The following is a 72,089-nucleotide window of genomic DNA, read 5'->3' as shown; positions in this document are numbered from 1 at the left end:
CAAATTACATCGCATTTTGGAGCCTAGGCTATACCAACCGTTTTCAAGACCATTCACACATTTTTCATGCCTCAATCATGCGGCAATGATAAATAATGGTGTAAAGTCTACAGTTATCTTAACATTTTACTATAATTTATTGTGATAGCCTCATGTTTTACCGGTACTGCATACCCCCACTATTTATTTTGTACTAGACCGTACCGCCTTACTTTCCCCCCTGAGTGTACAGTAGTTACCCTTTAATTCCAGTGCACACCTAGCAAGAGGCTATTGTTTAGCTGTGTTTTTGTAGTGCACATGTGATGGTAGAGTTTGCAAAACAAATACCCACTGGATTTAAAAAAATAATCATGATATAATTCTGCCAGGTAGGCGTTTAGCTACTAGTTGTTGGGACAGCCTTTCTCAATCTACCAGGAGACAAATATCATTAGCATCCCTAACGGCTACAGCACACACACATGAGACAGGGGCAGTCCCGTGTTGTTGCCTCGTTAGAAAGTTACAGGAAATAATCATTACTGATGCATTCGGTTCATGTCTTATTATATCAACTTGGGCAAATTCATTAATTTTCTAATTCAATACATGTAATTGATTTCCGACTACCAGCCTCTTCGTCTCTGATACTAGCTCTGTATTTATCTCAAAGCCATAAGATTTATCTCGATCATTAAACAGTGTAAAACAGGCACAGGACAGACACTTTCATTACAGGAGTCATGAGGATAAATCACCTTACCGTTTGACCAAATCAGTCAAGTCAAAGGGTGGCCAAATACGGCTGTATGGTCACAGTCAGTAGCCCTGTATTAGACACATTCAATCTATAACAGACACTTACAATTGGGGAGGCTGTGACTGCTTTCCCGTGTTTTCCTTCTTTGTTTCTTGCTGGCTTGTGTTTGACTTATCTGTTGGGTCATCAGTTGATACTTGGGATTGGTCAACACACATCTGTGAGTTTGCTTCATCCTTGGTACACTTGTCACTCTGGTTACTGGATGTCTGTTGTTCATTCATGACTCCTGCTTCCTTGCTCCCTTCAGGGCTCCTGGAAAGCAGGAGGTTCCCAAATGTCAAAATACTCTGAACTTCAAAACATCTAAAACAACCTACTTTCATAATTACATTGTGTTATAATATGAATTCCCCAAACAACTGTAATAGTTTAGGCATTACTTGTTCCTTACATTTCCCATGAAGTCTGTTGTGACGTCTATGTAAAATGTGCATTGAATAGTTTAATTTGATTTGACATGTAACATGGTTTAATTGAAAGGACCAATTAAATATATAAACTTACATTTGGGTTGGCTTTTTTTGCTTGTCCTTGTTTTTTTTTGATTCCACGTGCTGGAAGTCTTCGTCATTGCTGTGGTTTGGTGGACTATCTTCCTTTGCAGGTGGGGAATCAGCAGGAGATGACTTAGAAGCACCACCACCACCATAATCACTCTGCTTCTCTGGTTCCTTGTGTTGGCTTGGAAGCCTCTTGTCTTGATTCTCCACGCTTATTGATAAAAGTACAAACGTGTTTCAAAAGATGCAGTTCAATATATAAATATATATGATAAATCATAATAGAATAGAGAGATATTGATTACCTCTGCTTCCTCTTTACTGTTCTTGTCTCTGTGGGTTTTCCCATCAGAGCTTCTATATACGACAGCTGTCTTCCTGGTTGAGTTGGGACTGCTGCAGGTCCTGTGTTCTGATCTGTTGTCTCATGTGTGGATGAGGCAGTCTTCTCAGGCAAGTCTTGTTTTACTGAACTAGGTTGGGTTTGGTTTGTGTTTGACTCGTTCAGCGGTTCACTTTCATTTACCTTTGATGGACCTTCGGGTTGGTCTTCTGTGGTTGTCTGGCACGGGGATGGGACAGGAGAGGGTGGAAGTTTGGAGGGTACGGTTGGAGTGGCAGCAGGAGTAGCAGTGGTCTTAGATGGAGTTCCTGTAGGGGGAACATCCACCGCTGCATAGCTCTCACTCCCAGACGACTCCTCTTTCTGATGTGTGTCTCTGGTCAGCTCAGAGTCTTCACTCTATGTACAAACAAAAGTGTTATATAATTGTATTTTCAAATATAACACAGATCAGTACTTAAATGTAACTAAGGCAAACAAAACAAAGAAAAATCTGTGCATATACACTCCATACTCTATGGATATACACTCCACACTACTGCATATACATTCTATACTCTATACTGTACTGGATATACACTCTACAATCTATACTCTACTGCATATATACTCTATACTCGACTGCATATACACTATATACTGAATACTCTACTGAATATACAGTCTATACTCTACTGGATATACACTCTACAATCTATACCCTACTGCATATACACTCTATAATCTACTGAAAATACACTCTATACTCTATACTCCACTGCATATACACACTATACTCAATATTCTACTGAATATACACCATATACTATACTGGATATACACTCTACAATCTATACTCTACTGCATATACACTATATACTCTACTGCATATAAACTCTATACTCGAATGCATATACACTATATACTCTACTGCATATAAACTCTATACTCGAATGCATATACAGTACACTCTATACTGTATACTCCACTGCATATACACGATATACTCAATATTCTACTGAACATACACCATATACTCTACCGGATACACAGTCTACAATCTGTACTCTACTGCATATATACTCAACTCTACTGCATATACACTCTATACTCGACTGCATATACACTCTATACTCTACTGCATATACACTCTACTCTACTGCATATACACTCTATACTCTACTGCATATACACTCTACTCTACTGCATATACACTCTATACTCGACCGCACATACACTCTATACTGTATACTCTACTGAATATACACTCTATACTCTACTGGATATACACTCTATAATCTACTGCATATACATTGTATACTCTATACTCTACTGGATATATACTCTATACTCTACTGGATATACACGCTATACTCTACTGCATATACACTCTATACTCTACTGCATATACATTGTATACTCTATACTCTACTGGATATATACTCTACAATCTACTGCATATACACTCTACTCTACTGCATATACACTTTATAATCTACTGCATATACACTCTACTCTACTGCATATACACTCTATACTCTACTGGATATACACTCTATACTCTACACACTACTGCCTATACACTCTATATTCTACTGCCTACACACTATATAATCCACTGCATACACACTCTATACTGTATACTCTACTGAATATACACCCTATACTCTACTGGATATACACTCGACAATCTATACTCTACTTCATTAACACTCTACTCTACTGCATACACATGCTATACTCTACTATATATACACTCTACAATCTATACTCTACTGCATATACACTCTATACTCAATACTCAACTGAATATACACTCTAATCTACTGCATATACACTCTATACTTGACTGCGTATACACTCTATAATGTATACTCTACTGAACATACACTCTATACTCTACTGGATATACACTCGACGATCTATACTCTACTGCATATACACTCTATACTCAATACTCAACTGAATATACACTCTAATCTACTGAACATACACTCTATACTCTACTGGATATACACTCGACGATCTATACTCTACTGGAAATACACTCTATACTCCACTGCATATAAACTCTATACTCAATACTCTACTGAATACACACCCTATATTCTACTGGATATACACTCTATACTCTACTGCATATACACTCTATACTCTACTGCATACACACTCTATACTCAATACTCTACACTATCTATACTCTCCAGTATATACACTCTACTCTGCTGCATATACACTCTATACTCTACTGGATATACCCTCTATAATCTACTGAATGTATACTCTAAACTCTACTGCATACACACTCTATACTCTACTGCATATACACTCTATATTCTACTGCATACACACTATATACTCTACTGCATATACACTATATAATCTACTGAAAGAATACTCTACACTATACTGCATACACACTCTATACTCAATACTCAACTGAATATACACGCATTACTCTACTGAATATACACTCTATACTGTACTGGATATACACTCTATACTCTACACACTACTGCCTATACACTCTATATTCTACTGCCTACACACTATATACTCTACTGCATACACACTCTATACTGTATACTCTACTGAATATACACCCTATACTCTACTGGATATACACTCGACAATCTATACTCTACTACATCAACACTCTACTCTACTGCATATATATTATATACTCTATACTCTACTATATATACACTCTACAATCTATACTCTACTGCATATACACTCTATACTCAATACTCAACTGAATATACACTCCAATCTACTGAATATACACTCTATATTCTACTGGATATACACTCTATACTCTACTGGATATACACTCTATACTCTATACTCAACTGCATACACCATCTATACTCAATACTCTACACTATCTATACTCTACAGCATATACCCTCTACTCTACTGGATATACCCTCTATACTATACTGCACATACACTCTATATTCTACTGCATACACACTCTATACTCTACTGTATATACACTATATACTCTACACTTTACTGCAGATACACTCTATACTCAATACTCTACTGAATATACACCCTATACTCTACTGGATATACACTCTACAATCTAAACTCTACTGCATATACACTCTACTCTACTGCATATACACTCTACTCTACTGCATATACATTCTATACTCTATACTCTACTGGACATACACTCTACACTCTATACTCTACTGGATATACACCCTTTACTCTACTGCATATACACTCTATACTCTACTGCAAACACTCTATTCTCAATACTTTACTGAATATACACTCTACTGGATATACCTTCTATACTCTACTGCATATACACTCTACTCTACTGCATATACATTCTATACTCTATACTCTATAGGACATACACTCTACAATCTGTACTCTACTGCATATACCCTCTACTCTACTGCATATACCCTCTACTCTACTGCATATACACTCTATATTCTACTGCATACACACTCTATACTCGACTGCATATATACTATATACTCTACACTCTACTGCAGATACACTCTATACTCAATACTCTACTGAATATACACCCTATACTCTACTGGATATACACTCTATAATCTACTGCATATACACTCTATACTCTACTGCATACACACTCTATACTCAATACTCTACTGAAAATACACTCTACTGCATATACACTCTACTGCATATACACTCTACACTCTACTGGATATACACCCCAAACTCTACTGAATATACACTCTATACTCTACTGCAAACACTCTATACTCAATACTCTACTGGATATACACTCTATACTCTACTGCATATAGACCCTATACTCTACTGCATATACACTCTACACTCTACTGCATATACACTCTATATTCTACTGCATACCCACTCTATACTCTACTGCATATACACTCTATACTCTACTGCACAAACACTCTACTGCATATACACTCTATACTCTACTGCATATACACTCTATACTCTACTGCATATACACTCTATACTCTACTGCATATACACTCTATACTCTACTGCATATACACTCTATACTCTACTGCATATACAATCTATACTCCACTGCATATACACTCTACTGGATATACAATCTATACTCCACTGCATATACACTCTACTGGATATACACTCTATATTCTACTGCATATACATTCTATACTCTACTGCATTTACACTCTACTGGATATACACTCTATACTCTACTGCATATGCACTCTATATTCTACTGCATATACATTCTATACTCTACTGGATATTTGGCACATTTTTCTTTTTTGTAATGAAACATGTATTACATTTTCAACATATACAATTGTGATAGAGGCACCTTTTTCTTGACTTTGCCCCCTGGTTCTTCACTGGAGTGTTTTAGAGGTGTGTAAGTTTTGTTCGCGGACAATGTCTGTGGCTCATTCTCATGCTGGGGCTCTGCTTCACTGACCGCAGAGGTTTGATGCTCTGCAGTGGTCTTATCTGACATTGAAGACATGTTACTTGGGTGAACTACATGATACGAACATTCAAGCTATCTTGCATTTAATAGTTTGGATTTATTTCCTATTGCACAATTCCATATATTATGCATAGTGCCAGGGTTTTTCTTGATCAGGTCACATAATCAGTTAAAACTCCTGGTCCTAGGCAGGGCCGGACTAATCAAATCTGGGGCCCTAGGAAAGATCACTTTAGAGGGTCCCCTCTTGGCGGTAGAGAGAAACTTTTGTAGTTTATTTCCTGTAATTCTACACATGTTTCCATGGCTTATGCCGTGTTCTTATGTTATCTGAGTGACTCAAACATTATAACAAAATCAGTGGGGGCCCCTGGATGTAGGGTCCCTGGGCATGTGCCCTTTGTGCCCGCTGAGTAATATGGCCATGGTCCTAAGCATGCATATCACTGGCCCTATATACATGCGTGCTGTAGACCTGCAGGATATGCAGTTGGCTTTTACTAGGATACAATTGCAGTTTATAAAGATTAAGTGAACTTTGTATTTCCTATGTAATAAAACATTTGTGCTGTAATTAGCCTACTTGAAAAAGTGGGGTGAAGTTGCTCATCTTGAATGGTTAAGTATACTGAATAACATCAAAATATTATGATTATGAATACATAAATAATGTATAGATGGTCAAACAAATGACAAAGAATAGATATTGATTCATGATTATTAATATTTCAAAATAAATCATAAATAAATCATATATTACCTGAGGTGCAAACTTGGGATTGGACAGGTAACTTAAATCCACACTCACAGCAGAATTTAAAAGATCCTGCCAGCATGTGACCACAAGCAGGGCACTGCTTCATGATGAACCCTATCTGTTTGAAATAATAAACATGATCACTATGACAAACCATTATCATATAAGGGGCAGCAGGTAGCCTATAGGTTAAGAGTTTTTGGCCAGTAACCAAAAGGTCCCTGGTTCGAATTCATCAGCCGGCAAGATAGAAAAATCTGCCGTTCTGCCCTTGAACAAGGCAGTTAACCCCCAACAACAACGCTGATGATGTAGACATCGATTAAGGCAGCCCCCCACACCTCTCTGACTCAAAGGGGTTGGGTTAAATGCGGAAGACACATTTCGGTCGAATGCATTCAGTTGTGCAAGTGACTAGGTATCCCATTTCCCCCAGCAGTCAGACAAACATTCTTTCACTTTCAATTACTCCTCATTCAGAAAGTTATGGTTAGGCTAAGATTTTTTTGGGGGGCCGCTATTTTTCAGATGTTGCCCTACCGGAGTTACACAGTATTGTTGAGCTACTTGCTATGGGTGTCACTGGTAGTAGCTTCACGACTGACATTTGGACCAGCAATGTCAGCCGCATGAGCATTATGAATGAGTCTGACAGCACAGTGGGTCGACGAGGATTTCGAGAAGAAACAGGGTTTATGTGAAATGTTACAGACACAGCTGGACAAGATGGAAACGGACACAGTGACAGTGCGCACCGAGGAAGAGAGGCCACGGACAGACAAAGCTGAAACTTCACTGCTTGACATGTATGATGAAATCCTGGTTGAGACTGAACAAATGAACAACGAAACAGCACAGCAAGTAAGTGAAAGAAATAGTTTTTGATTATGTTTTACTGGTAATGTGAACATACACTACCATTCAAAAGTTTGGGGTCACTTAGAAATGTACTTGTTTTTGAAAGAAAAACACTTTATTTTCCATTAAAATAACATGAAATCGATCAGACATACAGTGTAGTCATTGTTAATGTTGTAACTGAATATTGTAGCTGGAAACGGCAGATTTGTAATGGAATATCTACATAGGCATACAGAGGCCCATTATCATCAACCATCACTCCTGTGTTCCAATGGCACGTTGTGTTAGCTAATCCAAGTTTATAATTTTAAAAAGCTAATTGATCATTAGAAAACACTTTTACAATTATGTTAGCACAGCTGAAAACTGTTGTACTGATTAAAGAACAAGAAAACTGGCCTTCTTTAGACTAGCTGAGTATCTGGAGCATCAGCATTTGTGGGTTTGATTACAGGCTCAAAATGGCTAGAAACAAATAACTTTTTTCTGAAACTCGTCAGTCTATTCTTGTTCTGAGAAATTAAGGCTACTCCATGTGAGAAACTACCAAGAAACTGAAGATCTCGTACAACGCTGTGTACTACTCCCTTCACAGAACAGCGCAAACTGGCTCTAACCAGAATAGAAAGCGGAGTGGGAGGCCCCGGTGCACAACTGAGCAAGAGGACAAGTACATTAGAGTGTCTAGTTTGAGAAACAGACGCCTCACAAGTCCTCAACTGGCACCTTCATTAAATAGTACCCGCAAAACACCAGTCTCAACGTCAACAGTGAAGAGGTGACTCCGGGATGCTGGCCTTCTAGGCAGAGTTGCAAAGAAAAAGCAATATCTCAGACTGGCCAATAAAAATAAAATATTAGGATGGGCAAAAGAACAGACACTGGACAGAGGTACTCTGCCTAGAAGGCCAGCATCCCGGAGTCGCCTCTTCACTGTTGACGTTGAGACTGGTGTTTTGAGGTTACTATTTAATGAAAATGCCTTCATCAAGAGCGCGATGGCGCGCACGACGCACAACTGTCAACTAGGCTAGCCTAGGGGCTATGGCTACTATTAAAAATGAACTATTGTCTCCTTCCATACTGTCAACAACAAGGGTGTGACCAAACTACTAGTGCAATAAAACAATATGTTTTGTGAAAGGTTGGAGCTTTACCAATGTTAAGATGTATCCCAAGATCTGGTTAACGATGTTAATAATACTGCTGCTCCCGGCCACACCCGTTATAACAGCATTTTTTACATACATTGTTGCCCACTCACGTCCAATGTTATTGACAAAAAAATAACATACAAATATGTACATTCACTTTCTACATGGGAAGTTATCAGATAGTCACTCCAACAAGCATGATCTTACCGGTTTACCGACTCATTAAGCTGTCATATCAGTGTCTGCGTAGTCCGCGTACTGAACAATCTGTGCTGATGATATACAAATATACTTGAATAAGTTTCGTTTTCCGGAGAGAAGGTGACGAGGACTACACGCCTACTTTCCTTTCCCTGTAACTGCTTTATTCCGTGCATTCTTCTTGAGAAATAGGCTTAAACGAACTTCGCTCTGCTACTATTGTAGATATTCCAGGTTGACTGGATGTAGGGTCATGAAATATTGTGCGGGTGGGTTGAGAACGCGTTGAATAAAGATAAAACAGTACATTAAAAAAAACATACATGTATCATTCATGTGCAATGTATATGTATAGGCTACAACGAGGTGTTTCTTACATTATTTTTAGGCAATATCCGCCATAATATGGCATTAGTGTGTAAGCCTAATATGCTAACCTGACCGCCCGGGTTGCGTGCACGATCATTGCAAAAGAAATGTACACATATGCGTTCTCAATCATTTCATCCAAACTACTCACCCACATCAACACTCGTCTGCATAGCGCCGTAGTGTAACATATAACTACAATTGGCGCTAAAATAGAACTTGGTGGGCATAGACAAAATCAACATGCGTACCATGGTTTGGTCATCATGTAAACTTTAGGGTTTAAAACTGTATGCGTGCCAAATAGCCTACATGCCAAATGCTTTTGGGAACGAGCAGAAGTCGATCCACTGAGGCAAAAGTAATAATATTGGTGTTTAATTCAATAAGAGAAACCTGCGAAATGGAGAGTTGGTGAAATGCGATGTTATGTTGCAACACAATCTCACACTCAATTCGTGAAAATATGTACAGAAAGTATTTCAGCAGATTTCGTGCGTTTTTGTGCATTTTATGTGGCTTAATTCGTGTGAAAAGACACATATTTTTGTGCGATTTAATTCGTAGAAAATGACCAAGAAAATAGTGCGACTTCATTCATAGGAAAATACTTTTTTGGGGGGCAAACTTAGGAACCATAATTTGAAAGTTATTATAGCAGTGCAGGATGTTGTTCTACACTTCCTTTTTTTTGTGTGTCCCACATTTATTTATGTCAGGGGTGCTTAAACTTTTTCAGCCTGGGACCCACATGAGAAATTCTGTGTTTTTCCTGGGACCCAAGCTTAGAAAAATATACAACTATACATACAATAAATATCAGCACATTTCAGGGCGGTAGCTTAGCCTAGTGGTTAGAGCGTTGGACTAGTAACCGAAAGGTTACTACATGATTCCATATGTGTTATTTCACAGTTTTGATGACTTCACTATTATTCTACAATGTAGAAACTAGTAAAAATAAAGAAAAACTCTGGAATGAGTAGGTGTGTCCAAATGTTAGACTGGTATTATATCTATAAACTAAGGAAACTGCCAGGAAAAACATAACTAAGGGGCATTATCAAACTGAGGACATGGATATAGAAAGAGATAACAAAGGGCAATTTAAAGGCAGTATAATATACATACAGTATTTACTTATCTCTCCAACATAATAAAATACTTTACTTTCGCATACCATGAAGGAAAAAGGGCATCACTAAGCATGAACCATTACTAGTGTGTAGGAAGGAGCATGCTGCTTATATGGGAAACAGCAGTGGTGTAGAAAACTTGGCAGTACTACTTAAGTCGTTTTTTAGTTATCTTTACTTTACTATTTCAAATTTTGAAAACTTTTACTTCACTACATTACTAAATAAAATTATGTACTTTTTACTCAATACATTTTCCCTAACACCCAAAAGTACTGATTACATTTTTAATGCTTCGCAGGACAAGAAAATGGTCACAGACTTATCAAGAGAAGATCCCTGGTCATCCCTACTGACTCTGATCTGGCAGACTCACTAAACACACGCTTCGTTTGTAAATGATGTCTGAGTGTTGGAGCATTCCACTGGCTTCCTGTAAATTTTAATTAAACAAGAAAATTATGCCGTCTGGTTTGCTTAACATAAGGAATTTGAAATGATTAATATTTTGATACTTTTGATACTTAAGTATATTTTAGCAATTACATTTAAACCAAATACTTTACAACGTTTACTCAAGTAGTATTTTCCTGGGTAACTTTCACTTGAGTCAATTTCTACTAAGGTATTTTTGCTTTTACTCAAGTATAACAATTGGGTACTTTTTCCACCACTGGGAAACAGAGCAGTAAAAAGGGTAGAGGAGAGGTGATTAGGGAGTGGGAACAAGTGTGGAGGGATGGGGCGTGGCTTAGAGTAATTGGAACCATTTAGAAGACTGTAGGGGTGCCATGACCTTTCACAAAAGTCATCATCAACCCAGGTGTTATTAGATGCTGGGGCATAGGCATATTTATCATTAAATATCTTTGCATGGCACTGCGAGTCTAGATGTAGTCGTGTACCAAGTACACGAGAGCATTGGCATATGACCATCTCATTGAAGGTGTCACGCCCTGATCTGTTTCACCTGTTCCTGTGATTGTCTCCACCCCCTCCAGTTGTCGCTTATTTTCCCCAGTGTTTATCTCAGTGTTTATCTCTGTGTTTCCTGTCTCTCTGTGCCAATTCGTCTTGTATGTTTAGTCAAGTCAACCAGTGTGTTTTTCCCGTACTCCTTTTGCTATTCTCCTTTTTCTAGTCCTCCCAGTTTTGACCCTTGCCTGTCTCTGGACTCTGTACCTGCCTGCCTGACCTTTCTGCCTCCCTTGACCACGAGCCTGTCTGCCACTCTGGATTATTAAACATTGTAAGACTCCAACCATCTGCCTCCTGTGTCTGCATCTGGGTCTCGCCTTGTACCCTGATAGTACAAACTGGCCATGACAGACCCAGCAGACTTGGACCAGTTCCGCCAAGCTTTCTCCCTGCAGGGAGCCACCATTGGGAGACATCAGGAGTTGCTACAGGGCCTTTTGGAAGGGCTCAGGTCCTTGACGGAACACCACGATCATGGGTTAAAGGCTATTATGGAGCAAATCAGGGAGTTAGCTCAGAGGCTACCTTCCACCTCTGAAAAACCCCAATCACCCAGTAAGTTTTCCCCTGTCTGTGGTGAGTTTGTACAGCCTATCCCGGCTCCCAGAGAACCCCACTTACCACCTCTGGAGCGATATTCGGGGAATCCTGGTACCTGCCAGGGTTTTCTTTCTCAGTGCACGCTTATTTTTGAGCTACAGCCTTCTTCGTTTCCATCAGACAGATCAAAGATAGCAGATATTATTACGCTAATGTCGGGAAGGGCGCTCTCCTGGGCTATGGCAGTTTGGGAGAAACAATCTGCCATTTGTGGTCATCTGGAGGAATTCATGGCAGAAGTGAGAAAGGTATTTGAGTCTCCGGTTTCCAGGAGAAAGGCGGCCAGTAAACTGCTTGACACTCCTGTAGTGTGGCAGACTACGCGGTTCATTTTCGCACATTGGCCGCCGAGTGTGCCTGGAATCCGGAGTCTCTTTTTGATACTTTTTTGCACGGATTATCTGAGGTAAAGGATGAGCTAGCTGCTCGGGAATTGCCAAAGGATCTCTACTCCATTATCGCCCTTAACATTAAAATTGATGGACGCCTAAGGGAACGCAATAGTGAGAGGAGGTCAGGTCTCGGGCCCATTCGTGCACCCGCTATGGCGCGTTCACCTCCAAGGGAATCCAGAAGTTTCCAAAGGCAGCTCTTCCGAGCGGATTCGAAGCCACCCGAGCACTCTCGGGAATCTATGACGTGTGAGTTGGATACTCCTAAGCCTATGCAGTTGGGAAGAACCAGGTTATCAGTTGGGGAACGCTCACGAAGGATGAATAATAACTGTTGTCTGTACTGTGGAGGGGCAGGACATTTTATAGCTACCTGCCCTATTAGGAAACCCTTGTCTCTAGTGGGTACCAGTGCTATGGTGAGTCAGACTGGGAGGTTCCTAATTCCCATCACCCGCACACCCCTTTTTGCTCTTGAGCTGTGGGGAGACCAATCTAAGTCTCTCCGAGTGCTCATTGACTCTGGGGCTGATGAATGTCTTATGGATGCCACGATAGCTTCGGAGCTTGGTATTCCCACTCAGCCTCTCTCTGTTCCCATGGATGCTAGGGCACTGGACGGCCGCTCTATAGGGGAAGTCACCCATAGTACTGTGCCAGTTCAATTACGGGTTTCTGGTAACCACAGTGAGACAATACACTTCCTCCTCGTTGCATCTACCCATGTTCTGGTTGTTTTGGGATTTTCTTGGCTTCAAAAACACAATCCGATGATTGACTGGACCACAAGCTCCATCCTGGGTTGGAGCCCATTTTGCCATCCTCACTGCCTTCAAGCAGCACAGCCTTCCTCAAGTCGTCTTCCTCTGGATGTTAGCAAGACTGTGGAAGTCTCTGCTATCCCCACAGAATACCATGACTTCCTGGAAGTGTTCAGTAAGGCACGTGCTACTTCCCTTCCCACGCACCGTCCTTATGATTGTGCCATTGATCTTCTCACAGGCACTACACTAACTTGGGGTTGATTGTATTCTCTGTCTGGACCGGAGACCAAAGCTATGGAGGAGTACATAAAGGAGTCTCTGGCCACTGGGGCCGTCCGTCCATCTGCATCTCCTGCCTGCGAAGGGTTTTTCTTTGTGGAGAAGGACAAGACCCTGCGTCCGTGCATTGACTATTGGGGACTTAATGACATTACTGTCAAAAATCGTTACCCCCTACCGCTCCTCGGCGTTTGAACCTCTCCAGGGGGCCACCATATTTTCCAAGTTGGACCTTTGAAATGCCTACCACCTGGTTCGGATACGAGAGGGGGATGAGTGGAAGACAGCCTTCAACACAGCCAGTGGACATTATGAGTACCAGGTCATGCCATTTGGACTCACCAACTGTCTTCCAGGCTTTGGTCAATGATGTGCTTCGGGACAGGCTAAACCGGTTTGTGTACCTTGACGACATCCTGTTTTTTCCCCCGATCTGCCCAAGAACATGTACTCCATGTCAGACAGGTCCTTCAGCGCCTCCTGGAGAACCAACTCTTCGTGAAAGCCAAAAAGTGTGAGTTCCACCGCTCTACAATCAGCTTTCTGGGATATGTCATTGCTGAGGGCAATGTTCAGATGGGTCCTGGAAAGGTGAAAGCAGTGGTGGATTGGCCTCAACCAACGTCCAGGGTGCAGTTGCAACGGTTTCTTGGGTTTGCAAACTTCTACCGCCGTTTCATTCGGGACTACAGCACCCTGACGGCCCCCCTCTCGGCACTCACCTCTCCCAAGGTACCGTTCAAATGGTCTCCAGCTGTCGACAAAGCCTTTGTGGACCTGAAGCATCGGTTCACAACAGCACCCATCCTCATCCATCCGGACCCCTCGCATCAATTTGTGGTGGAAGTGGATGCTTCGGATGTTGGAGTAGGGCCATCCTGCCCCAGTGATCTGCCCAGGACCAGAAGCTTCATCCCTGTGCCTTCCTGTCGCATCGTCTCAATCCTACTGAAAGGAACTACGATGTTGGCAACTGAGAACTCCTGGCGGTGAAGATGGCGTTGGAGGAGTGGAGGCACTGGCTGGAGGGAGCAGAACAGCCATTCCTGGTCTGGACTGAATATCTCCGTACAGCCAAGTGCCTCAACTCCGGGCAGGCCCGGTAGGCCCTCCTGTTTACCAGATTTAACTTCACCATCTCCTACCGCCCAGGGTCAAAGAATGTGAAGCCTGATGCCCTCTCCCGCCTATACAGTTCCTCTGCCACACCTTCAACCTCTGAATCCATTCTCCCTACCTCATGCCTTGCTGTCACTGTGGATTGGGGTATTGAGAACCTGGCCCGCGAGACACAACGCTCCCAACATGGACCTGAAGGGGACCCGGCTAACCGGCTGTTAGTCCCTAATCCAGTCCGGTCCCGGGTCCTGGAATGGGCTCATTCCTCCAGGCTAACCTGTCAGCCAGGGTCCGGTCGTACACTAGCCTTCCTCCGACAACGTTTCTGGTGGCCCACAATGGTCCCTGACGTCTCTGCCTTCGTCGCCGCATGCATAGTATGCTCAGAACAAGACTCCACGGCAAGCTCCTTCTGGCCTCCTTCAGCCACTACCGGTCCCTCATCGTCCCTGGTCTCATATATCTCTGGACTTTGTCACTGGGCTTCCTCCGTCTGATGGCAACACTGTCATTCTGACGGTAGTCGATCGGTTCTCCAAGGCCATCCATTTCATCCCTCTCCCCAAACTACCTTCTGCCAAGGAGACGGCCCAGCTTATAGTGCAGCATGTCTTCCGGATCCATGGACTCCCGGTAGACATGGTCTCAGATCGGAGTTCTTGTCTCAGTTCTGGAAGGTGTTCTGCACCCTTATTGGGTCGTCGGCCAGTCTGTCATCCGGATTCCATCCCCAAACTAACGTTCAGTCGGAGCGAGCCAACCAAGACCTGGAGACCACCTTAAGGTACCTGGTCTCAACCAAAGTGACACAGTAGTTTCCAGAAGAACTGGAAATGTGATGTTATAAAATGTGATGACCCACCTGTGTCGTGAATTTACTTGGCTGGTTAAATAGATAAATACAAGTGTCTGCATTCAAGACCTCTTCACACAAGGCCTATAGTTCCACCCCATTGTCATGACTAGAATGTTCAGACTGGTTTGACTAGGGAACATAGGAGTGAATACAGTGGGCCTACCGTATAGTTCAAAGGGCCAATAGTTCAATAGTTCAACCCTATCTAGAGGTGTGTAGGCCTATACCTGAGGTTGATCCAAGGAAATGGTAGATGGGTTTTAATTGAGGACATTGAGGTAATTAAAAGGCTTTATATTAGATTTTAAGACTATTTTAAGATTGAAACAGCACTGGTAGCTACAGTTGAAGTTGGAAGTTTACAAGCACCTTTGCCAAATACATTTAAACTCAGTTTTTCACAATTCCTGACATTTAATCCTAGTAAAAATTACCTGTTTTAGGTCAGTTAGGATTACCACTTTATTTTAAGAATGTCAAATGTCAGAATAATAGTAGAGAGAATTATTTCTTTCAGATTTTATTTCTTTCATCACATTCCCAGTGGGTCAGAAGTTTACATACACTCAATTAGTATTTGGTAGCATTGCCTTTAAATTGTTTAACTTGTGTCAAATGTTTCAGGTTGCCTTCCACAAGCTTCCCACAATAAGTTGGGTGAATGTTGGCCCATTCCTCCTGACAAAGCTGGTGTAACTGAGTCAGGTTTGTAGGCCTCCTTGCTCACACACTTTTTCAGTTCTGCCCACACATTTTCTGTAGGATTGAGGTCAGGGCTTTGTGATGGCCACTCCAATACCTTGACTTGTTGTCTGGAAGCTTTAACTTCCTGACTGATGTCTTGAGATGTTGCTTCAATATATCCACATACTTTTCCTGCGCATGATGCCATCTATTTTATGAAGTGCACCAGTCCCTCCTGCAGCAATGCACCCCCACAACATGATGCTGCCACCCCCGTTCACGGTTGGGATGGTGTTCTTCGGGTTGCAAGCCTCCCCCTTTTTCCTCCAAACATAACTACAGTCATTATGGCCAAACAGTTCTATTTTTGTTTCATCAGACCAGAGGACATTTCTCCAAAAAGTACGATCTTTGTCCCCATGTGGAGTTGAAAACCATAGTCTGGCTTTTTTTATGGCGGTTTTGGAGCAGTGGCTTCTTCCTTGATGAGCGGCCTTTCAGGTTATGTTGATATAGGACTCGTTTTACTGTGGATATAGATTATTTTGTATCCGTTTCCTCCAGAATCTTCACAAGGTCTGATTGATTTGCACTTTTCGCACCAAAGTACGTTCATCTCTAGGAGACAGAATGTGTCTCCTTCCTAAGCGGTATGAGGGCTGCGTGGTCCCATGGTGTTAATACTTGCGTACTATTGAACGTGGTACCTTCAGGCGTTTGGAAATCGCTCCCAAGGATGAACCAGACATGTGGAGGTCTACAATTTTTTTCTGAGGTCTTGGCTGATTTCTTTAGATTTTCCCATGATGTCAAGCAAAGAGGCACTGAGCTTGAAAGTAGGCCTTGAAATACATCCACAGGTACACCCCCAATTGACTCAAATGATGTCAATTAACATATCAGAAGCTTCTAAAACAATGATATCATTTTCTGGAATTTTCCAAGCTGTTTAAAGGCACAGTCAACTTAGTGTATGTAAACTTCTGTCTTCTTGTTTGTAAACAATTGTTAGAAAAATGACTTGTGTCATGCACAAAGTAGATGTCCTAACCGACTTGCCAAAACTATAGATGGTTAACAAGAAATGTGTGGAGTGGTTGAAAAAAGCCTTTCTTCACCCCATTGTTGGTGTTAAGGGACCATTTTAGGTCCTCAGTGATGTGAATACCGAGGAAAATGAAGCTTTTGACCCTCTCCACTGCGGCCCGTCGACATGGATGGGGGCGTGCTCTCACTGCTGGCTCCGTTAGTCCACAATCAGCTCCTTCGTTTTGTTGACGTTGAGGGAGAGGTTATTTTCCTGGCAGCACTCTGCCAAGGCATTCACCTCCTCTATGTAGGCGGTCTCGTCATTGTTGGTAATCAGGCCTACCTCTGTTGCATCGTCAGCAAACTTGAGGATTAAGTTGGAGACGTGCGTGGCCATGCAGTCATGGGTGAACAGGGAGCACGGGAGGGGAGTGACAACACACGCCAGTGGAGCACCCGTGTTGGGGATCAGCGTAATGTTGGGGATCAGCGTAATGTTGAGGATCAGGTGTTGTTGCCTACCTTCACCAGCTGGGGTAAAGTTAGGCTAGCTAGTTCCGTTACGAAGTCAAAAAGCCTAGCTATAGATTCAAACTGTGGGGAGGGGGACTCTGTGATGGAGCTTTCTGAAAAGGAGATAGAGACGGTACTGCCATTAATAACAAATTAAAAGAAGTGATGAATAAAAGTGATGCAATCAACGGTCAATATTTTGTTTTTTAAATTTGGGGTATGACGGTCTACTACAAATCAGTCTGACTTTGACTCTGACAGTACGTTTGACAGTATTTCAATCAGAAAGAAGTGGTTTGAAGTGATTGAAATGCATCAGAATGGTATTGGGAAGTTCAGAAAATCATCAGGCAATCATTTTGCATGATCTTCTAGGTAGAAAAGAACATCATCATTGGTAATTTACTTTTCCCCCCATTCTACCAGATGATACTGACATTCTATGAACTAAGCGCGATTTTATTTATTTTATTTCCGTTTCTCTCGCAAACCCATTTTCAAATCAGATGACCCAAATCGAATCAAATCAAATTGTATTTGTCACGTGTCGAATACAACAGGTGTAGGTAGACCTTACAGTGAAATGCTTACTTACAAGCCCTTAACCAACAATGTAGTTTTAAGAAAATGCCCCACCCAAAAAATAAGAGATAAGAATGACAAATAATTAAAGAGCAGCAGTAAACAACAATAGCTAGGCTATATACAGGGGGTACCAGTACAGAGTCAATGTCAATGTGCGGGGGCACCAGTGTCGATGTAATTGAGGTAATATGTACATGTAGGTAGAGTTATTAAAGTGACTATGCATAGATGATAACAGAGAGTAGCAGCAGCGTTCAAGAGGGGGAGGGAGGGGGGCAATGCAAATAGTCTGGGTAGCCATTTGATTAGCTGTTCAGGAGTCCTATGGCTTGGGGGTAGAAGCTATATAGGAGGCTCTTGGACCTAGCGCTCCGGTACCGCTTGCCGTGCAGTAGCTGGAGTCTTTGACAATTTTGAGGGCCTTCCTTTGACACCGCCTGGTATAGAGGTCCTGGATGGCAGGAAGCTTGGCCCCGGTTATGTACTGGGCCATACGCACTACCCTCTGTAGTGCCTTGCAGTCAGAGGCCGAGCAGTTGCCATACCGGGCAGTGATGCAAACCGTTAGGATGCTCTCGATGGTGCAGCTGTAAAACCTTTTGAGGATCTGAGGACTCATGTCAAATCCTTTCAGTCTCATGAGGGGGAATAGGTTTTGTTGTGCCCTCTTCACGACTGTCTTGGTGTGTTTGGATCATGTTAGTTTGTTGATGTTGTGGACACCAAGGGACTTGAAGCTCTCAACCTTCTCCACTACAGCACCGTCGATGAGAATGGGGGCGTGCTCGGTCCTCTTTTTCCTGGAGTCCACAATCATCTCCTTTGTCTTGATCACGTTGAGGGAGAGGTTGTTGTCCTGGCACCACACGTTGAGGTCTCTGACCTCCTCCCTATAGGCTGTCTTGTCGTTGTCGGTGATCAGTCCTACTACTGTTATGTCATCAGCAAACTTAATGATGGTGTTGGAATCGTGCCTGGCCATGCAGTCATGAGTGAACAGGGAGTGCAAGAGGGGGCTCAGCACGCACCCCTGAGGGGCCCCCGTGTTGAGGATCAGTGTCGCGGAAGTGTTGTTACCTACCCTTACCACCTGGGGGCGGCCCGTCAGGAAGTGCAGGATCCAGTTGCAGAGGGAGGGGTTTAGTCCCAGGGTCCTTAGCTAAGTGATGAGCTTTGAGAGCACTATGGTGTTGAACGCTGAGCTGTAGTCAATGAATAGAATTCTCACATAGGTGATCCTTTTATCCAGGTGTGAAAGGGCAGTGTGGAGTGTAATAGAGGTTGCATCATCTGTGGATCTGTTGGTGCGGTATGCAAATTCTAGGGTCTAGGGTTTCTGGGATAATGGTGTTGATGTGAGCCATGACCAGCCTTTCAAAGCATTTCATGGCTACAGACGTGAGTGCTACGGGTCAGTAGTCATTTAGGCAGATTACGTTAGTGTTTTTGGGCACAGGGACTATGGTGGTCTGCTTGCAATATGTTGGTATTGCAGACTCATACAGGGAGAGGTTGAAAATGTCAGTGACACTTGCCAGTTGGTTAGCGCAAGCTCGGAGTACACGTCCTGGTAATCCGTCTGGCCCTGCGGCCTTGTGAATGTTGACCTGTTTGAAGGTCTTACTCACATTGGCTGCGGAGAGCGTGATCACACAGTCCTCTGGAACAGCTGATGCTCTCATGCATGTTTCAGTGTTACTTGCCTCAAAGCGAGGATAGAAGTTATTTAGCTCCTCTGGTAGGCTCGTGTCACTGGGCAGTTCTCGGCTGTGCTTCCCTTTGTAGTCTGTGATAGTTTGCAAGCCCTGCCACATCCGACGAGTGTCGGAGCCGGTGTAGTATGATTCGATTTTAGTCCTGTATTGATGCTTTGCCTGTTTGATGGTTCTTAGGAGGGCACAGCGGGATTTCTTATAAGCTTCCAGGTTAGAGTCCCGCTCCTTGAAAGCGGCAGCTCTACCCTTTAGTTCAGCACGAATGTTGCCTGTAATCCATGGCTTCTGGTTGGGGTATGTACGTACAGTCACTGTGAGGACAACGTCCTTGATGCCGTCCTCGATATTGATAAAGCCAGTCACTGATGTGGTGTACTCCTCAATGCCATCGGAAGAATCCCGGAACATATTCCAGTCTGCGCTAGCAAAAAAGTCCTGTAGTTTAGCATCTGCTTCATCTGACCACTTTTTTATAGACCGAGTCACTGGTGCTTCCCGCTTTAATTTGAGCTTGTAAGCAGGAATCAGGAGGATAGAATTATTGTCAGATTTGCCAAATGGAGGGCGAGGAAGAGATTTGCACTCGTCTCTGTGTGTGGAGTAATGGTGGTCTAGAATTTGTTTTCATCTGGTTGCACATTTAACATACTGATAGAAATTAGGTAGAACTGATTTAAGTTTCCTTGCATTAAAGTCCCCGGCCACTAGGAGCGCCGCCTATGGATGAGAGTTTTCCTGTTTGCTTATGGCGGCATACAGCTCATTGAGCGCGGTTTTAGTGCCAGCATCGGTCTGTGGTGGTATATAGACAGCTACGAAAAATACATTTAAACTCTTTAGGTAGATAGTGTGGTTTGCAGTTTATCATGAGATTCTCTACCTCAAGCGAGCAAAACCTTGAGATTTCCTTAGATATCGTGCACCAGCTGTTGTTCACATATATGCATAGGCCCCCGCCCCGTGTCTTACCAGAGACTGCTGTTCTGTCCTGCCGATTTTGTGTATAACCCATCAGCTGTATGTTCTTAATGTCGTCATTCAGCCACGACTCGGTGAAACATAAGATATTACAGTTTTTAATGTCCCGTTGGTAGGATATACGTGCTTTCAGCTCGTCCCATTTATTTTCCAGCGATTGAACACTAGCTAGCAGGATGAAAGGCAAGGGCAGATTAGCCACTCGTTGCCTGATCCTCGCAAGGCACCCTGATCTTTTTCCAAGAAACCTCAGTTGCCTTCTCCAGCGAATCACGGGGATCTGGGCCTGGTCGGGTGTCTGTAGTAGTATGTCCCTCCCGTCCGACTCATTAAAGAAGAACTCTTTGTCCTGTTTGAGGTGAGCAATCGCAGTTCTGATGTCCAGAAGCTCTTTTCGGTCATAAGAGATGGTAGCAGCAACATTATGTACAAAACAAGTTACGAACAACACGAAAAAACAAACAAAATAGCATGGGCGGTCAAGAGCCGATAAGATGGCAGCCCTTTCCTCCGGCGCCATCGTCGCGACCCCTAGTTTGTGAAATCCTGCCATATGACCTACAAATGGTATGTACAATGACCTAAAATTGTACTGCGACGGTATATAATGGCACGGGTGGCAATAGCGATGAATGAATGGAATGTATAGGGATGACACACCAGTGAATGATTGATTGAAGGTTGTGTATTTGTATAAACATAATGAGTAAGAAGTGTTTGTTTGAATGATATGTTTGAATGATAGGCCTGTAAGATATTGAGTAAATAAAGTAATATAACTGAAAACTGAAAGAGGCACATTAAATGACACTATAGAAAGTACTTTTATTGGATTAAACTATGGGAACCCCACACAATAACATTTGCTTCTGCAATATCTATCATAGCAATCAAATGTGCTTTAATATCTTTGATAATGAATTTTTGTGACCAACTTTATTATTATTATTTCAGATCAGGCAATAACATGCACTGTCAACTGTGGGAAATTATATAGACAGGTGTGTGCCTTTCCAAATCATGTCCAATCAATTGAATTTACCACAGGTGCACTCCAATCAAGTTGTAGAAACATCTCAAGGATGATCAATGGAAACAGGATGCACCTGAACTCAGTTTCGAGTCTCATAGCAAAGGGTCTGAATACTTATGTAAATAAGGTATTTTTTCTGTTATTATTTGTATACATTTTCTAAAATGTCTAAGAACCTGTTTTCGCTTTGTCATTATGGGGTATTGTGTTTAGATTGATGAGATTTTTTTGGTTTAATCCAATTTAGAATAAGGATGTAACGGAACAAAATGTGGAAAATGGGAAGATGTCTGAATATTTTCCGAATGCGCTGTAAGTGTGTTGACTGTTACAAAGGTCTTGTTTGCGATGTTAACAAATTAAATACGCAGTGGCATGGTGCATATAGCCATAGAAGCACAGTGACATGTGCCTCAATGCAGTCATATTTGTGGCATATTGGGAGTGTGGCTTTCAGTTAGTTATTTTTGATTATTATTATTTTTTTTTTTAAGTATTTCCTTCTGAAAATGATCTACATCTTGAGTGTAGGTGCAAGGTGTATGGGTTGTCTGTTTCACATGAAATTGTGAATTACTTGGCACCACCATGTGGCTTCTTTGTTTGACAAATAGAACCACGTTTCATTCCACGCAAATGTATGAAGAAAATAATAATATACTACATAAATCATAAAAGCAGCATTTATTCTGTTGCATTTGAAGTGCCTGTATAATTAGATAACAATGTAATCTGTAGGCCAATTCCAATTCTAAGCAGAAGAATTTAGTGAGGAATGGGTTGGTGAAAGGAATATGATTGAGGCTCCCTCAATCCAATGGTTTGGTTTGAAATCCTTGAGGGGGACTGAATGCGTGCATACTCCATGAGGGAGGGAGAAACGGAATTGGGCTTGTATCATGTTCACTCACACTCCACGGGTGGAACATGAATTGAGCAACAAACAGCCCAAAGGCTCAATGCTAGACATAAAAAAAGATTGAGAAAGTAAGAATAGGTCAGACTATTCTTGTTTTTACACCAATTACAAACAAAAAAAACATTGTAAATTGTGATCTGAAAAGGACACATACTTTACCATGAATAGCACAGTGAATGTGTCCTCAATAAATGAAAAAGCATTGTTGAATGACAGTATGGCTAAGAAAGGCAATTCACTTTTAAGTACATTTTGTATCACGCTATCATCTTATGAAAGAAAAAAAATAAACATTACAAAGAACATTACAAAGAATCTAGTAATTACTGGAAAATATGTTATTCTATGAATCAAGTGCGGTGAGTGCATTGGGAAAAAAGACTGTAGGTAGTGCATAGTCTTAAGCAGGGGTTCCCAAACCTGTTCCTGGGGGCCACATTTTTGTTTACACAGCTGATTCAAATAACCAACTCATAGTCACGCTTTGATTACTTGAATCAGCTGTGTAGTGCCCGGGCAAAAACCAAAACATGCCCCCAGGACCGAGCTTGGGAAACCCTGTTTTAAACTACAGTAGCATATAAAAACTGATACAATTCTAGATTGACAGGGAGAGCAAATGCGCTTCACACCTTTTCAGATATTATTTATTTCACTTACACTAGATCTAGGAGCACATAGTTCTTACTGAAAGCCAACATTTATTAAAAAATATTTCATTTCTTTAAAGGTTTATAATCACTAGCTCTTGATTTAACATGGCAGAGAACCAGGACCCGTATTCACAAATAGTGCTGATCTTGGCGATATACAGTACCAGTCAAAAGTTTGGACACACCTACTCATTCAAGGGTTTTTCTTTATATTTACTATTTTCTACATTGTAGAATAATAGTGAAGACATCAAAACTATGAAAGAACACATATGGAATCATGTAGTACCCAAAATCTAGATATTTTATATTTTAAATTCTTCAAAGTAGCCACCCTTTGCCTTGATGACAGCTTGGCACACACTTGGCATTCTCGCAATCAGTTTCATGAAGTAGTCACCTGGAATGAATTTCAATTAACAGGTGTGCCTTGTGAATTTGTGGAATTTCTTTCCTTCTTAATGCATTTGAGCCAATCAGTTGTGTTGTGACAAGGTAGGGGTGGTAAACAGAAAATAGCCCTATTTGGTAAAAGAACAAGTACATATTATGGCAAGAACAGCTCAAATAAGCAAAGAGAAACGACAGTCCATTATTACTTTAAGACACGAAGGTCCGCCAATCCGGAAAATGTCAAGAACATTGAACGTTTCTTTAAGTGATCGCAAAAACCATCATGCGCTATGATGAAACTGGCTCTTATGAGGACCACCACAGGAAAGGAAGACCCAGAGTTACCTCTGCTGCAGAGGATAAGTTCATTAGAGTTAACTGCACCTCAGAAATTGCAGCCAAGGTAAATGCTTCACAGAGTTCAAGTAACAGACACATCAACATCAACTGTTCAGAGGAGACTGCGTGAATCAGGCCTTCATGGTTGAATTGCTGCAAATAATCCACTACTAAAGGACACCAATAAGAAGAATATACGTGCTTGGGCCAAGAAACACGAGCAATGGACATTAGACTGGTGGAAATCTGTCCTTTGGTCTGAGTCCAAATTTGAGATTTTTGGTTCCAACCGCAGTGTATTTGTGAGACACAGAGTAGGTGAGCTGATGATCTCCGCATGTGTGGTTTCCACCGTGAAGCATGGAGGAGGAGATGTGATGGTGCTTTGCTGGTGACACGGTCTGTGATTTATTTAGAATTTAAGGCACACTTAACCAGCATGGCTACTGCAGCATTCTGCCATCCCATCTGGTTTTCGCTTACAGCACAATGTCCCAACACACCTCCAGGCTGTGACAGGGCTATTTGACCAAGAAGGAGAGTGATGGAGTGCTGCATCAGATAACCTGGCCTCCACAATCACCCGACCTCAACCCAATTGAGATGGTTTGGGATGAGTTGGACCGCAGAGTAAAGGAAAAGCAGCCAACAAGTGCTCAGTATATGTGGGAACTCCTTCAAGACTGTTGGAAAAGCTTTCCAGGTGAAGCTGTTGAGAGAATGCCAAGACTGTGCAAAGCTGTCATCAAGGCAAACGGTGGCTACTTTGAAGAAGCTAAAATCTAAAATATCTGTTTTGGTTACTACATGATTCCATATGTTATTTCATCGTTTTGATATCTTCACTATTATTTTACAATGTAGAAAATAGTAAAAATAAAGACCCTTGAATGAGTAGGTGTGTCCAAACTTTTGACTGGTATTGTATGTATGTATCATCTTATTCATTCTTTTCTAAAAGGCAAAACTGATCCTAGATCAGCCCTCCTACTCTGAGACACTTCAAATACGGGCCCAGGCCTGCATCCCAACAGTCTAAAGTCATACTGGGAATTTGCTTTCCACCCTGTCCAGTTCTTTCAGACCAGATGAAGGAAAGGAGACGAGGAAGACACGTTAGTCTATTGAGATGCTTATTTTAGCTTTAGCTCACTTGGGAGCGACAGTCCTTGGCTTGTTGTAGACAAGGAAGTCTGAGACATCGTGCCACACGTTGCTGTCGTGGTAGAGGTAGTTCATGGAGGACTGCAGTGAAGGCTGCAGGGTGTGGGGGTGGTACTCGAACAGCCACAGCACGATGCCCCACACCAGGGTAGCAAACAGGGGGAAGGGGTCCCGCTTGGGCTGTGGTACAATGCCTTTCTCCACAGCCAGGCGAGACAAGGCAAACAGGATCCTAGACAGCAGGTACATGTTGATCTAGAGACGTGACAAGGAAGATCCTTTCATTAGACAAGACAACAAGGAAGTACATTTCATTAGAAATACAGTAAGGTAGAATATTGGCTAGCCTACATAAGAACAGTCTTGGGCAGCTTCCTTTCGACCACTCTTTCTCTCGTAACCACTTTGAAGACTTGACATAGTGCAACAAGGTGACAGATCCAGATGTTTTATTGGTCATGTATTGGCACTAGTAACCCAGGTTGAGCGCAGCCCTCATGACATAAGTATTGTCAATTTATCTGGCTATTAATCTCTTGTGGAAAGACAAATATAACATAAATGGGATGGGACGACTACAGAGGAACAACTGTTCCAGTGTGCTGGTTTTGTGTCACTGGTTATTTGGACAGTTCACAATTCACCTGCACGTTTTGAATTTCAGGAGTGGACATTTGGCCCATAGACTTACCTGAGACTTCAGGGAGAGGGGGGGGGATAGGGCTACCAATGAGGTTCTGGCAATTGTGCTAGTTTCATCTCTCATAACTCTTCCCCTAGATCATCATAGAGCAGTTTATGCCATGTTTTAGTTCTGGATTACCTGGCTATTGATGTTGTCGTTTTCCCCAAACACCAACCAGCCACCGAGGCAGGCGGCAAAGAAGGACTGAGACTGTAGACTCTTCCCCTGGATCCTCTCCTGTAGGGCCTGCAGTCCTTTGTACGTGAACACAAAGTAAGCGAGGTTGCGCGAGTGTTGGTACGTGGCCTTCACAATGGCTCGCAGCTTATCTTTCAGGCTGAGCATATGAAAAAGGGTGGTGGGGGGAGCATATGAAAAAGGTTTATGGGGGGGAGCATATGAAAAAGGGTGGTGGGGAGCATATAAAAGGGTGGGGGGGGCGCATTGTTCATTGTTAATAGACCATTATCAATTTTTGATGCAGATTTGATTTATTTTAGCACTAGCTAAGGGATTTTGGAGAGTGCTTAAATGTATTCTTACCTTCCACTTCTGAAAAGAAACGTCATGACAAGAGCATGGGGTGCCCGGATTTTTGCCCCATAACTGTAAATTAGAAATATCAGGTTCAAGGTCAGTGTCAACTGATTTACACGTGTGTGATATGGCAGGTCAGCCAAACTGTATGAATCTTGAGGAAGGTCAAACCACTGAGTTAGCAAGCTACAGTTAGGCTAACTAATGTCAAGTGTTTCAGGGTTTGATAGATAGCTACTAACTTTAGTTAACTAACAACAACGCTAGGTCCATCTAGCTGACTTTGCTTGACCATCATCATTAGCAACATAGCTAGTTATTTCAATACGCTTGCTGGCCAACCTTGGCTAACTAGCTCAAAGGGCAGCTAGCTACTGTACGTTGGATAGCAAGCTGTAAAATAATAGCTAACGTAGATAACAGATTCTAGCTAAGTGGTCAAGCTAGCTAGCTAGAAATAAGCAAAGTAAGTTAGCTAGCTAGAAAGTAAGTAGCTAAGTAAACAACTCACACAGCACCATTTCGGAATCCTTTAACAACTGCAAGTGCAGCTTTATACTTTTCTTGCTGTAATAAATTATTAATCATGTACACCACAGTTTTGACTAAATCTGGACCTGCCATTTTGGGTGTCTTGACTGAATGTGACACAAATCCAAGCGTTTTAGTGCCGCGCAAATATTTTCCGTCACGGGACAAGGAATCTGCATGAAGGTTCCTATTTAAGCCTGAGGACAGCCACCAAGTTACAGTAACTGTCCAGTGTTGCCAGATTTCAATGAAATATGACCTATTTACAATATGAGAAATTGTTTTCCTTCCAAAAAAGGGTAGTTAAGTATGTTTTAAGATCAGCTTTTCTGTGGTGGAATGGTGTGAGCGTACTCCAATAACATAATTACTTCTTCTCCATTTGGGTTTAATGGCAGTTGGCATCCAATACAACTGTGTTTTTCGACTTCAAATGATTTTTTTTTTTTTGCACAAATAAAAAAGAAACATCCCAAACTACATATACTACACTACCCACCCCTAGCCAACTATCCATGCTACAGAGTTCAGGTAAATTAATCCCTTCTTGGCCCACAGGCCTGGGAGGGCGGCACTCCTTCTCCCAACATCTTCTGTAGATCCTCTGCAGTTATGTCTTGAGCATCCAGAAAACATCCTGCCGCTTTCACAATAATGGCAATTCTCTCTGACCTGCTTTCTACTTGCGCAGCACAATTCACGACCAATGCCATGAAGGACAAAAACCTGGATTTGTCAACGCACAGCAACATTCACTTTTTTCATTGGCCCTTTTATCACAGTGACGGAGGAAGCATTCCCTCCCTCTCTACCCTTCTCACTGCCTCTGCATATGTAACACCCTGTCCTACTCTGACTTTAGCTACCTCTATCTGTTTCACTTTAACCAGTCATTCTGTATTCTTGGCTTAATGACTATCTTCACAGTTACGACACTGTCAGGGCTCCTCCTTCAGACATGTCTCCACTAAATGGAAACCTCCACCCCTACCACATCTCAGCTGAACCTTCCTACACACTGACCATGCCCATACTTCTGGCAGCGGAAACTCTGAAAAACATTAGGCACAAATGCTCTAACCGAATAACTCATATCCTAACATCACCCTATCAGGGAGAACCTCCAACTCAAAGCACAGCATCACGGCCAGACTTTCCTCCCTCCAGCCGCCTCGATTTCTGGTTAATCGTCGGGCTTCACACACGCCAAGAACCTTCTTTAGTTGCTAATCCTCGACACTTAGAGGCATGGTTATCACCGCCTTGAGAGGAGCTCTGCTCCGTAGACTAAAACACATTACCTCTCATTCCCCGCAGTCAACCCAAGCACAATCCCTCTGGGATATAAACTCAGCAAAAAAAGAAATGTCCCTTTTTCAGGACCTTGTCTTTCAAAGATAACTCGTAAAAATCCAAATAACAGATCTTCATTGTAAAGGGTTTAAACACTGTTTCCCATGCTTGCTCAATGAACCATAAACAATTAATGAACATACACCTGTTGAACGGTCGTTAAGACACTAACAGCTTACAGATGGTAGGCAATTAACTCTTTGGGGTAGGGGGCAGTATTTTCACGTCCGGATGAAAAGCGTGCCCAGAGTAAACTGCCTGCTACTCAGGCCCAAATCCTAGGATATGCATATTATTAGTAGATTTGGATAGAAAACTCTGAAGTTTCTAAAACTGTTTGAATGATGTCTGTGAGTATAACAGAACTCATATGGCAGGCAAAAACCTGAGAGAAAATCCAACCAGTAAGTGGGAAATCTGAGGTTTGTAGGTTTTCAACTCTTTGCTTATCCAAGGTACAGTGGAAATTGGGTCATCTTGCACTTCCTAAGGCTTCCACTAGATGTCAACAGTCTTTAGAACCTTGTTTGATGCTTCTACTGTGAAGTGGGGGTGAATGAGAGAAGATTGAGTAAGGTCTCTCCCAGAGTGCCACGAGCTGACCATGCGCGTTCATGTGAGAGTTAGCTGCGTTCCATCGCATTTCTGAAGACAAAGGAATTCTCCGGTTGGAATATTATTGAAGATTTATGTTAAAAACATCCTAAAGATTGATTCTATACATCGTTTGACATGTTTCTACGGACTGTAACGTAACTTTTTGGACTTTTCGTCCGTACTTTCTGCTGGGCTTGCACGCGCGTCGTGAGTTTAGATTGTGTACTGAACGCGTGAACAACAAGGAGGAATTTGGACATAAATTATTAACATTATCGAACAAAACAAACATTTATTGTGGAACTGGGATTCCTGGGAGTGCATTCTAATGAAGATCATCAAAGGTAAGTGAATATTTATAATGCTATTTCTGACTTCTGTTGACTCCAACATGGCGGATATCTCTTTGGGTTGATTTGTCGTCTGAGCGCCGTACTCAGATTATTGCATGGTTTGCTTTTTCCGTAAAGTTTTTTTGAAATCTGACACAGCGGTTGCATTAAGAAGAAGTGGATCTACAATTCCATGTATAACACTTGTATTTTCATCAACATTTATGATGACTATTTCTGTAAATTGATGTGGCTCTCTGCAAAATCACCGGATGTTTTGGAACTACTGAACATAACGCGCCAATGTAAACTCAGATTTTTTGATATAAATATGAACTTTACCGAACAAAACATACATGTATTGTGTAACATGAAGTCCTATGAGTGTCATCTGATGAAGATCATCAAAGGTTAGTGATTAATTTGATCTATATTTCTGCTTTTTGTGACTCCTCTCTTTGGGTGGGAAAATGGCTGTGTTTTTCTGTGAATAGGCACTCACCTAATATAATCGTTTGGTTTGCTTTCGTCGTAAAGCCTATTTGAAATCGGACACTGTGGCTGGATTTACAACAAGTGTATCTTTAAAATGGTGTAAAATACATGTACAGTGGGGCAAAAAAGTATTTAGTCAGCCACCAATTGTGCAAGTTCTCCCACTTAAAAAGATGAGAGAGGCCTGTAATTTTCCTCATAGGTACACTTCAACTATGACAGACAAAATGAGAAAAAAAATCCAGAAAATCACATTTTAGGATTTTTAATGAATTTATTTGCAAATTATGGTGGAAAATAAGTATTTGGTCACCTACAAACAAGCAAGATTTCTGGCTCTCACAGACCTGTAACTTCTTCTTTAAGAGGCTCCTCTGTCCTCCACTCGTTACCTGTATTAATGGCACCTTATTGAGCTTGTTATCAGTATAAAAGACACCTGTCCACAACCTCAAACAGTCACACTCCAAACTCCACTATGGCCAAGACCAAAGAGCTGTCAAAGCAATTATTAGGAAATGGAAGACATACAAGACCACTGATAATCTCCCTCGATCTGGGGCTCCACGCAAGATCTCACACCGTGGGGTCAAAATGATCACAAGAAAAAAATCCCAGAACCACACGGGGGGACCTAGTGAATGACCTGCAGAGATCAGGGACCAAAGTAACAAAGCCTACCATCAGTAACACACTACGCCGCCAGGGACTCAAATCCTGCAGTGCCATGTGTCCCCCTGCTTAAGCCAGTACATGTCCAGGCCAGTCTGAAGTTTGCTAGAGAGCATTTGGATGATCCAGAAGAAGATTGGGAGAATGTCATATGGTCAGATGAAACCAAAATATAACTTTTTGGTAAAAACTCAACTCGTCGTGTTTGGAGGACAAAGAATGCTGAGTTGCATCCAAAGAACACCATACCTACTGTGAAGCATGGGGGTGGAAACATCATGCTTTGGGGCTGTTTTTCTGCAAAGGGACCAGAACGACTGATCCGTGTAAAGGAAAGAATGAATGGGGCCATGTATCGTGAGATTTTGAGTGGAAACCTCCTTCCATCAGCAAGGGCATTGAAGATGAAACGTGGCTGGGTCTTTCAGCATGACAATGATCCCAAACACACCGCCCGGGCAACGAAGGAGTGGCTTCGTAAGAAGCATTTCAAGGTCCTGGAGTGGCCTAGCCAGTCTCCAGATCTCAACCCCATAGAAAATCTTTGGAGGGAGTTGAAAGTCCGTGTTGCCCAGCAACAGCCCCAAAACATCACTGCTCTAGAGGAGATCTGCATGGAGGAATGGGCCAAAATACCAGCAACAGTGTGTGAAAACCTTGTGAAGACTTACAGAAAACGTTTGACCTCTGTCATTGCCAACAAAGGGTATATAACAAAGTATCGAGATAAACTTTTGTTATTGACCAAATACTTATTTTCCACCATAATTTGCAAATAAATTCATTAAAAATCCTACAATGTGATTTTTTGGATTTTTTTCCCTCATTTTGTCTGTCATAGTTGAAGTGTACCTATGATGAAAATTACAGGCCTCTCATCTTTTTAAGTGGGAGAACTTGCACAATTGGTGGCTGACTAAATAATTTTTTGCCCCACTGTATTTTTGAGAAATTTTATTTATGGGATTTCTGTTGTTTTGAATTTGGCGCCCTGTAGTTTCACTGGCTGTTGACGAGGTGAGACGCTACCGTCCCACATACCCTAGAGAGGTTAAGGTCAGAGTTATGAAAACTTAGGACACTAAAGAGGCCTTTCTACTGACTCTGAAAAACACCAAAAGAAAGATGCCCTGGGTCCCTGCTCATCTGCTTGAACGTGCCTTAGGCATGCTGCAAGGAGGCATGAGGACTGCAGATGTGGCCAGGGAAATAAATTGCAATGTCCGTACTGTGAGACGCCTAAGACAGCGCTACAGGGAGACAGGATGGACAGCTGATCGTCCTCGCAGTGGCAGACCACGTGTAACAACACCTGCACAGGATCGGTACATCCACACATCACACCTGCGGGACAGGTACAGGATGGCAACAACAACTGCCCGAGTTAAACCAGGAACGCACAATCCCTCCATCAGTGCTCAGACTGTCCGCAATAGGCTGAGAGAGTTGAAAGGCAGGTCCTCACCAGACATCACCGGCAACAACGTCGCCTATGGGCACAAACCCACCATCGCTGGACCAGACAGGACTGGCAAAAAGTGCTCTTCACTGACGAGTCGCGGTTTTGTCTCACCAGGGGTGATGGTCAGATTTGCGTTTATCGTCGAAGTAATGAGCGTTACACTGAGGCCTGTACTCTGGAGCGGGATCGATTTGGAGGTGGAGGGTCCGTCATGGTCTGGGGTGGTGTGTCACAGCATCATCGGACTGAGCTTGTTGTCATTGCAGGCAATCTCAACGCTCTGCGTTACAGGGAAAACATCCTCCTCCCTCATGTGGTACCCTTCCTGCAGGCTCATCCTGATATGACCCTCCAGCATGACAATGCCACCAGCCATACTGCTCGTTTTGTGCATGATTTCCTGCAAGACAGGAATGTCAGTGTTCTGCCATGGCCAGCGAAGAGCCTGGATCTCAATCCCATTAAGCACGTCTGGGACCTGTTGGATCGGAGGGTGAGAGCTAGGGCCATTCCCCCCAGAAATGTCAGAGAACTTGCAGGTGCCTTGGTGGAAGAGCGGAGTAACATCTCACAGCAAGAACTGGCAAATCTGGTGCAGTCCATGAGGAGATGCACTGCAGTACTTAATCCAGCTTGTGGCCACACCAGATACTGACTGTTACTTTTGATTTTGACCCACCCTTTGTTCAGAGACACATTATTCCATTTCTGTTAGTCACATGTCTGTGGAACTGGTTCAGTTTGTTGAATCTTATGTTCATACAAATATTTACACATGTTAAGTTTGCTGAAAATAAACTTAGTTGACAGGAAGGACGTTTCTTTTTTTGTTGAGTTTAGATGTACATCCTACCATTATGAATCCAATTCTCACTACCTTGCCTGCACTTTTCCTAGCTTACTCTCCACCCACCCTGATACCTCAAACAGATTTTCCCCTTGAATCGCACTCCAATCACCAAAGAATCCTTGTGGATTTCCATTTCCCTGATTCTGTTTCCTTTCCACGCTTCAGACACTGCTTCTTCCTCATACTCAACTCCCTCATACTCCATTTCCCATGATCACCTCTGAGAGCCCCAGGTCTATAGGGAGACATACTGTAGTTCTATACTCAGTACAGATATTCCATGTTCCCGCTCTTCAGTTTCTTCTTCTGCGCCATTCCCCCTGCAGCTGGTTCCTCAGGTCTCCAACTTTCAAACTAACCACAGCAGATGTACAAATGTATAAGAAAATCCAGACCTGAGTAGTGAAAAGACAGGTGAGGTAGCAAGCTAACTCATTCAAGGGAGTAGACCGCTGATTGGCCAGCCTATCCTCCTCAGGATGACATCATCCTCTAAGAGGAAATAGTTGTTTTGCACTGTTTGAGATACAAGTTTGAGGTTTTTTATTGTTATTTCTCTAATTTGTGTTTTGGCCACAAATACGAGTATAGGAAGAGTCAACAACATTATTTGGGTATGAGTTAACAGAATATGAACTTTTAAGTGAGATTTTCACCAGACAGTTACTAAATTAAATTCAGAGTCAGATATTTGATAGCGTCTGAATTGAGGTTTTGCGGGACTTAAATGTAAAAAAAAAAAAATCACGCAAAAGACTGAAGTTCCAGTATTATTTAGACTTTTTTTTTTACATTATAAAAATCCTTCATCTTCACATAAGAAAAAATAACTAGTATCCAACCATTAACTCACATTTATTAAAATGTTAGAGAGGTTTTACAATGAAAAATACTATCAACATGATTAGTTAACACCAACACATTCCTGTACATTTTATTCCTTTATGATCTGGGAACATGGCAATACTTCAAAAAAGAACAATTATTTAAAGTGGTTAATAAGCCGAGTAAGGCGCTATCACTTGTTATTTGTTAATAACAGCAATCTCTTCATGGCAGTGCACTATGAGGTGGTGAGCCAGAATGAGTGTGTGGTCAAGAAGAAGTCTTGAGGATGCAGTGAAGCAATGGGATGTAGAATGGCCCTGACTATACAGCCAGTTATAAAGTGGTATCAGAGGCGACAGCCACGGCACACAACGTTTTGAAAATGGTTTTTTTTGTAAGGAAAAATGTGTTTCTTAATGGAAGTTCAAGGAGTCTCTCCCCGATTCAAAACATTTTCAAACTACTAAACAACTCAGACACTCACAGCTAAGACAGCCACTAGGCTGGGGTTAACACTATTTGTGTCATAGACAGTGCATTCGGAAAGTATTCAGACCCCTTGACTTTTTCCACATTTTGTTAAGTTACAGCCTTCATCTAAAATTGATTAAATTGTTTTCTCCCCCTTCATCAATCTACACACAATACCCCATAATGACAAAGCAAAAACTGGTTTTAGACATTTTAGAAATGTACACCCCCCCCCCCCCCCTGGAAATATAATTTACATAAGTATTCAGACCTTTTACTCAGTACTTTGTTGAAGCGCCTTTGGCAGAGATTACAGCCTCAAATCTTATTGGGTATGACGCTGCACGCTTGGCACACCTGTATTTGGGGAGTTCCTCCCATTCTTCTCTGCAGATCCTCTCAAGCTCTGTCAGGTTGGATGGGGTGCGTCGCTGCACAACTATTTTAAGGTCTCTCCAGAGATGTTCGATCGGGTTCAAGCCCAGGCTCTGTTTAGGCCATTCAGAGACTTGTGCCCAAGCCACTCCTGCGTTGTCTTGGACCCCATTCTGAGGTCCTGTGCACTCTGGAGTAGGTTTCCATCAAGGATCTCTCTGTACTTTGCTGCGTTCATCTTTCCCCCAATCCTGACTAGTCTCCCAGTCCCTGCCGCTGAAAAACATCCCCACAGCATGATGCTGCCACCACCATGCTTCCCCATAGGGGTGGTGCCAGGTTCCCTCCACATTCAGGCCAAAGAGTTTAATCTTGGTTTCATCAGACCAGAGAATCTTGTTTCTCATGGTCAGAGTCCTTTAGGTGCCTTTTGGCAAACTACAAGCGGGCTGTCATGTGCCTTTTACTGAAGAGTTGCTTCCATCTGGCCACTCTACCATAAATGCCTGATTGGTGGAGTGCTGCAGAGATGGCTGTCCTTCTGGAAGGTTCTCCTATCTCCACAGAAGAACTCTGGAGCTCTGTCAGTGACCATCAGATTCTTGGTCACCCTTCTCCCACGATTGCTCAGTTTGGATGGGCGGCCAGCTCTAGGAAGAGTCTTGGTGGTTCCAAACTTCTGCCATTTAAGAATGATGGAGGCCACTTTGTTCTTGGGGAACTTCAATGCTGCAGAAATTTTTTGGTACCCTTCCCCAAATATGTGTCAAGGCACAATCCTGTCTCGGCGCTCTACAGACAATTCCTTGGACATCACGGCTTAGTTTTTGCTCTGATATCCACTGTCAACTGTGGGATGTTATATAGACATGTGTCTCTTTCCAAATCATGTCCAATCAATTGAATTATACCACAGGTGGACTCAAGTTGTAGAAACATCTCAAAGATGATCAATGGAAACAGGATACAGCCAAGCTCAATTCCGAGTCATAGTAAAGTGTCTGAATACTGATGTAAATAAGGTATCAGTTTATAATTATTTGTATACATTTGCTAAAAAAAATAAACAAAGTTTTTGCTTTGTCATTATGTGGTATGGTGTGTAGATTGATGAGGAATATGTTTTATTTAATAAATTTTAGAATAAGGCTGTAACGTTACAAAATGTGGAAAAAGGGAAGGGGTCTGAATACTTTCCATATGCATGTAAGTTGGTGTCAAATGAATTCAAATACCAGTGAAGCACGACAAGGATATTATGTATGTCACTTGGATGCTTGATTTGACTGCAAATACACATCTGTGAGCTAAACATTTCTTGAAAGAAAGATATATTTAATCAAACTTGATTATACTGCCACTGTTCTTGCGAAGAAATGCTACCGAGAGGCATGTTGAAGAAATGCCTGAGAAGCAGAGTTCACAAAAGGTCAGAAGTGGTAGATCTCATTCAATGCCAATCAACATGGTGATGTTCATCAGGTCACACGAAGGAGAAAGTTATGGAACATTTTGCAATGTGTAATGAGAATGAGCGTTTCTTATGGGACAATTGCAGGTAATCCCCCCCGGTTTCAGTCCACTTGGTGCCTAATGATCACAACCTTTTTTGTTGTTGTTGCATAGACATGGTTCAGATTTGACTCTTGATTCAGTCGTTTTGCTACGCTCACTGCAGCCGTTGATAGAATAATCATTTGGGACAGGTGATGCAATATTTAGCAACACAAACTTTTAACAAAAAAAAATCTAGAATGACAAAACTGAACCCTATAAAACTAGGGCCGCATTGCTGTTAAGTTAATTACATGTTAACTACTATATGTTAACTTAAATTCTTCTCATCCACATTATATTTATATATATATATTTATTAGGGCTATGGGCCTGGGACATACATATAAACACTCAGTGTACAGTTTATTAGGTACACCCATCTAGTACCGGGTTGGACCCCTTTTTGCCTCCAGAACAACCTGAATTATCCGGGGAATTGATCCTACAAGGTGTTGGAAATGTTCAAACGTTGCTCAATTGGTATCAAGGGACCTAACGTGTGCCTGAAAAACATTCCCCACACCATTACGCCACCAGCCTGTACCGTTGACACCAGGCAGGATGGGGCCATGGACTCATGCTGCTTATTCCAAATCCTGAATGCCATCCGTATGACGGAAAAGGAACCGGGATTCATCGGACCAGCCACTGTTTTTCCACTCCTCAATTGTCCAGTGTTGGTAATCGCGTCTTCTTGTTTTTAGCTGATAGGAGTGGAACCCGGTGCAGTTGTCTGCTGCAATAGCCCATCTGTGACAAGGACCGACAAGTTGCGTTCCGAGATGCAGTTCTGCGCCGTTATTTGCCTGTTAGCTTGCACAATTCTTGCCATTCTCCTTCGGCCTCTTATTAACGAGCCGTTTCGCCCACAGGACTGCCGCTGACTTAATGTTCTTTATCGCACCATTCTATGTAAACCCTAGACACTGTCGTGCATGAAAAGCCCAACCGGCACGACGGGCAACGAGGATCATACCACGCTCACTCAGTGCATCCAATGGCAATGTCTGCTTCAGGTAAAACACATTCAGCCGCTTGTGGATGACAGCTCCAACACAGTTCCACCTCAGACACCACCAAAACAACAGCTATGCGGGTGTCAACTAGCGCAGATATGATTTAAACTGGTCCTTAATCATTTGATCTTGGAGTTGATGATAATCCTCTATACGACAAAAAAGGTTAACCTTTCAGTGGGAGTGATTTTCACAAGCAGTTGTCTTATTTCTTAATTACTGTACCTAATTCCTAAATTTACTCTTTCCTTATCTTTAACTTTTGACACACTGCTGACACTCCCACGTCATTAGTAACTCATTCAGTTTGCCTTAAAAATTAAAACAATGCTATTATTGTAGACAAGTACGGTCCTAATGCCGGTTGGTTGGGAAAGAAAGGGTCAAATCACACAACAAACCAGGGTCATGGTCAGAAGGCACAAAAACATTCAAAGTAAAAATTTAAAAAAATCTATGTTCTGCCATTAGGTGACAAATTAATTACGACCCTGATTTGCTACAACAATTTCAGGCTATAAAAAAATGAAATAAAAAGCATTCTCAATATTCAGGGTTGAAATCAATACGTAGACTTGATTACAACTGACTTTATAAACAAAAACTTTGGATTGAGGTAATTAATGAATGTCTGGTCTATCTATATAAAGGGCATAAACATCTGACTGTAAAACTATTGCACGCCAAAAATAAAGCTTTTCATCATAACATTCACGAAAACCTTACCACCACAACCGTGGTGTACCAGCAAAGTAAATGCCTTAAGATTAAATATTTCATCCGGAAAGCAACATGTTAAATCAAGTAAAACACTCTAAATGTCACAAATCGACAAGGGGACTTTTTGGAAGAGTCGGCAGCACACAATCCTAGCCTTCATTCAACAGTCTGTGCTCAGGGAGACGAAGGGGAAGAAATGAAACAGCTGACATTGCAGTGATTATTAACTACTGTAGTGAAGAGGTGACAGGCAGACGTGACATGGAGAAGTAACATCCCCTCCCCTTCCTCTCTCTCTTCCCGGACACGTGGTCTGATTAGGCAGAATAAGGCAAGCGTCAACAGGGTTACACAGGTCAGGGGGTGAAAGTTGAATTATTCAGTATGAAGGGTCGTCACCATGGAGACAGTGATTCCACCTCAGGTGTAATGGCTTTGGGGGTCTGTAACGTGGCTCCGGACTGGCAGAAAGGGATGCGTCTGTTAGTGTCTGCCCATCTCAAGAGAGCCAGGACCTGGGGGAAAAAGTGCAGCTGCCTGAAAACTAGACAGATCAAAGTGCGTGGAGAATGGCTCCTCATGGTGGCCATTTTGGCTGCCGTGTGTTACTACTCCTGTCCGAAGCCCTCAGTTTCCTCGATGGCAAACATCAGCTTCTCCTTCAGTTGCTCGTAGCTCTTGTAGGGTGGCAGGTCCAGTCGATTAAAGCTGGGATTACAAACACAAGGAATACAAAATAAAACCATCACATTGTAGATAGACACATAAATGGAATTAGGTCCTGGTTGGCTCAGTTGGTAAGAGCATGGCACGATTAACACCAAAAAAATTATGTTCTCACTGTAGAGTTGCTTTGGATAAAGGTGTCTTAATTTAAGTGGCATAACATTTATATTTGATAACAAAATCAATAGTTCGAAGACCAAGAGGAAAGGTTATTAATGGCTAAATGGAAAATGACAAAGTATTGTGTGGCAGGGTCACGTTTAATGCAGACTGAGTTGACATTGAGAGGTGAACTGGCCAAAGCCCTCAGATATGACAGGAATTGTATGTTGATGTTCAGACAGTGAGCGTTTAGAAACGACTGGAGAGTAACTCCACTAATGAACTTACCAAGTGTGACTTCTTGGAAGCCAGTTTTCTTTGCCCACCTTCTCGATGCAGAACTTCTGTGGTCCATTACTCCCTGAAAACACAAAATGACAAACTCTCCTCACAAATACCAAAATCCTCCATTTCTGTGACTAGAGCTGGTCCATCGATCTCTTTCAATGTCTATATCTTTCAAAATAAAAGTCCCCAAAAACATTTACATCCTCGACTTCCATGGATTACTTGCTAGTTATCCATAAACAATCCCTTTAGGTGTAGGTTAGTTGTTAGTTTAATATAAAAAAAACATATATTGTATACAGTGGGGAGAACAAGTATTTGATACACTGCCGATTTTGCAGGTTTTCCTACTTACAAAGCATGTAGAGGTCTGTAATTTTTATCATAGGTACACTTCAACTGTGAGAGACGGAATCTAAAACAAAAATCCAGAAAATCACATTGTATGATTTTTAAGTAATTAATTTGCATTTTATTGCATGACATAAGTATTTGATCACCTACCAACCAGTAAGAATTCCGGCTCTCACAGACCTGTTAGTTTTTCTTTAAGAAGCCCTCCTGTTCTCCACTCATTACCTGTATTAACTGCACCTGTTTGAACTCGTTACCTGTATAAAAGACACCTGTCCACACACTCAATCAAACAGACTCCAACCTCTCCACAATGGCCAAGACCAGAGAGCTGTGTAAGGACATCAGGGATAAAAGTGTAGACCTGCACAAGGCTGGGATGGGCTACAGGACAATAGGCAAGCAGCTTGGTGAGAAGGCAACAACTGTTGGCGCAATTATTAGAAAATGGAAGAAGTTCAAGATGACGGTCAATCACCCTCGGTCTGGGGCTCCATGCAAGATCTCATCTCGTGGGGCATCAATGATCATGAGGAAGGTGAGGGATCAGCCCAGAACTACACGACAGGACCTGGTCAATGACCTGAAGAGAGCTGGGACCACAGTCTCAAAGAAAACCATTAGTAACACACTACGCCGTCATGGATTAAAATCCTGCAGCACACGCAAGGTCCCCCTGCTCAAACCAGTGCATGTCCAGGCCCGTCTGAAGTTTGCCAATGACCATCTGGATGATCCAGAGGAGGAATGGGAGAAGGTCATGTGGTCTGATGAGACAAAAATAGAGCTTTTTAGTCTAAACTCCACTCGCCGTGTTTGGAGGAAGAAGAAGGATGAGTACAACCCCAAGAACACCATCACAACCGCTAAGCATGGAGGTGGAAACATCATTCTTTGGGGATGCTTTTCTGCAAAGGGGACAGGACGACTGCACCGTATTGAGGGGAGGATGGATGGGGCCATGTATCGCGAGATCTTGGCCAACAACCTCCTTCCCTCAGTAAGAGCATTGAAGATGGGTCGTGGCTGGGTCTTCCAGCATGACAACGACCCGAAACACACAGCCAGGGCAACTAAGGAGTGGCTCCGTAAGAAGCATCTCAAGGTCCTGGAGTGGCCTAGCCAGTCTCCAGACCTGAACCCAATAGAAAATATTTGGAGGGAGCTGAAAGTCCGTATTGCCCATCGACAGCCCCGAAACCTGAAGGATCTGGAGAAGGTCTGTATGGAGGAGTGGGCCAAAATCCCTGCTGCAGTGTGTGCAAACCTGGTCAAGAACTACAGGAAACGTATGATCTCTGTAATTGCAAACAAAGGTTTCTGTACCAAATATTAAGTTCTGCTTTTCTGATGTATCAAATACTTATGTCATGCAATAAAATGCAAATGAATTACTTAAAAATCATACACTGTGATTTTATGGATTTTTGTTTTAGATTCCATCTCTCACAGTTGAAGTGTACCTATGATAAAAATTACAGACCTCTACATGCTTTGTAAGTAGGAAAACCTGCAAAATTAGCAGTGTATCAAATACTTGTTCTCCCCACTGTATATGGATAGCAGAAACGGTTCTCCTACGTACCCATGAGGTCAGCGAAGCCACCCATGGGGAGCCGACAGGTGCCAGTGACAAACTGGAGCAGCCTCATGCGTTTCTCGTTGTCCATCTCCTTCACAAACTGTAAGAAACATTTTCACATCAGAACATTTACTAGTCAACTGGCAGGTCAACAGTAGACACCCCTTCACGATACACCATAATTGATGAATGAAACAGTAGAGGCCTGCTGACCTGCCAGAACCAGAGGATCTGCTTGCTGCTGCGAGCATAGTGTCTGTAGATGGTGTGCCTCTGCCAGTCCACCAGGTCAATCTCCTGCATGCCACACAGCATCACCTAGTGGGGGGACCAGATATTATGTTACACCACTCTCAATAGGGAAGAATGACCAGTGAAGTCTGGGAGAATCTTTAACACTGTTTTTAACCCGGTATACTGTGGTGATTGACCAATACCGGTTTCCAAATAAACCCTGAGCATCAACAATCTAGCACGCAATACTTCAGTGAAGACATTTGACGGGAAAATACTGAAGGTTGGTCCATGCCATTTTCTGTTTAGCCACCATACGTTGAGATAAAACGGATTGAGTAAGCATGAAGTTGTGTGAGTGGTTTTCACATCTCATTTCTTCATTACAGTAACTAATTTGATCTGTGTATGAATAAACCCATGGTGTACCTCCAGTTCCTTAGCGTCAAAGTACTGCAGGTACTGCTGGGGGAGGACCTCGTTGAAGCCCTCGAAGAAGGCCTGGGTCTGCTCCTCCACACCTCTGGACAACCTCCACTCTGCCACCAGCCTGGAGGAAGCACACACAACACAGAATGTGTCAGATAATATGCTTTCTTCTGTTGGGCAAGAAATATGTACCCACTGATTTCTAGTTGGTTTTCAATCCTACCTGATATATTCCTCTTTGTTCTCCTCAGTGACCAGTACGTTGCCTCCGTCCGGCTTCAGCTCGTGAGTAGTAACCTCCCCCAGGATCTCCTTGTCCACAGAGAAGAACATCTCCAGACCACACTCCTCCAGGTTGTTATCCCTGGGAGCAACCACAAGAGGGTAGATGTCATCATCACCGGCCCCTCACCTTGCTCATCAGTTACTATCATCATCATCATTTTCTTCTCCTCTTCATCATCATCATCATCATTTCCTCATAGTTATAATCATCACCCTCATCACTAGGATCCTCAACATCATATTCAACATCATTATAACCCTGACCATCATCATCATCATATCCTAACCACCACTAAACCACCATTATAAGGGAAAGCTCTCCACATTCCCGTTCCTACTTCCCATTCCCAGACTCACTTGATCCAGATGAGGGAGTTGTAGAATTCCGTGTCAATGGATTCTAGGTCCTTTAGGGCCAGGGGCTTGTTCAGGATGCGCTTGTAGAAGGGCAGGGAGAATCCCGTATCGATGAACTTCCCGTGGAACAAGGACTGTAGAGAAACATCAAGAACCAGGGCTGTGATCAGGAACTACAGAGTGGCATCATGAACCAGGGCTGTGATCAGGAACTACAGAGTGGCATCATGAACCAGGGCTGTGATCAGGAACTACAGAGTGGCATCATGAACCAGGGCTGTGATCAGGAACTACAGAGTGGCATCATGAACCAGGGCTGTGATCAGGAACTACAGAGTGGCATCATGAACCAGGGCTGTGATCAGGAACTACAGAGTGGCATCATGAACCAGGGCTGTGATCAGGAACTACAGAGTGGCATCATGAACCAGGGCTGTGATCAGGAACTACAGAGTGGCATCATGAACCAGGGCTGTGATCAGGAACTACAGAGTGGCATCATGAACCAGGGCTGTGATCAGGAACTACAGAGTGGCATCATGAACCAGGGCTGTGATCAGGAACTACAGAGTGGCATCATGAACCAGGGCTGTGATCAGGAACTACAGAGTGGCATCATGAACCAGGGCTGTGATCAGGAACTACAGAGGCTTTTTTTCAGGGTCGTGTTCAGTCGACGCTGAACAAACTGAAACAGGGAGGCTCATTTTCATTTTGCAACATGTTATGTTGCTAGCCCTTATGAACAAGGCCCAGGCTAGTGAAGGGCCGCATCCGAATTCCCACTGAAGTCAATTTCACTTAGTCTCCCATTGACATCAGTGCATGACTTAGTGACAATTAGACTAAAGGTGGAGGTTAGGATTCACCCCATAGATAGCATTGAGGTAGGTACCATGGCGATGAAGCGTCCGATGAACTTGAAGTACTTGAGGTGGTCGGGGTTGATGTAAGAGGCAGGGTTGATCTGGAGACAGTAGTTATCCTTCCCAGCGTACTCAAACAGGCAGTACATGGGGTTCAGCACCTCATGAGACAGCAGGAAGAACCACTCCCTGACAACACACACACAATGTTTAAAAAAATAAGTTGAAAAGACTGACACACACACTTACAATGATTCCTAATATGAGCTCATACTTAACCTATCAAAATAGGTAATTTACCTTGCCACTCCTCCGTAGTCCAAGCCTTCCTCTCCGGGGAAAATTATCCACAGCCTCCGTCTGAGATCTTGTGGATGAAAGCTCATTATCTTTGATGGACAAAGAGAGAGAATTGGAAACAGAAACATTACAAGGTTTGAGTATTTTTGAACACAGCCCCTGTATTCATCCACCTTTCTGTATCACTGGTGCAAAAATAGAGTACTCAAGGTTTCTCAAAAGAAATGACAAACTATTCCTGGAACACTGACAACTTTTCAATTAGTGTTATTTTTGTATTTATTCACAGGACTACAAAGAGCGCAAATGTATTATTATATTATTTATTTTTTATACACTCACTTGCTGGAATGAATCCTCAAAGAGGGTTTTGCGGGTGACGGTGATCTTGATGTGCTGTGGCATTGACAGTTGCTGGAAGACAAAGACTCACGTTATGGCCCCAGGAACAACAGGATTAACTGGGGGTTTTCCCTTTTGCCCAAAATGGGGAATCCTAAATTCCAATTAAGTCAAATTTTCACTTAGTTTCCCATTGACATCAATGAATGACTAAGTGAAAATTGGACCTAAGTGGGAATCACGAAGTGTCCTTAAGTGTGGACATGTTCACTTGTCTTTGTCCTTTCCTTAAAAGGAAATGACGACTGAAAGAAGCCATACCTGGGTTCAAGTACTATTTGAAAAGTCAAACACGTTAGCTGTGCTTGATTGAGCTCGACTGTTTACATTGACATGTTAGTCATTTAGCAGACGCTCTTACCCAGAGACACTTACAGTTAGTACATTCATCTTAAGATAGCTAGGTGGGATAATCACATATGCCAAGAGTGTGAAAAGCTGTCATCAAGGTAAGGGATGGCTATTTGAAGAATCTCAAATGTAAAATATATTTTGATTTGTTTAACACTTTTTTGGTTACTACATGATTCCATATGTGTTATTTCATAGTTTTGATGTCTTCGCTATTATTCTACAATGTAGAAAATAGTAAAAATAAAGAAAAACCCTTGAATGAGTAGGTGTTCTAAAACTTTGGACCGGTAGTGTATAAAAATATTTTTTTGGGGGGGGGCTTGCCTGTTTTGCATGTTATTTTGGCATTAATACATGTCACATATCAGTTTGCAAACAATGTAAAAAAAAAATATATATCATTGAGTTAATAAAGCCAAATACACACATGGTCTCTTTCTTGTTTTCTTGAGTGAGGCAGCTCCAAAATGCAGACGTTTCAGCCTCGCTCAGTGCTTCCTGTGGTGGTGGGGCGAGCCAGCAGAAAATAGGAGAATTGCGCTGTGATTGGCTCAGTGTTCTGTCACTCATGGGGACAGGACACTACGTCATCGCCAAATTTAAGTCCTTAGTTTGGGTAGACATCTAAAATGTAAGCCCTTTGGTCCTGCCATAGAGTTAATTTACAAGTGCCCTTCCAAGAAGGCTCAAGGTCATTGGCCACAGATAAAGTGACGTCAAATCACGTTATTTGTACAGTAGCTTTGATTGGACTGATCATGTCAACATTTTAGCTAGCAGTCATCATCATGAATCAAGTCAACAATCTACTGGCAAATCCCTTTTAATCCTTGTCATATCAAGAGAAATAACTAAGATAACTGATAGATAAAACGTATCGGTGCTCATCGGCCATTGGACATAGAGATTACACAACAAGTTGGAAATTGCAAATTCAACAATGAGTCGTTTGGAAGGAATCAGTGGCTAACTGCAAACACTGCAAAGCAACCACTAGCCTGCTATTCAATGGAGTGGCTGTGTGGTTTCCCCCCCCCCCCGTTCCCACCATAAATCCAGAGAATGCTAGACTTTTATGACAAAATTTGCCCACAAATGGACCGCCGCGCCACCTTTCTGTTTAAGTGAGCACATCAAAAGGTGAGTCCAAAAATGTCTTGTATGCTGCTGCATAAATGAAGTACTATGCAAGGGACATACAGTGGGCACCATAATTCATTGGACAGTGACAATTTTTTGTTATTTTGGTTCTGCACTCTAGCACTTTGAGTTTGAAAGGATACAATGACAATGAGGGTGAAGTGCAGACTGTCAGCTTTAATTTGAGGGTATTTTCATACATATCGGATGAACCGTTTAGAAATGACAGCACCTTTTGTACATGGTCCCCCAATTTTAAGGTACTACAAGTATTTGTTGAATTGGCTTCACAGATGTGTGTCGTTAGTGAATGCAGGAGAGCTGTTGATGAATAGTATTGATTCTAGACTTTGCTATTGCCTTTGGAGGTTGTTGTTGGGGTGTGACAACATGAGGAAGACAGCAGTGTCGATGCAAATGAAGCTGGCCATCATAAGGCTCAGAAATGAAAATCAATCAATCAGGAACATTGCAAAAACCCTGGGCATGCCCAAGTCAACAGTTTGGTTCATCATTAACAAGCCAAAAACCCTGGGCATGCCCAAGTCAACAGTTTGGTTCATCATTAACAAGAAGAAAACAACCGGTGAACTCAATTATGTCAAAAGACCCGGTAGACTGAGAAAGCACCTAAAAGAGCCCCAAGAGTTCTGGAAAAAAGTATTGTGGACAGATGAGACAAAGATTAACATGTACCAGAGTGATGGAAAGAGGAAAGTGTGGAGAAAAAAAAGACATGCCCATAATCCTAGGCATACCACCTCATCCGTGAAACATGGTGGAGGGGGTGTTATGACTTGGGACGGTATGGCTGCCAGTGGAACAGGCTCACTTGTCTTCATCGATGATGTGACTGCAGACAGAAGTAGAACAATGAATTCTGAAGTGTACAGAAATATTTTATCTGCTCAGATAAAACCAAACGCCTCCAAACTCATTGGACGGCACTTCATCATGCAACAAGACAATGACCCTAAACATAGGGGTTTTTGATGGCCAAAAAGTGGAAAATCCTTGACTGGCCGAGTCAATCACCAGATCTGAATCCGATTGAACATGCATTTTACATGCTGAAGAGGAGACTGAAGGCAATAAGTCCCCGAAACAAGCAGGAACTGAAGATGGCTGCAGTACAGGCCTGGCAGAGCATCACCAGGGAAGATACCCAGCGTCTGGTGATGTCGATGCATCGCAGACCCTGTACATCAAGTACAGACTTGATGTACTGGGAAAATACTGTAAGAGCAACCCATGTCCTGCATTCTGTCGCTGTACATTTAAAAAAAGTGCTGAACACATAGTTATATTGACTACGCCCGTCTTAGCTCGCTCATTAATGTCTTAATCGAAATTACGGAATGCCTCTTATCCGCTCATCGTTCCCTTATGCCATAGTTTGTACATCTCAATTGTCAGTAGAAACCACATTTGTTTAAGCAAGTCAGCCATATTAGCTGTTCTTTAAAAAGACAGTAAACGAGGCTGAATGAACTGTTTTGCTGCCAGACAAGGCTCCGCTGATAACCAGGTGTAGCTGTGGTTAGGATTCACTCCATGGTGCTGAAAAGAAAGCTCTGCTGTTGGGACAGTTTTATGTAGGCCCGAACAGTTTGTGGGCACCGTTTGTCACTGTTATAGTGCAATTAACGTATTGTTTAGTGTTGTGTAGTGGCTTTGCTGGCATGCATCAATTTTTTTTTGCGTTTGCCCGACCAAAATGTACACGCTAAAATCGCCACTGCATACCTCAATCCTCCTTTTAAATGCGGAAAGAATGCACTTGGAAGTGTATACTTCAGGGGAATTAGGACAGATAAGACTGCATTTTCAAAAGGCAGAGGTGGTTCTCAGGACATAGTGTACACTACAAAGCGAGGGTACAGGGTGTGTAGGGTACGTACCTGACACCAGAACCTGAAGTACTGCACTTTGGCTTTGAAGTCCCTGACGTAGGTGATCTGAGGCCCGTTCTCACTGTGAAGCAAACATGAAATACATGAGCTTGTTGACACTGACATTTGTTTATGTGCTTATCTGATGGGTCTCACTGGAGTAAATAACATTCAACATCTTTTGAGTGATACAATTAGGTGGGTGAGTGGATGGCACAATTGTGTGTGTATCTGTGTACCTGGGATCTTAAAAATAAAAAAATCCTTTGGACTGTAAGCGTACGTGCAAGAGTGAGTTAGCGCGTAAGTGAGATAGTGAGTGAGTAGTGGGCTGGAGGGCCAGCAACCAAAGGGTCACTGGGAGTCAGTGAGTGAGTGCACACGACTCACAGGGAGGATTTGCCCGTGCGAGGGTCGATGTAGGTGGTGGCTCTCCTGTTGTGGTCTACAAAGTAGGGGATGCCGTCCACAGTGAACCTCATCTCCCAGCCTTCAGGTAGAGGCTTGTCATTAAGCAGCCTACACCAACACACACACACTTATTTACAGGGCACCGACAGTCATACAAGAGCCGTTCTTTACAGTCAGTATTTGGGTTGTTTGTTAGGAAGTGAAACTGACCCTTGCGTCCGTGGGTCCTCCCACTGGGTCATCCGCGATGTGTGGTGAACAAAATATACCCTGCCGTTGGTGTCTGTTCGCTTCTCTGCAGTAGACATCAAAACAAACAGCAAGAACGAGACTTAGAATCCTGCATCGTACCACACAAAGATTCCATTACAGTTATACATTTACAAAGTGGATTAAGAGCCTCCTGAGTGGCGCAGCGGTCAAAGGCACAGATAGAGGCTTTGACCAGTATGTAGGGGATCTAGTTTCAGGAGTTTATTTAACGCCTGCTACGTTAGGTTGGTTTTCTAGTGAATCTACCTTTGGAGACACCTCAGCATTTTTGTACATGTGACACCAGTGTTACAGTAAAGCCAAAGAGTGTAGGAGCAGTTGCTAACTACCTAACCTGACTAACTGTGGGGGAAAATAAATGACATATACAGTAGCTGTGTCATGACGTGCCCCTTTCTGGGTATAGATCGTGTAATCCCCCTCTCTCTCTCCCCTACACCCAGGTTCTGTTATCTCAGGTTGTAAATTCCTGGAGGAGACTCTCTCCTCCTGGCCTTGCAGTATAGAGAGAGGGAGTTTCACAGTAGAACAAAGGAACTTCTTCTACCTCACAGAACTTGAGAACTGAACAATATCCATGTTTTGGAGGATGTGTAAATGGTCGGTGGAGAAGCCAGCTGCGACCCGGTCCGTTCTGTTTCGTGTGTGACCCCATGAAAGACAATACAGCCACATTACCATAACTCTGTTTATACAGGTGCCTCCGTTATGAGGTTTGTGTCTAATTATTGCATAAAACGAATGAGTAAAGTAAACAGTAAAAATAGTAAACTATTTGTGAAATGGTGTAATGTGATGTTAAACCGTTAATGTGAGAGAATTGTATTCCCTTAAAAATGAACTAAGTCATTGGCGCGCCTCCATGAGCACAGACATGATCTGGCTCATGGGACAGCCCTTTTCTACTGTTACGAATAAAACCCCCTCCTGAAAAAATCCTCTTCAGACCACGTGTAGCTCGATGGACACCGAGGGGGCACAGGTTGAGTTCAGACCACGTGTAGCTCGATGGACACCGAGGGGGCACAGGTTGAGTTCAGACCACGTGTAGCTCGATGGACACCGAGGGGGCACAGGTTGAGTTCAGACCACGTGTAGCTCGATGGACACCGAGGGGGCACAGGTTGAGTTCAGACCACGTGTAGCTCGATGGACACCGAGGGGGCACAGGTTGAGTTCAGACCACGTGTAGCTCGATGGACATCGAGGGGGCACAGGTTGAGTTTAGACCACAAAAACCTCAGTATAAGCTAAGGTTGTAATGGTTGTTGAATTCCTAACCAAACCATGTGGAGCATTGGCTACACGGTGGGAAATGGTTCAACTCTGAGACTATCGATCCCTACAGAATAAGAGCAAATCTTAGATACTAATTACTAGTCTTCAGCTAGAAATGTCAACCTGGGATGCGAAGACCGACATCCGCCGAAACATCTATCCTATAAGAACATTTCTGAATGGTACTCTGAAGTATCCATTCTAACCACGAAAGACTTCAGGGAAGCAGAGACGCTCGGATGAACTTTCCAACAGAAAGACAGACCATTCCAACAGAGATCACGACGACACACTGAGCGTAAATATATATTGATTTAAATTATTCCCGAATGAGTGAGGGTTCATGTGCAAAGGATTAGCATTTCAATTAATATAATTATCAACAGTGTAGTGACTCCTTTTTGTCTTTCCCGCCCTTCTCAGTCCACACCCACTTCCCTTTGTCCACCAAGCTGTCATATTGGCTTAGCCCACTAGGGAACCTCCCCTATCATTTCCTTATAACCATATCTACTGTTTGTGTGTTTATGCATTTCTGTGATTATGCAGTTAGTAAATAAATGATTAACACAATTGGTGTATGGATGATTCATAGCAAAGGCTGGGTTCGTGTAGATAACCAACAATTTACGACGTTTGGAATGGGACTAATGTGAGGTAAAGAATAATTAATTAATTAGAAGACTAATTGATTAGATATTAAAATATCTGAAGAGTTATTAGGAAAATTATAACTTTGTAATCTGAAGAGTTTCCTTGGTGCCCCGACTTCCTAGTTAATTACATTTACATGATTAGTTTAATCACGTAATAATAATTACAGAGAATTGATTTGATAAAATAACAGTCTTCACTTTAATGATGCCAAAGACACGACATTAGTTAGCTAATCACACTGCCCTGTGTTAGCAAACATGACTGTCTCAAACTGGCAAGACGTTTCTACAAATGTTTACATTGTGACGTCTCCACTTTCGGAGCGTATTGACAGTGGAAAACGCTTCGTGGTGGATCGTGCTACTTACCCCAGCCGTGTGGCAGCGGCCCAAGCGGGTCAAACTCTTTGTTTGCTGCGGCTATTTGCTGATCCTGGAGCTACAATGTAGAAACAAGGAGGTCAAATGACCAGCGCTTACGTGTGTTGAATAATGCTTCTTTACAACGATATACAGTGGTCTTATAAGGTAGCTAATCACAGATTAATAAGTGATTAGATAGCTGAAAGCAAGGTCACCATGCTAGAACTTCCACCAACCCAACCAGTTCAGAACTGTGATTCCTTCAAGGGAGGATTCATTTCCAATGGACTACTTATTTGAAGTATTCCAACAGAGCCCAAGGAGGCATGGGCTAGAGGGAGTATCCATAATATTTCTTATACCAGTCATTACTTTTCAAATCAGTGGCACAATCCCAAAAATCTAGACCCTACGCCCTCCATCCCTAGATCCTACGCCCTGCACCCCTAGACCCTACGCCCTCCACCCCTAGACCATACTTCCTCCTATGCACTTGTGGAGATCTGAGATGATGTAACAAGTGTAAGCAATGCCAGGGGGTTCTAAGGCCAGGGGTTTCTAAGGCCAGGGGTTTCTAAGGCCAAGTTTCACCATGTTGCTTATACCTGTCAAATCATCTCATATCTCCAAAAGTGCATAGAGTCTAGGGGTCAATTTGGGATTAGACTAGTGCACTTTGGGAGGAAGGGGAGAGAATTGAGACGTAGCCCATGTCTTACCCCAAATATGAACCTCTGGTTGAACTGCTGCATGGCCCCCTGCAGCTGGCTGCGCTGGTGCTGCCACTCCTCAAAGTTACGCACCGACTCCTGCGTAGGGCGCTGCCACGTGGTGGTCCGGCTGATGTGGTCCACAAAGTACACCCTGCCCATTGGGTCCACTCGCCGCTCCCACCTACATGGGACAGAAGAGGGAAGGTTCTAATTCCCCATGATGATTGATGACGGCCCTGCGTGAATACTTTAAAAAGGAATCATTTCTTACAACACAACACTCACAACAAACTGATCTGAACTGGTGAGATTGGTGAAAGTAATAGGGTGGTAACTTTGCTTACACCTATCCAATCACATATATATCTACACTTCTCTCGAGGAAACAGCAGGAGGCATTTCTGCACTATTTCAACAGGGCCGATATTCCTCTAGCGGAGGTAGCGTAAAGAAATCTAGGGCCTTCGGTCTTCAGTAGGATGTGCACAAAAATGGCACGGATAGTTTGATGTCACTTATCACTCGGTCCGAGAGAACAGGTACCGTGCAGGGTTTCTTGTGATATCAAACTATAGTGACATCAACTTTGTGCAGGTGCTCTTATTGAAACCAATTTAACACAAATAATTGTACATTGTACCATGTGAAACTATAATACAGCGTAACATACGTATTAGTTAACATATTCCAAAATACATTGGTACATTTTTAAAGAGTAGAATTAGAGATACACTACTGCCATATGAAAGCAAAACATATAGTATATGAATTACGAACTACGGATTTGATTAATAAATGATTTGTTTGTAAAATTTTTGTTACCCAGAGGGGAGAGAATCGGGTCGGTTCCATGACGTCCTCTTTTCAATGTGATCCACGTAATACATGCGGCCATTCTGGTCCACCCTCTGCTCCCAGCTTCAGACAGAACACAGAACAGTCAGAAACTACATTTTAAGGGCACCAGGCTTGCACAACTGTAGTCTTAACAGCTAAATTAATGTTTATGAAGCATCACTGTACAGTTGAAAAATATATGGCAAATAGAAATCCAAAATGGATGATGTTGAGAGATAGATGGGAGGGGTTGAATGGAGCTGAAGGGTGGGACTAATAACAAGATAACCAATGTAAAACATACCGGGTCTGTAAAATGTATATAGGTTCAGAACTTTTGTGAAATAGCACAGTTACAAATAGAAATCAAACTGGATGGACATCAGAAATAGAGGAAGGACTAAAAACAAACAAAATAGAACTATTGTAAAATAGATTGTGTCTGTAAAATGTGTATAAGATGTATAAACTGAAGGTAGAAGCCTAAGTGTTATTGTTTATTAGTTTACTCCAATTGGGGGAAGGTTGGTGGGGTTTGCGGGGAATAATAAAGGTATATTCTTTAAAAAGTATGTATGTCTATATAGGTATGTGTATGTATATGTGTATATGTATGCATGCGTGTATGTATATGGATATTAATATATTTACCCCAAAAATATATGGGGGATTGGAAATGATGCAGACAATTACATCGATGGAAGCAACATTCTTTCCGCAATATTAAGCTGATCCACCCCTTAAATATTTTTTTTTTTTTTTTTTAAACATTGCCTTGACTAACAGACTAATGCCGACTAGACTAACAACAGACTAACGCCAACTAGACTAACAGACTAATGCCGACTAGAATAACGCCAACTAGACTAACAACAGACTAATGCCGACTAGACTAACAACAGACGAATGCCGACTAGACTAACACTGCCTAGACTAACACTGCCTAGACTAAGAACATTTTTCTACTGACTGCAAAATGAGTGATAAATTGTCAAGTCTCATCTATTAGCGGTCGAGAGGTGGTTTGAAATATCAACAGCTATTCATAACCAACAGAGTTAAACTTAACTCTACAAAGAGGTGTAGCATCGAACTCCTGTCAACCTCAGTGTTTACCCTAGTATTTTATTCAGCAGCGGTGGCAAAGGTAGCGGGGGTGGAGCGTGGTAATGGGCATAGTGGTGGGCGTGGCCAATGGTGCGGTTGTAGAGGCCCTCTTGGCCACAGAGACAAAATGTTACAGTTTTAAAGCTAATTCCCTCAATTTCTAAGCATTTGTCATGGGGCTGAGTGAAAAATTGCAGTTTCAAAGCTAATCTCCTGCAATTCTACACATTTTGCCATGTCTAATGCTATCTGAGTGATTAAAACATTAAAATAACATACCAATTACATTGTTTGAATTTCAGATTATCCCTGACTGTCTAGTTTTTATTTTGGTGATTGTTAATTCTCATAGATCTTATTTAAAAATATAATGCGTCAGTATATTTTCTACATATTTTATATCAGGTTTTAGTTGTTTAAGTTTGTTTACATCCTGTTTTACCATCCTGTACATAAAATAAAAATACAAGTGATTCCATACATTGAAACTAGTTCGGTGGAGTTTGCCTTCTCCCCCTCCTTCAATCACCCCAACTACCTCACACCCCAGTACACTGACTCAGTACTCCTTGTATTGTTATTTTATTGTGTTACTAGTTTATTTTGATCTAATTGTTAATTTTCTTACTTTTTAACTGCATTGTTGGGAAAGGGCTCGTAAGTAAGCATTTCACAGTAAAGTCTACACTTGTTGTATTCGGCGCATGTAACAAATACAATTGGATATGAAGACGAGCACATGCGCACATTTTCGATGGACAGGCTGGTCAGGGCTGTAGGATTGATTGGGAGCGTTCTTTTTTACTTGCTCATGATACACATCTGGTTAGGAGCCTACGCAAGTCCCCTCACCCCGGTGACAGTGGGCCGTTGCTGACAGGGCCGAGTTGGGGGTGCCCGCCGGCTGGGGGTGCCCCAATGGCTTCCGGTCCGCTGGTGCTGGCTGCCTGTGGGGGTGGGGGTTCTGCGCCGTTCTCCTGAGGGGGGTCTGAGAAGGAGCCGTCTGAAGCCAGGGGCTCGCTCACGTCGCTGGGAGTGGAGCTGCTAGAGGACGCTGGAGGAGAAAAGGTTAGCTATGGTCTTGGGGTGGAGCTGCTGGAGGAGGTTCGACGAGACAGAGGAGAATAGTTAGCTGCGGTTGCTAGTAGGAGACGGTATAGACGAAGGAGAGGTTAGCTGGGGTCGCTAGTAGGAGATGCTAATGAGAAGCTGCTAAATAAGGCTAATGCTTTAGACTGCATATATGTGTTGAATAGCATATCTGGACTGCACTTCATTAAATTCCACAAAATGGCTTGAATAGTGAGTGTAATGAAAACATGAACGTTTCATTACATGAGAAGGCAATAGATGGACGTGGCATTAGCACATCAACTCATGAAAGGAATTTCTTTCAATAGTTCTGTCAGAGACCTCTATGGTTATCTATTGTATTACTATTTCTATGGTATTGTTGTGGTATTTTGTATTGTATTATTATGGAATTGCTAGGGTATGTCTAGGGCCTTTCTATGGCATTTCTTAGCGTGGTGCCCACCTGGGGAGGCGGCTGGTCTGCGAGGGGTGGGTGGAGGAGGACGAGCAGGTCTGGGGGGACGTGTGGACTTGGAGCCCCCTGGAGATGGGGCGGGAGACCCCGTGCAGTCTATTGCGTGGCCATTGGGGATGATCACCCAGTCCTCTGTAGAGTCACTGGAAGGGGAAGTGTCTCTGCTGGACCTGGCGGGTATGACATCACCAAAAGTCAAAAGAAATTGCATGCAGCACACAGTCAATTACTTTTTCTTTGCTGTTTTGGCTGTAGGTAGTGCCTCCTACTTTTTGGTGGTCAAAATGTTTTATATACTACTGCTACCACTACTGCTACCACTACTGCTACCACTACTGCTACCATCATCATTACTATTACATCTAATCAAAAAACATTTATGAACAAGGCCTCCCGGGTGACTCTGGGTTCGAGCCCAGGCTCTGTCGCAGCCGGCCGCGACCGGGAGGTCCATGGGGCGACGCACAATTGGCCTAGCGTCGTCCGGGTTAGGGAGGGTTTGGCCGGTAGGGATATCCTTGTCTCATCGCGCACTAGTGACTCCTGTGGCGGGCCGGGCGCAGTGCGCGCTGACCAGGTCGCTGGGTGTACAGTGTTTCCTCCTACACATTGGTGCGGCTGGCTTCCGGGTTGGATGCGCGCTGTGTTAAGAAGCAGTGTGGCTTGGTTGGGTTGTGTTTCGGAGGACGCATGGCTTTCGACCTTCGTCTTTCCCGAGCCCGTACGGGAGTTGTAGCGATGAGACAAGACAGTAACTACTAACAATTGGATACCACGAAATTGGGGAGAAAAAGGGGATAAAAAAATAAATATAAATAAATAACACAATATAAGTATTTACATACTGTCAAGAGTTATCATGAAAAATAAAAAATGTCCACCCCCGTCTCCCTTTGCAATCAGCAAGCAGTTCTCTGGACATCCCAGTGCCGAGACAGTTGCAATGTTTTTTGTAAAACGATATATCAATATCGGGAAAAATGCAACTAACATCGATTTAGACTTGACATATCGGTGCCCATCTCTAGTATTCACAATGGACAGAAGATATGCTAGTGTGACTGAGTAATATTAGAAAAGTATTTTGCTGACTCACCCTAATCAGTACATTCCCCCCCCAAAAAAAGTCACAAGTATTCACTCAGAGAACTTACAGAAGACATACAATATAGTATTATTAAAACATGATACCTGTTGCCTCCATCTTCGTTCTGTCTCACGTCCCTGTTGGGAGCAGTAGCTGCTGAAACAGTAAACCAACATCAAGCATTCAAACCCAAACAGAATACAATTCATCCAGTGAAACGTATTAATCACATCATCCTCAATTGGGATCGGCGCGACTACTTGAGTACTCAAAGGTTTGTACTCAAAATGTACAAATGCAACTATTTAGCAGGTTATATTTATAAGCAAATGTACAACAAAAAAAATGTGCTTATTGCTTGTGGAGTACGTCAAGTGCAGTATTAAAATGATGTACAATGTCCTTTTCAGTTGCATCAGAAAAAAACTGTAATTGGAACAACCAATAGTATACAACAAACATTTTTGCCTCAAACACCGACACTTTCAACTGCCCATCCCTAATCCTCACCATGGTCTCTCTCTGCAGAGGCAAAGGTCTCTGGGTCCACCTGCACGCCGTCCAGACAGATGGACAGGTCCCCCACCACGTCTGTGTTGTCCTGGTCTGAACACAGCTGTAGGATCTGCACCACCTCAGAGACTGACAGACATGTCAACAGACAGGCGCACAGACACACAGAAAGACAGACACACGCGTAGATGCTAGTTTATAAACAAAGAGTGTAAACATGGATGGATCAGCTTGAATTCTAGCCTTGATGTATCCCGTCTAATATCAGAAATAGAACTTGTGCATGATATGCATGTATTGACCATATACACCGAGTATAGCGAACATTAGCAACACCTTCCTAATATTGAGTTGCACCCCCTTTTGCCCTCAGAACAGCCTCAATTCGTCGAGGCATGGACTCTACAAGGTGTCAAAAGCGTTCTACAGGGATGCTGGCCCATGTTGACTCCAATGCTTCCCAGTTAGCTGCATGCCCTTTGGGTGGTGGGCCATTCTTGATAAACACGGGAAATGGTTGAGTGTGACAAACTGGTGCGCCTGGCACCTATTACCTTACCCCGTTCAAAGGCACTTCAATCTTTTGTCTTGCCCATTCACCCTCTGAATGGCACACAATCCATTTCTCAATAGACTCAAGGCTTAAAAATCCTTCTTTAACCTCACTGATTGAAGTGGATTTAACAAGTGACACCAATAAGGGATCATAGCTTTCACCTGGTCAGTCGTTAATCGAAAGAGCAGGTGTTCCTAATGTTTTGTACACTCAGTGTATATTATTATAGGAGGTGCACTTCGGTGTGTCTTTGACCCGATTGTAGTGCAGGAATTCATGAATATATCTTTGAGGGTCACATGGGCAGCACGTCGACCATGACTGAAAGTACTCCTTCTATTGGCAAAGTAAGCCCATTCACATGCTTGAGTTAAAAATCAAGAGCCGCCTCTAATACCAGCTGTGGCGAGAGACGCCCCTAATACCAGCTGTGGCGAGAGCCGCCCCTAATACCAGCTGTGGCGAGAGCCGCCCCTAATACCAGCTGTGGCGAGAGCCGCCCCTAATACCAGCTGTGGCGAGAGCCGCCTCTAATACCAGCTGTGGCGAGAGCCGCCTCTAATACCAACTGTGGCGAGAGCCGCCTCTAATACCAGCTGTGGCAAGAGCCGCCTCTAATACCAGCTGTGACAAGAGCCGCCTCTAATACCAGCTGAGGCGAGAGCCGCCTCTAATACCAGCTGAGGCAAGAGCCGCCTCTAATACCAGCTGTGGCGAGAGCCGCCTCTAATACCAGCTGAGGCAAGAGCTGTCTCACAAAGAATACCAGACATGAAGTAGTGGATTAGAGCAGGAGTGTTAAACTCTTCCATGGAGGGCAGAGTGTACTGGTTGTTGTTAGTTATTTTCAATGTGTGTCCAATTAAGACCTAGGTGAGAGGAGTTCTTAACTATAGAAAAGTTTGATCACACGCACATCCTTAAAGAAACGTAGGTGCTGGGCTAAGGAAGTACTGCAAAAAAAAACAGGTTGAGGACCTGGTGAAGATCGAGACGTTGTCAATAAACTGCTCACTGGGCGCTGTACTGCGGCTACCCTCTGCTCCAGCCTCTACAACCTAGTGTGTGTTAAATATATATATATATATATATATATATTAAGCAATAAGACCCGAGGGGGTGTGGAATATGGCCAACATACCACGGCTAAGGGCTGTTCTTAAGCACGACACAGAGTGCCTATACGCAGCCCTTAGCCGTGGTATATTGGTCATATACCACAAACCCCTGAGGTGCCTTATTGCTATTATAAACTGGTTACCAACATAATTAGAGCAGGAAAAACAAAAATGGTTTTGTCATACCCTGGGTATACCATAGCTGTCAGTCAATCAGCATCATGGTTCAAACCACCCAGTTTATATATATTTATATCGGAGGTATTGGCAAAAAAATCAGAAGACACATTTCTATCTAGTATGGATTAATAAAGTATATCTTATCTACCTGTATCTTATCTTAAAGGTGATAATTGGGAGCATATTCAGTGTGCGGGACACTTGTGGTGGAATATTCTATTCAAGTGAGAGAGACTGTCATTTCTTCAAACAATCATCTTTAAACAATATCGATTAATTATTGCAATAATGAAACCAGTCAGCCCAACAGCTAAGCAACCTAACTGAAAAAATAAATAAAAATGATATTATATAGGACCTAAAAATGCTTAGTCAGACTGGTTCCATCTCCCATAAGCCACCATGGTTATCTACACAGGATGGTGTTTCACCCCCAACCCGGCGTAGTTTCCCAGATGCCAGGAAGAAGAGACAATGAGGCATTGTTCTAAACTCTTCCAGACTCTCTATCGCAGGTCCCACACACCACATCTTGTCTATGGAATGCCAGCGTTTCGGTTTTAGTCCCCATCTCTAGCAGACTAACTGCAGGAAGATAGAGTAGAAAGCATCTCTTTACAGAAACACAGATTAAACACAACAGAAATGTCTTCCTATTAATATCAAACAAACCAGGTAAATACGTAATTTTTCTTTCATTTAGCAGACACTGCTAAATCGCCGCTGCTATTTTTCTACAACTTCCTTCAAATTGAAATAACAAAATTGCACTATCCCTTTAAGATTAGAGTTACAGTACAACATACACTATATATATACACAAAAGTATGTGGACATCCCATCAAATTAGTGGATTCAGCTATTTCAGCCACACCCATTGCTGACAGGTGAATACAATCGAGCACACAGCCATGCAATCTGCATAGACAAACATTGGCAGTAGAATGGACTCACTGTAGACCTCAGTGACTTTCAAAGTGGCACCGTCATAGGATGCCACGTTTCCAACAAGACAGGTATTCAAATTTCTGCCCTGCTAGAGCTGCCCTGGTCAACTGTAAGTGCTGTTATTGTGAATTGGAAATGTCTAACAGCAACAACGGCACAGCCCGAAGTGGTAGGCTACACAAGCTCACAGAATGGGACCACCGAGTGCTGAAGGGCGTAAAAATAGTCTGTCCTCGGTTGCAAAACTTACTACAGAGTTCCAAACTTCCTCTGGAAACAACGTCAGCAGAATAACTGTTTGTCAGGAGCTTCATGAAATGGGTTTCCATGGCTGAGCAGCCACACACAAGCCTAAGATCACCAATGCACAATGCCAAGCGTCAGCTGGAGTGGTGTAAAGCGCGCAGCCATTGGACTCTGGAGCTGTGGAAACCAACTCCATATCAATGACCGTGATTTTGTAATGAGATGTTCGACGAGCAAGTGTCCACATACTTTTGGTCATGTAGTGTATAGCAAGAAGTGGCGTGAATGAGAGCCACCGCTTGCTCCTCATCTCCCTACAGTGCAGTGGCACGCATCAGTTATATTTCAGAGGACTATTTGTAAATATGACAACCACTTACTGCAAAGTTCTTGTATATCTTGTTATACACTTTTCCGGTATCAAAAAGTCAAAGAGATTTCATATAATCACATTTAATACTACCTGCTCCGTGCCTCATCAGGAGAAGAGAATGAACTCACGTTTCATATCATTGGACTTGAGGGTTTCACTGATGTCCAATGTGGCCACGCCCAAAAGGAAGTCGGCCTTCAGCGTCTGATGACTCCATACCCGGAAAATGAGCTTACTGAAAGGTGTGACAATTCTGTGTAGAGGGTGGAAAACATTAGTTTACGGTTTCACTACTGTACTTAGTAGGCTATACAACAACAGACAAGGAGACGACATGCAATTCTTTGTGACAGGCCTAAACAATTACACTATTATAAAGGAATGAGTTAACCACATAAACAATAACAAGATCACCGTGGGCCAGTTTCCCAGATACGGATTACACCTACGGACTAAGAAGCACTTTCCATGGAGAATCTCTGAGCATGTGTTTTAGTCCAAGACTATGAGTGAGAAATGCACTATAGGCCTATATGCAAAATAAATATACATGCAAATATAAATTTGTCAGAGGACGGCGGTGTCAGAGGAAAGCCTTAAAAATGGTCAAAAACTCCAGCCAAGTCATAGTATGTTCTCTCTGCTACCGCACGGCAAGCAGTCCCGGAGCGCCAAGTTGGGACCAAAAGGCTCCTGAACAGCTTCTATCCCCAAGCTTTAAAACTGCTGAACAGTTCATCAAAATGGCTACCCGGACTATGTGCATTGACCTCCGAAATTGTGTTATATGTATATATTATTTTGCATTGACATTGTTGCACTGGCTCTATACACACACACACTCACTCACTGGACCCTACCCACGCACTGACACTCCAACACACACAAAAAGACATGCATGCATATTGACGCCACACACAACTTTTCACATACGCTGCTGCGACTGTTTATTATCTATCCCATTGCCTTGTCACTTTATCCCTACCTACATGTACATATTACCTCAATCACCTCAACTACCTCGTACCCCTGCACAGTGACTCGGTACTGGTACTCCTTGTATATAGCCTCATTATTGTTATTTTATTATGTTACTACTTCGATTGTGTTAGCTAATCTTTTTTTACTACATTGTTGGGAAAGGGCTCATAATTAAGCATTTCACGGTCAAGTCTACACCTGTTGTATTAGGCGCAAGTGACAAATAACATTTGATTTGAAATGAAAATAGGTATTACCGTAGCTACTTACACTGTGAGTGACTGCTTCCATTTGGGGGTGTGGGTGTTGTTGCACTTCTCCGTCTTCTTCGACTGGTTGTCCACAGCCACCTCCACGTACGGACTGGGGCCAAACCAGTTCTTTTTGTTCTCCTTCAGTTTGGCCGACAGAACTGCATGCCATAAAGGACATAAAATACACAAATCATGTCATGGTAAGAGATTCTAGTAAACACTGTTATCAGTCACAGAAGTTAGCCATAGAAATAAACCACAGAACGGAAATGTGAGATCCATGTTCACATTGGCTAATTGACCCACCACTGTAGCCCAAGCACTATCTTTGTTTAGAACGATTCTTTAGCCTAGTTGGTTTACTGTATATCCTACTATGTTTGTTATTGATATATATTTCAACCACTGAAAAAATAGGAAAATAAAGTTATTCTATTCCATTTTATACTCTATAAATACTTGATAAATTCACAGTCTGTACCATCAGCTAGGCCTATAGAGAACAAGCACCTGCCAATCCCATTAAAAAGCGCATTCTACAGCTTCGGGTGACAGTGGCTTATTATTTAATTTAGGATTATTAGTAGAATCCCGATTATCTGAAGCCATGATGACAGCTTCTTCCTGAGGTCCGCCACATAATGAAAAATATATTACAGAGGAAAAAAGTTGTATTACTTCCATTCTATTTACAAACAATATTTACATAATTAAGAAAAAACATAAAATTTTACTTTTAGCCAACGTACAACTACAAAAAAATTATGAAATGCTAGCTACTGGGGTTTAGCTGTAACAAAAGGTCAAAACTCACCGGTGACTTGAAGTTGTGCCTTCATAGTTCAGCCATTAACACTGCAGTATGCTTTGGCTACGACATGAACTGCAAAGAAAGCAAACGTGACATCACATGTAAACATTAAGAGACAAGAAACACGGCAATAGTACAGGTGTCCTGGTTTACATAAGGGTTTATCTATAGTACAAGTTTCCTGGTTTACACCCTACTGTACCCAATGGAATGTTTAAATATACTCCTGCACTTATGCCTACAACACTATAACAAACCCATGGAGACTTAAGCAAAACAGGGCAGTAAAATGCTAACATTGAGCATTTTGCTGTACAGAGCCTTGGCATACAAATATGGCTATTCAACTGCCTTGTTGTTCTACAATAGAGCTGGGAAACTGGTTGAGAAGCCATGTGGAGGTAACAGCTAAATCAGGACAGGAAAAATGTAATCCCTCCTGGATTACCAGATTACGTAAACTGGTACATCATGAGTCAGCGATAGTTTTAGACCCTGGTTGGTGTCAATGGTTAGCGGTTAGGTCTAGGGGCTCATAGGTGACTGAGTTACAGACTATGGGTCCCTGTAAAAAAAAAAACTATGCAATTTGGGATTATAGATGACATTATAGCCTAGATTATGTAAGCATGGGCATATGTAGGTAGCCTAATGTTGTTGAGCAGTCTAAAAGCTATTCAAGTATTTTAGCTAGATTACTAACATCTCCTCTGTCTACTCACTAAGCAGAGTTGTGTCCAAAGCAGAGCCAAGATAATTCAAGCAAGTAGATTTAATTTAGGTTCAGGAAACCTGTCTTTTACATAATAAGAAATGAAAATGCATGCAACTTTCCAAGGCAATTGTCAGATTTAGCCTAAAGTAGCCTTGTCATCGAGGGTTGGCCAATTTGGTCATCTGCACGGCGTAACCATGTAAAACCAGTGTAAACTTGCAATCTGCTAACTGTGTCAACAAGTTAATTAATGTCTAATAATATAGCATGGGTACTGTCCACAACACTGAAACAAAAAACAATCATTGCAAAGTAAAAAAAACATGTTTTTATTTTATTTTACCTTTATTCAACCAGGCAGGCCAGTTGAGAACAAGTTCTCATTTACAACTGCGACTTGGCCAAGATAAAGCAAAGCAGTGCGACAAAACAACACAGAGTAACAAACAAATGTACAGTCAATAACACAATAGAAAAATCTATGTACAGTGTGTGCAAATGTAGAAGAGTAGGGAGGTAAGGTAATAAATAGGCCATAGAGGCAAAATAATTACAATTTAGCATTAACACTGGAGTGATAGACGTGCAGATGATGTGCAAGTAGAGATACTGGGGTGCAAAAGAGCAAGAGGATAAGTAACAATATGGGGATGAGGTAGTTGAGTGTGCCATTTACACATTGGCTGTGTACAGGTACAGTATAACATAATTATACTGGTGCATAGAGTTGTATGGTTTGTTTAACTTTGCAATCATTCGTTTTTGTTTGGCATACATTTTAAAGTAAAAAATCTGAGTCTGCATCTGTTACAATGGAATTGCCCTAAAGCAGGTTGGAGCAGTCTAAAAAAATCCTATATCTGCTAATCATCAATGCAGTGATCGCGAATTGAAAATAATGTAGGAAAACAAGGACAAATATATAGGATATTGCAATAACGGAATTGTTAGGTTAGATTACTTGTTGGTTATTACTGCATTGTCGGAACTAGAAGCACAAGCATTTCGCTACACTCGCATTAACATCTGCTAACCATGTGTATGTGACAAATAAAATTTGATTTGATATAACCCAAATGCTTTAGACTAAATGTTAATGTCTGTTTGATAACATGTTTGGAATGACAATGGGTCCCACAGGGACCAGAACAAGATTGTCTCAAAATAGGGCTGTCCCCCTCACCTCATTTATTTACTAGCTATTAACCTGCTTAATTGCTTGATTCAAGGCAATGACTCTTCCCTTGATTTCTTAACTTCCCCACAACCACAGTCAATTAAGTCAAGCTCAGAAACTACCACAAATTCCATAACTGCAAACAGTACATCTGACATTACATAAATTAGCTAGCTACTGCTCTTATAAACTCAAATGCTGACTAGTAAATTTGCTAGTTATTGTTTGTTTTAGGGAATAGGTAGCTAACTTAGCTTGCTAGCTAATCCAAGTTTTTGTGCAAGGTCTAATATGGTTGTAGTTTGCTAGCTAGCTAATGTTACTTTACTACTTAACGTAGATAGCTATTTTAGCTACCTAGCTGCCCTGTACGTAGCTAGCTATTCTTTCAATACTTTCAAAAATCATAAAGGTAACTAACACAATTTATAAATTACTTCTACATGGAAAGGGAGCGACATAAATGGGAAATTGCAAGAGAAAATTGACATAAAATGTCAATAACAATCCCAGGACGCTGAAAGCAGGCCAAACAAGCTAGTAACTTACCTAGCTAAATCCACATAGTAGCTAGCTATAACAACTCTGGTAGCTATCTAGCTGTTAGCTTCACAACATAAAACAATCAGTAGTTAACTACACTCTTGGTGTGCATAACTATCTTAATAATTAACTACTTGGTCAGTAGGGTGTGTCGTGAAGGTTTGCTCGCTTTGAATATCGATTTCACGAAGGTGAGCTAGCTAACGTTAGCTACCCTATCTAACCATCTACGGATATCTTTGAAAATGGACAATTCATCCATATAAAACGATTGGATTACATCCTACCCATATCAGAGGGCAGCAAATGTTTCTGTAAATGTCCTTCTTACGCCCACCAAGGAATATGGATGGTAAACAAGGTCTCAGAAAAACTAAAAAGCTGTATGACAAGTATCACTCCGTCTGAACTTCTTCCTGACCGTGTCATGTGACTAACGTTAGGCGGCGTCGAGAAACATATCACAGACAGAAGGGGTAACCCATAGACGTCACGGTGGCTATAAAACGGAAAGTTCCGTTTAGAACATTTTCTCATCACCAAATATGGTACTGAGAGGAAGTCCAGTCGCGAGTACTGGTAAACTGAAGATGGAACTAGGTGAAACTGGGCCGATATTCTGCTAATTTTCTCATCTATGAAACATCTGATCTCAATGCACAGTGCACTACGTTTTATAGACATGACACTTTGCCAAAGTTTGAAACAATTGCGTTGTTAGAAGTGCAATGTCGAATTGAGTTTTTGCACATGCGCACTTCACAGATAAGGCGTTCCCCTTCTGAAATATGCAAATACCTAATTCAACGCGCCAATGGAATCTCGCTAGCTTGTGCTTGGCTCTTGCCTGTTTTCCCCACTATGCTTCATTTGCTTCCACTGTAAACGACACAGGTTAACTGTCTTGGGTTAGTCATAAGTATCGTTGACGTAGTCGGCCAAGTATATAGACAGAAATAGTAATGGCGTCTTTTTGTAGGCACTTACTCCGCCATGGTTCTTTGGACAATGCCTATGAGTAAAATGAATGGCGTTTTTGTAGTTTTTAGATAAACGCCGAAAATAACGTATGTGGTAAACACAGGCTTATGAGATCTTATACGTTTTGTTCTATGAGATTATCTTCATCAGCTAACTACACTTTCAGAATTTGTAAGATGTTTTTGTAATAATAAAAACAAACGATAAAGCCTTCATAATTCATAAAGGTAATGTTAACTGACTGCTATTATCTCATAGAACAAAACGTTTAAGATCTCCTAAGCCTGTGTTCACCTCAGACATTATTTTCGCCGTTAATTCCAAAACCCTATGGTAATTTATTTCAGGGTTTTAGGAGTACAAGCTGGCCTGCTCTATTGCATCTTATGTAAGGGTCGCGTTCGACATTGCAGCCGACTTTAAAGGAGAGTTGGGACTGAATGATCTACACCCTAAATAACTATTCAATATTTTTGTCGATCACTCAGTCACAATTTACCCATGATACATCAAGGTTGATGCTCTCGAGCACCAATCATTTCAAGAAATTTGAGATTCCCTCCCAAAATATAAATACCCCAAAATATTTTGATACATTGAAACAACATGTGGGAGATTTTTAAAAGTGTGTGAGTGTGTGGCAGGGCACAGACCATAGTTTCAGTCAGTGTTTCCCCTGGGACTGGTGGTGAACATGTATAAAAGAGATTTTGTCACCAAAAGTCCAGTGCAGAGTTTGTGAGGTGTTTGCTGTGCAAGTGTATTTGTGTGAGAGCAATCATTTTAAGGGCTGTCTTGAAGATAATTGTTTGGTGATCAATTGTACTAAAAATGTAGGCCGTGTTGAGCTTGATCATCAGTGGTAGTTTATTAAAGTTTGACTGCTATCTATATTAAACCATTTTTTCTCTCTTTTATCTCCCCATTGTTTTGTAGCGACCTTTAACCTAACACCTAGTGACCTTGTCAAGAGGTTCAGACCTCTTGGTGTAGCAGTTAAGGTGTTGGCTAGACAGTTACTTGACCTGGGTTTGAGTCCCGGTTGGGGCTACCCCCTGAATTCACTACATTAGTGTCAGAAGCAGGATGGTGCCTCTGACATCATTAGAGAGGCTTGTTCACAAGAAGGATTTGGTATAGAGAAGAGTGGGGACATGTTCTGCCAAAGGAAGGCGGTAATGTTTTTAATGTAACCTTTATTTAACTAAGCAAGTCAGTTAAGAACAAATTCTTATTTACAATGACGGCCTACCCCGGCCAAACCTAGGCGACGCTGGGCCAATTGTGTGCCGCTCTATAGGACTCCCAATCATGGCCGGATGCGATACACTGAGATGCAGTGCCTTAGACCGCTGCTCCACTCAGGAGCCCGAGTAATGTAGCAACCTTAACTCAAAACATAAGGACCTCATCATGAGGTCAGGACCTTTTGGTTTAAAAGGTTAAGGTGTTAGCTTGAGAGTTGCCGGACCTGGGTTTGAATAATACCGGGGCTACCCCCGAATTTGCTGCAGTATTAAGCTACCCTCACAAAAAAGATTGCAGTCAGGGTCCTGCAATTACTGCGTCCAAAATAATGTTTTTTTACTGCCGTAATTTTGCAGTATAACTGCAGTTACAGTGCAGTATGACTGCACTTCAACTGCAGTGCACTGCAGTTATTCTGCAATAACTGCATCCAAAAGACCAGTTACTGCACCTTTACTGCTGTTTCAAAACTGAAATCTTTTTTTAAGGGTATAGCAAAGATGTTTTATAACTAACCAAAGATAGCCTGTCGTTTCCAATGGGAACAAATTAGATCCTATTGGCGCGTTCTAGCATATATTTGCATATTTCCGTTAGGGAACGCCTACTCTGTGAAGTGCGCGTGTGGAATAACTAAGTTCGCCCTTGCACTCCTAAACAATGCCTTTTTTTTTTTTTACTTTGGCAAAGTGTAACATCTCCAAAACTTTCTCCACTCTGTAACAGATTTTAGTTTTGGGTAACAGAAAACTGTATTGAGATCAAACGTTTAGTTGGCAGGGCCTAGTGGTTAGAGTGTTGGGCCAGGAACCGAAAGGCTGCTGGATCAAATCCTTGAGCTGACAAGGTAAGAATCTGTCCTTCTGCCCCTGAACAAGGCAGTTAACCCACTGTTCCCCAGTAGGCTGTCATTGTATATAAGAATTTTTTCATAACTGATTTGCCTAGTTAAATAAAGGTAAAACAAATAATTAATCAATGAGAAAATTTGCATAATGTTGACCAAAATCCTTTTCGCTCCATCTTCTCATACTGTCGGCCATCGTGCTTCCTCTCATCACCAAATTTGGTAGTGAGTATAAATGTCAACCGGATGCTTACATTTTTACGTCCGGTGAAATATCTGGCTCATTGTTCTGTGGGCATAGTCTATCATCACCAGCAGATGGCAATGTCAGGCACAGTACATTGCTGATACACCTTTATAAGGGGAAGTGAAATAAGTGAAATAAATGTACATGCATTTTCTTTATTTTCAAGAGAATCTGTGTTTTGAGGTGAAATATGCAATTCATATTTCAATAAATGTAACCTATATGTAGAAGTAGTCCTAATTGTATTCCCATCCAACATCTGCATTGTAGGTTTATCAATTGTATTCTCTACTTTTGTTTGATATCGCCTGATTCTACTATTTTATCAGATTTATCTTGTAAAATAATGTTAATGCGCCACTTGGTATTTATTCCTTCTCTTGCCTCGGAGGGATGCTCAACGAAGACACTGACCAATCAGCTCTCGAGAAGGTGGGTTACCTACAGCAGAAAGTTGCAGAGCGACATCACTGTTGGAGCACGGTTGCTTCGGTTTGACAGCACAGGGCGACACTTTTGAACACCCCTCAAAAAAACGACATTTTCAGAGCTATTAAAAGAAGCAGGTGTGTACAAGTCGGCTGTACAACATCTTCCAAAATATTCAGAGATGTTGGCGTGCACGGAGATGATCACCATGTGCCTTCAGTCGGCAAAACAGAAGCATCTTCGCGCTCAGCAGCAGCCACTGCGTAGCCACGTTAATGGACTTCCAATTTTCAAAGATGTAAGTAATCACGTCTTCGCGCTGATTGTTTCTGATAGCAGTGCGCGGACCTATCAAGAAATTGAAATTATTTATTTAGCTATGAATGGTGTATATTCATTTAGGCTACAAGCATCTATATTTAGAAAGAAGGTAGCTAAATATTTATAGTTGCCCATTTCACATACACAATACAGAGCAATATTGTAAGCATGCATAACAACTATTGGGAATAATTTAACTGTGCGTGTGTGTATGTGTGCGTGCGTGTGTGTGTGTGAGAGAGAGAGAGACTGTGTGTGTGTTTGAGGGATATAGGGAGAGGTACAGCTGCTGCCTCTGCATGATAAATTAAGCCTTCTCAGCTGGAGTGATTTTGAGACTGCTGTGGGGACCCCCCCCCCTCCCCCTCCCCTCCGAACACACACACACACACACACACACACACACACACACACACACACACACACACACACACACACACACACACACACTGTGGTAGGACAGAAAAGACTTGAGGCCAGTGTGTACAGTACAGTACTTTGCTGCAGAGATACTAGTGGTGCGCGGGTCAGCTGTTTATTCACCCGCATCCGCCTGCATTTGCTAATAACCCACCCGCAACCCCGACTATATGTGATAAAGGGAAAATATGAGGCCCGCACCTGACCCTAACCCGCTAATATAGAAAATAAGCTGAAGGCTACAGTCAGACAATTTTTCGACAGGGGGTGCAGGATTTTTTGTTGTTGCCTGATTTAGATGTGTTTCTGCTTATACTGTAATTTCCAACTATTTGGTACGCTATTTGTTAGTCAACTTGTCTATAATTATATACTTGCAGCTTCTCTTCTGTCAATATATGTTGCCCTAGAACAGCATTTCCCAAACTCGGTCCTGACCTAGAAGACTAAATAAACCTTTGCTCAACAGAATAATGGCATCAATTGATAGAACGAATGCTTCAATCAAAGATGCTTCTTTAGGAACCGGGGATAAAATGCACTAATTAAAACAACAAACTGTGAAAATGTCCAAATGACATCAGTTTGACCCGGTTGTAAGGAAATAGAAAGCTGTGAAAACGACCCAACATGTTTCTAAGATTTCAGTTTGGCTTGGGTGCATAATTTTTTGTGGTTGAAATACTATCAGCTTTTATGTTGCTGATAAAACCATCTCTACAGACAGTATCTAACTGCACATTCACATTCTCTCAAGATGCTGAAAGAAATAAATCATATTTCTCCACTCCTGTTCCTGTGTCAAAATGTTGCCTACATTTGGTGTATCATATCACTGCAATAACTGCTTAATTCTGCAGGAGTTCATATTAAGGGTATATGAGAGGTTATAGGACTACATTCGGTGTCCAGATTTCAGTTTCCATTTAACCCAGTAGGCTACAGTTCCCTGACGTGCCATGGGCCTATTTGAACTCCTCTTCTTGTGACTGTCGAATTTGTATATCACCTCACAATCGTCACACAACAAAGCTATCATCCTCTTTTACCACTTTACCAAAATCTTCCCAAACCTTAAGCTACTTTTCTGTCCCTACCTACACTTTAACTCTCCATTTTGCAGCTTTTCTCTTATTGAATTAATCTCTGACATTGTCCTTTTTGCCTCCATGGATCAATCAACCAACCAACCCACCCTCCACCCACCACCCTTCCTCCAGACAATATATCATGACCCTAAACCTGCCCGCCTGCGGATATAATTGCGGGTACCATGGGTTATGAGTCAACCCACGCATCACTACCAGTGTGTACAGTACAGTGCGTTGCTACAGAGACCTGCAAGCTAACCCGTTTCTCTAGTCCCTACCCATCACACCCAGGTTGGTTGTCATTAGTGATGAGGGGGGAAAAAATCGACAGGTACATATCAGGATATTATTTTTTACAATATTGCAATATTATTTTTGTACTAGTCGGCTGTACCTGCACCAAAACTCCAGTATTTGTCCTTCTATAGCTTGTTCTCCATCTGCTTTTTAAATGGTGAGCCAACATGTTTTTAGCACTTATTCCCATGACTGATTAAAACTTGTTTTCTCATGGCTCTCTCTTGACTCTACAGCAGACATAGTGAGCGATATGTTTGTAACATTGAATCACAATAAATTCTCAGTGTGTGTAGTATCTTTTAGGTTTTACACACAATATTCAGAAAGTATTCAGACCCCTTGAATTTTTCCACATTTTGTAATGTTACAGCCTTATCCTAAAATTGATTAAATCGTTTTTCCCCCCACCTATCTACAGACAATACCTCATAATGACAAAGCAAAAACAGGATTTTATAAATTTTTGCAAATGTATTAAAAATAAAAACTGAAATATCACATTTATTTAAGTATTCAGACCCTTTACTCAGTACTTTGTTGAAGCACATTTGGCAGCGATTACAGCCTCAAATCTTCTTGGGAATGAGACTACAAGCTTGGTACACCTGTATTTGGGGAGTTTCTTCCATTCTTCTCTGCAGATCCTATCAAGCTCTGTCAGGTTGGATGGGGAGCGTCGCTGCACAGAAATGTTCAGGTCTCTCCAGAGATGTTCGATCGGGTTCAAGTCCGGGCTCTCGCTGGGCCACTCAAGGACATTCAGAGACTTGTCACGAAGCCACTCCTGCGTTGTCTTGGTTGTGTGCTTAGGATCGTTGTCCTGTTGGAAGGTGAACCTTCACCCCAGTCTGAGGTCCTGAGCACTCTGGAGGAGGTTTTCATCAAGGATCTCTCTGCATTTTGCTCCTTTCGTCTTTCCCTCGATCCTGACTAGTCTCCCAGCCCATGCTGCTGAAAAACATCCCCACAGCATGATGCTGCAACCACCATGCTTCACCGTAGGGATGGTGCCAGGTTTCCTCCAGATGTGATGCTTGGCATTCTGGCCAAAGAGTTCAATCTTGGTTTCATCAGACCAGAGAATATTGTTTCTCATGCTCTGAGAGTCCTTTAGGTGCCTTTTGTAAAACTCCAAGCAGGCTGTCATGTGCCTTTTACTGAGGAGTTGCTTCCGTCTAGCCACTCTACAATAAAGGCCTGATTGGTGGAGTGCTGCAGAGATGGTTGTCCTTCTGGAAGGTTCTCACATCTCCACAGAGGAACTCAGGAGCTCTGTCAGAGTGACCATCAGGTTCTTGGTCACCTCCCTGACCAAGGCCATTCCCCGATTGCTCAGTTTGGCTGGGCGGCCAGCTCTAGGAAGAGTCTTGGTGGTTCCAAACTTATTCCATTTAAGACTGATGGAGGCCACTGTGTTCTTTCCAAATCATGCCCAATCAATTGAATTTACCACAGGTAGACTCCGATCAAGTTGTAGAAACATCTCAAGGATGATCAATGGAAACAGAATGCATCTGAGCTCAATTTCGAGTCTCATAGCAAAGGGTCTGAATACTTATGTAAATAAAGTACAGTTAAAGTCGGAAGTTTACATACACCTTAGCCAAATACATTTAAACTCAGTTTTTCACAATTCCTGACATTTAATCCCAGTAAAAATTCCGTGCTTTAGGTCAGTTAGGATCACCACTTTATTTTAAGAATGTGAAATGTCAGAATAATAGTTGCGAGAATGATTTATTTCAGCTTTTATTTCTTTCATCACATTCCCAGTGGGTCAGAAGTTTACATACACTCAATCAGTATTTGGTAGCATTCCTTTAAATTGTTTAACTTCGGTCAAACGTTTCAGGTAGCCTTCCACAAGCTTCCCACAATAAGTTGGGTGAATTTTGGCCCATTCCTCCTGACAGAGCAGGTGTAACTGAGTCAGGTTTGTAGGCCTCCTTGCTCGCACACGCTTTTTCAGTTCTATGGGATTAAGGTTAGGGCTTTGTGATGGCCACTCCAATACCTTGACTTTGTTGTCCTTAAGCCATTTTGCCACAACTTTGGAAGTATGCTTGGGGTCATTGTCCATTTGGAAGACCCATTTGCGACCAAGCTTTAACTTCCTGACTGATGTCTTGAGTTGTTGCTTCAATATATCCACATAATTTTCCTGCCTCAT

The 72,089-nt window shown here is 42.3% G+C and overlaps 2 protein-coding genes across 5 annotated transcripts; both read right to left on the bottom strand.

Moving 5' to 3' along the window:
- Positions 1 to 25,259: 25,259 nt before the first annotated feature.
- Positions 25,260 to 27,425, bottom strand: pxmp4 (peroxisomal membrane protein 4). Its single transcript, XM_039015274.1, has 4 exons — positions 27,288 to 27,425; positions 26,783 to 26,845; positions 26,378 to 26,576; positions 25,260 to 25,809 (listed from the first exon to the last, which is right to left on the bottom strand). The coding sequence occupies exons 1-4, from the start codon at positions 27,398 to 27,400 to the stop codon at positions 25,540 to 25,542; spliced, it is 645 nt and encodes a 214-aa protein (XP_038871202.1). The 5' UTR covers positions 27,401 to 27,425; the 3' UTR covers positions 25,260 to 25,539.
- A 10,433-nt stretch (positions 27,426 to 37,858) lies between these two features.
- On the bottom strand, positions 37,859 to 64,450 carry LOC120065451 (E3 ubiquitin-protein ligase Itchy-like). 4 transcript variants are annotated; one of them, XM_039016474.1, is made up of 24 exons: positions 64,042 to 64,450; positions 61,604 to 61,672; positions 60,806 to 60,947; positions 59,683 to 59,807; positions 56,131 to 56,262; positions 55,725 to 55,776; positions 54,522 to 54,703; positions 53,837 to 54,038; positions 51,863 to 51,958; positions 51,047 to 51,221; positions 50,334 to 50,403; positions 47,968 to 48,052; positions 47,737 to 47,865; positions 47,356 to 47,428; positions 43,901 to 43,972; positions 43,559 to 43,647; positions 43,288 to 43,447; positions 42,393 to 42,526; positions 41,974 to 42,114; positions 41,751 to 41,871; positions 41,301 to 41,405; positions 41,091 to 41,187; positions 39,152 to 39,224; positions 37,859 to 38,743 (listed from the first exon to the last, which is right to left on the bottom strand). In XM_039016474.1, exons 2-24 carry the CDS (start codon positions 61,626 to 61,628, stop codon positions 38,644 to 38,646), a joined length of 2,580 nt encoding a protein of 859 aa, XP_038872402.1. In that variant the 5' UTR covers positions 61,629 to 61,672; positions 64,042 to 64,450; the 3' UTR covers positions 37,859 to 38,643. The 4 variants fall into 4 exon arrangements, with proteins under 4 accessions (XP_038872402.1, XP_038872401.1, XP_038872404.1 ...); XM_039016473.1 differs by having other exon boundaries at positions 64,323 to 64,450; XM_039016476.1 differs by having other exon boundaries at positions 55,725 to 55,773; positions 64,323 to 64,450.
- Between the last annotated feature and the right edge of the window lie 7,639 nt (positions 64,451 to 72,089).

The sequence above is a fragment of the Salvelinus namaycush genome, chromosome 20 (assembly GCF_016432855.1).
Source record: "Salvelinus namaycush isolate Seneca chromosome 20, SaNama_1.0, whole genome shotgun sequence".
Lineage (NCBI taxonomy): Eukaryota > Metazoa > Chordata > Actinopteri > Salmoniformes > Salmonidae > Salvelinus > Salvelinus namaycush.
Note: the sequence above shows the minus strand (reverse complement) of the source record. Positions and strands in the feature narration are given on the sequence as shown.

Excerpts from the sequence above, each read along its gene's own strand:
- pxmp4 (XM_039015274.1), bottom strand. The coding sequence starts at position 27,400 with ATGGCAGGTCCAGATTTAGTCAAAACTGTGGTGTACATGATTAATAAT. Across the intron at positions 26,846-27,287 it reads GGATTCCGAAATGGTGCTGT|TTATGGGGCAAAAATCCGGG; the intron begins GTGAGTTGTTTA and ends TCTAATTTACAG. Across the intron at positions 26,577-26,782 it reads TTTCTTTTCAGAAGTGGAAG|CCTGAAAGATAAGCTGCGAG; the intron begins GTAAGAATACAT and ends TCATATGCTCAG.
- LOC120065451 (XM_039016474.1), bottom strand. The coding sequence starts at position 61,628 with ATGAAGGCACAACTTCAAGTCACCG. Across the intron at positions 54,039-54,521 it reads CAGACCAGCCGCCTCCCCAG|CGTCCTCTAGCAGCTCCACT; the intron begins GTGGGCACCACG and ends TTTCTCCTCCAG. Across the intron at positions 42,527-43,287 it reads TCGGACGCTTCATCGCCATG|TCCTTGTTCCACGGGAAGTT; the intron begins GTACCTACCTCA and ends GTTTCTCTACAG.